This window comes from Thunnus thynnus, chromosome 5 (genome assembly GCF_963924715.1).
Source record: "Thunnus thynnus chromosome 5, fThuThy2.1, whole genome shotgun sequence".
Taxonomy (NCBI): domain Eukaryota; kingdom Metazoa; phylum Chordata; class Actinopteri; order Scombriformes; family Scombridae; genus Thunnus; species Thunnus thynnus.
In genome coordinates, this window is record NC_089521.1 from 13401318 (window position 1) to 13473406 (window position 72089).

The 72089-nt window shown below is 39.7% G+C and overlaps 2 long non-coding RNA genes across 3 annotated transcripts; one reads left to right on the plus strand and one right to left on the minus strand.

The window, feature by feature from the left end:
- Nucleotides 1-3004: 3004 nt before the first annotated feature.
- LOC137182826 (uncharacterized) lies at nt 3005-4694 on the plus strand. Its single transcript, XR_010928378.1, has 3 exons — nt 3005-3221; nt 3524-3590; nt 4404-4694. It is a non-coding gene; the product is annotated as an uncharacterized lncRNA (long non-coding RNA).
- Nucleotides 4695-18427: 13733 nt separating this feature from the next.
- Nucleotides 18428-39599, minus strand: LOC137182827 (uncharacterized). 2 transcript variants are annotated; one of them, XR_010928380.1, is made up of 5 exons: nt 37353-39599; nt 22363-22488; nt 20992-21105; nt 20296-20424; nt 18428-20149 (listed from the first exon to the last, which is right to left on the minus strand). It is a non-coding gene; the product is annotated as an uncharacterized lncRNA (long non-coding RNA). The 2 variants fall into 2 exon arrangements; XR_010928379.1 differs by lacking the exon at nt 37353-39599 and adding an exon at nt 27449-27553.
- Nucleotides 39600-72089: the final 32490 nt, after the last annotated feature.

Consider the following 72089-nt stretch of genomic DNA (forward strand, 5'->3'; position numbering starts at 1 on the left):
CTTTGTGAATTACACGATATCTTTTTGTTTTGTTTGCACAGGTTTAGCAGCCACAAAGCCAAAGGGTTTTATATGAGACATTTAACTTGTGAAATGTTAATGGTAGTCAGCTAGTCATGTTGATTCTAGCAGATTATACTTAGAACCCTGCCCTGTTTCCTACTGCTCGTTTTTCACCACGGCGTGAGAGTAAATTTTGCCCAGCCAGTTGCAGTCTGACACCAAGCTAACCACATCTAATCTAACTTAACATTACCATTTGAGTTCAGGACATGAAAAAAACCTTAACCAGAGAAGGGATTTTCTTCATTGCTACAGCACAGAGTCAGGCTCTAGTATAAAGTAATAATGTCTGTGTCATCTGTAAACCAAGCACAGAAGCTGTACTTAGACTTTTCAGTTTGGATTATTTACAACCGCATTCTAGTTGTTTTCAATCACCTGTGACATGCTGAATCAAGCATATACTATATATATTTTGTAAAACGATGAATACAAAGCCATTAAATGAAACATTATTGAGTTGCCCATTGAGTCTTAAAGTACACCTTTCTGTGCATTTGTACCTACTGACAAACCAAAATGCACAAATCTCCCCACCCAGTAGTGAGTTTTTTTTTTATATAATCATATTCCTATACATCATATACACTTGCTGTACTTATTCTGTAATCCATATTCTCATGTTACCTATAAAAACAACTAGGCTAACTGAAGTGTGTTAATGATGTTGGACAGTGTTATTAGATTCACTGATTCTCTCTCCTCTTTTCACGCATCACTCTATGAGTGCGTTTGGCCCCTTCCGCCCCTTTCCTCGACCACCTATTCACTCCAGGTCTCTATATCTCACACAGCTAATGTGACATTTATCTGTAATTAGACTCTTACATATTTTAATAGAAAATGATATCCCTTAAGGTCTCCCTGTCATTTGCATGGGCAGCTCTGATGATAATCAGGTCCTAGAAAAAACATTCTCGATGACATGGGCTGTCATCCCAAATTAGCAGGCGCAAAATCCTTATCAGGGGAGTGACCTTCCAGAGCACTGCTCAAACTTGGGCAACATGTGGGAAGAGAATCATCCATTCATAGATACATTTTTGTGCATCTCATAGTATCTTTATGAAGGTTATGATATTGAATATTTGTCAAAACTAATGAGGCCATAGTTTGTGGTGTTCCTGTATTATATTGTACAGGGTACCATATATACGTATTTACAAATTATTAGGTGCACTATTAGGTGCATTAGAATACAGGCAATATTTATTGCACCGGCATTGGTCAAGCTTTTAACGAACAACGTTTTATTTCTTTTACATCAAGAACGAGGCTCGCATTTTAGTCAGGGGCTCTTTTATTGGATCTCTTTTTCTCTTGTAAACATATGCAACAGCCAATCTTTCTTTGTTGACATGACGGCCCATGAATATTCTGTATGAATGAGTGGGTTTGTTCAGTCTGCTCATTCCATAAAGCTATTCCTGTGAGGGTTGCCATCTTACGCAGAACTCCTAGTGAGCTACACTAGTTGGTAATGAGTGATCATGTGCCATGCTGTGATGAACAGCAAAACTTGAAAGTGCATAGTACAGTAGAGTATGTTGGATTGTGCAGTTGGATGTACTAGTTAGTGCAAGGGGTGTACATGAGATTCATATGTGGGAAAGTTGCCGCAGCCCGACGCTTTGGCACACTGCCCCCTGGAAAACAGTGTCTGTCTCTGGCAGGGAGAGCCGGGTAGGTCCCGCTGTTTACTGACAGGGATTATGTGATTTCAAGCAAAAAACTTGAACTCACAATGTCTTTGTCACTTTCCATGATGCAAGTGGGGTCACAGTATATGTATACTTAAAAAGGAAACACATATAACAACGTAAATCATATTTCACTTTATTTTATGTTTGATTTGTTTTTATTTAGGCATTTAAAATCTTTAATATATTAGAGCATCCTAAATTAGAGCTATAGCCTATACAGTGTTTCATGGAGACCATACTGTATATATTTCCACAACTATTTTATTTATCCTTTTACGTTTTTAACATGATGCTATATCTTTATCCCTTTTATTCGCCTCTCTTTGTTCATTTCAGGGGAGCTCTTTCCTCAGAAATAAGATTAGATGAGTAAGGTGTTCGAGTGTGGCAGATTGGGAGTAAAACGTGAGACAAAGCAATTGCATTTCATATTGAATTGGGAATAAGGGACAACATGGACTCCCCTTACACCCCCCTCATTGTGTGGACTTCCTGCAGAGACAGATGAAAGTCCAGAGGAAATTGAAAGGCCTTATCAGTTAGTCTGATAACCCCACAAGTTAAGGACCCTGTCAGTCTCTCAACTCTGACATCAGATGTGTTTTTTTGCAGAGGAATACAGTTGCTTGTCAATAAGTTTTAAGAATGCAAAAGCAACACACGTGACACTGCACCTAAGTGTATTCCATGAGGGGCTGCTCTTTGACCTCCCATTCAACTACATGTTTACTAATCTACATTAGCAAAATAAGTTATGCAGTTGCTCCTTAAAGCTTGACAAGCCTGACATTGTAGCTGTCAGTCTATAATGGTGGATATACCTAAGCACAGAACCTGTCATCGCCAAACCATCTGAATATATTTGTCAAAGAATTTAGGATTTTCCATGACATGAGATGGAGAAATGGTTCTAATCTGACAAAAGCAGTGACATGATACAGCTTGAAGCCATGAGGAAAATATCCATACGAGGACAATAAAAGTGTAAAGAGTAAAAGGTCTGTATGCACAATGGTAGTAATTATGAAGTAAAGTGATAGTCATTATGAAAAATTATATGTTACTATATTATATTATTTTGTATCTGATATTAATCAATATCAGTATTGATAATCCAATTGATTTAGTGCTTTTACTTTTACACTAAATCAGAGAATTGTGAAACGGGCTAATTTGAGGTCTTTAAGAAAATTTTCCATTAATTATGCAGAAGTCCAGTTTGTCTTGGCCGGTGTGGCAGATTAGGTTTTCTCCTCACTTCTTCTTCTTCTTCTTCTTCTTTCCAGCTCACTTAATTGGCACCAGGCTGAATACAATGAATCAGCTGTGCACTGATTACTGGGCAGCGCGTTCAGCGCTATATATAGGCAGGTGACTGTTCCTCGGATGGAAGTTTCTGCCTCTTTCTGGAGCCTGATTTCCATGCGGCTGGAGTGTGCACAGTTTGGCGTACTGGTATGTCTGCCATGTTTCCTTGCAATCTGGTCTCACAGCATTTGTAAGGTGTGTATTTTTAGTCTTCCTGTGCTTCAGGTTCATAGCGTGTGCTATTGGCATTATATATTCTTCTGCTCCTTGCTTTGCAGCGCAATCTGCTCGTCTCCTGGATGCAGACCAGAGTAATATTGCCTCGCTTCAAGTCCTTGTTTAATGCAGCGTCATTTGTGTGTCAGGGTAGACTGGCTTAATTTTATTTCGCTGACTTTAAACGAGCTAAATGTAACTTTTTCTTTTTGGTCTCTGATCTGCCATGACAGTGATTGAGCTTTGGCTTTGTGGCTTTCCCCCTCCAGCTGCTGGGAAGTTGCACCTTCACTCTCTTTGGTATGTATACATGAGTTTGCATTACTTTTGATTCAGGTGTAGTTCTCAGTTGGTAATTTTGTAGTATTTTTGAAGCCAGGCTGTGTACTACAGTGGGTGGCCCTTTCCAAACCCCCGGCCCCCACTCCCTTAGCAACTGCTGTTCTGTCTCTATAGATCTACATTTCTACAACAGCTGGTTTTGTTTTGTCTCTGCTGTTTTGGCACTACATCAGCTGTTTTGCCTCTATGTTTCTGCATCTCTACTCTGCAGGCACCATCTGTATATCAACTGGTTTTATTTCTATTGTTTTTTTGTGTGTTTTGTTTTGCACTGCAACTGGTTTGGCTCTGTGGCTCTGTCTTCGCTCAGTTCAGCTGGGAATGAACTGAAGCCACTGGTTTTTCTGTAAGAATATAAGAGTGTATGTTTTCATTTTTTTCCCCGTTTTTCTTTTTTTTCTTGAAGTTTATTTTAACTACAGATTCATTTATATGGTCTGATTTATTGTTTAGCTGCATTAGGTTTTTGTTTGTTTGTTTTTTGGTTGTTAGAAGATTTTTTCTTTCTTCCTGTGTTTAATTGTTTGGGGTGTTATTATTATTACTATTATTATTATATTTTTCCTTTTCTTTTTTCTTTTTCTTCCGCTTGTATTTGTGGATTCCTCCTGTGATGTGCCCTCCCTTTGGTCAACTATGTGTGCGTGTGATGTGTGTGTGTTTTAACATGCATTCTTTTTAATTATAATTGACCGCTGTGGTGGCATTCAGCTGGCCCAATATATAGTGTTGTTAATTGTTTGCTTTCTCCTTCTTTTCTGTGCTGGGCAGGAGCTGTTGGGCCTAAGCTTATGGCAGTCTGATTCCCCGGTGATGGTGTCCCTTCACTGATCCCTTACAGTATAGCACCTGGGTATCATTTGGACAGTGTGGTGTAAGCCCCAGCCCTGCTCCTAGCATCTTTTAATAGCAAACGAATGGGCCAATAGGGATTGTGCAATATTTGTTGAGGTTCTACTTTCTATTTTGAGATTTGGGTTGACCTGTTGTCATTTTAGCAAAAGCAATAGTATTAATAATGTTACTGTTCACGTTTTTCTGGAATCACAGTGGTGCTGTTGAGCCTGTGTGACCTTTCTTTTTTGGATCCCAAAGTGGTTACACTCAAGAATTTCCTTGGGGTGAAATTCCGCAGCATAGTTGACACTATTAAAAAAAAAACAAAAAAAAAACTCCCCAGCTATTGCCACATGGACTACAACTGTAAGAACTTTAGTACCTTTTAGTAATTTTAGAAATCAGCAAAGGAGATGTGAAGTGACGTGCTTTAAAGGGGACATAATATGCTTTTTGTGATGGTATCAGATACCTTTGATAAACATCAGGGCCAGACTGGGACAAAAATTCAGGCCAGGAATCTAGTCAGGCCAGCTCATAGACCAGGGGTACTTAATTAACTTAATAAATCTGCATGATTATTATTCATCTCTCACATACATAGGCTACCTTTTAAATAAGCACACACGATTAAGTTTCCGCACAGCCAAATATTCAAAGAGTATCACAGCAGCATAACACAACTACAAAATTAATCTGACCAAAATCACCATATTAAGCTACCAGCAGAATAATAGTTGGGTCAGTAACACAGAAAGACCAGGAAATGGAGGCCTGAGTGGCATGGGTCTTGGGCAGACCCAAGAAGCCCCTCTATGATTCTGGAATAAGAAAATAAGGTATGAGTAAAGACAAAAGGTGCCATTTTTGCCATTGAAGTATGCTTTTTTATACATAGTTCGTAGCCTAGGCTATTCTTGTTGTGCATGTTCTGTGTGTGGGACTATTTGCACCATTGACCTGTGGACCTTTGTCTTAGGGGAAATTTGGTAAGCAGACCCTTAAGACTTATATTTGAGTACCCTTATCATAGACCAACAACACATTTTGAGACAACAGACCCTTCAATGTAATATATTCCAAAAACAAAGTATTTATTTCGGGGGGGGTGTACACAACATCTACAAACATTCACAATGAAATGAAGGTTAAGATATTGTAAACCTAGTTCTATAAGCACAGGCGGAGCCCTCTGCTGGACTCTACTGAACTCTATGGGTAATACTCTTCTCCAGTCACATGCACACAATCGCCCACTGAAATTTACATGTAATAGCTGGCCAATCAGAAAAACGCCTACCAATTAAGTGCGCCTCACACAGTATAAAAGGCAGCGTCTCACTGCTACTCACATCCTGAAACCACTTCAGCAGACAGCAGCAGGGTCCATTGGTAGAGGCCGTGCATTCAATATAACCACCAACATCTGGGTCATCTCTGTGTACCATGGCACTGAACGGCAGTCTGTGGCTATCAGGATAACCGACAACTGCTCTTGTCTCACTTTCTCCAGCAGAGGAAGAATGACATAAAGAGGAGGAAGGTGTGAAGTAGCCTCCTTGGCCATAGCATGTGTGCAAATGCATGGATTGTCTTGCGGTGTCAGGGAGAACCAAAGCGGGCAGTAGGTGTTGTTTCAACTGGTGAACAGGTCCACTTTCACTCTCCAAAACTGGTTCCAAATCTGCTGCACCACCTTGGGGTGGCTGTTGAACATGGCCCGTGCCGATGTGACAGTCATTTCAGCACCGCAGACTCTCCCCATGTGCAGGGCTTCAGTGGGGGTCTGCTGGCATTTTGCGTGCTGGCATGAGCTGCTCTGTGGTTGCGGGAGGGCCGGTGCTGCAGTGTCTCCATTTAGGTGGTCTGGGAGGTGGCTGCTGCTAATGGTGGTCTGCCCTGCCTGCGCGCTCTCCTCCTCACTGTGGTGTTGCAGCAATGCACCTCATCACCTCTCTGGCTAGAAGAAGGGGCGAGCGGCAGATGGTGGCTCAGCTGCGCCTTCTCCTCTTCCAGCCTCTCAAAGTGCTGAGTGACAGAGGAAATGGACCCGAAAAGACCATCCAGAGCTATGTGGATGCCAAGGAGGTCTTCTCCGTCCTTTCTCTGTAGGGCGGTGTGTCCCAGCCACACGTGACGTGAGCCCATCTTGGCAAGCGACATTACACACCCCACAGCAGTAGCAGCTCCCTAAATTGGGTCATTGGCTGGTGCAGATGACCCGAAATTTGACCCGTTCCATGGGTCAAATTTCTGTCCATTTCCTCTGTCACTCAGCAAGTTGACCCATTCCGTGGGTCAAATTTGTGACCCTACACCCTTAGGAAGGAAATCAGACCTGAGACTGGTGACTTCATTTTCAGTGGCTCCTTCCCAGACGCTTTGACACACTGCTAAATGTCCGAGAGAGGAAGCTAAAGAAAAGCTGTTTGAGCCGGATGAGCTGGGTCATAAAAGCCTGGACGTGGCCAGCTAACCAGTGTGGCGGGATAAGAGGGAGGCATTGTGAGTGCTACACGCTCTGCCGCCATGGCCATAACCTCTGGGAAATCACAGTGAACTGAAGTCGGAGTTGGTTTTCCAAAGGTCAGTGATGTTGCAGACACAGACGTGTCATGAGGCCGCTGGGACAGTCTCAGCCAAGGCATCCGGCAGCGGCGGTGGCAGGGCACTGGACGAAGCCGGGGACACATCATCGACTAAGAGATCTATCTCAAGCTCCAGGTCACTCTTGTCACAGTGGAGCGAGATGTCACACAGCTGAAAACGGTCCCACCATTGCCGCCGTTGAAACGGAGGAGGTCCTCAGCAGTAAACACAGGGCAGTGGCTGCACAATTGTTAAAACATATGTAAAACGTGTGTGCAACAGTTCTTTCCACTGGCTTGTTAGCTAACATTAATGTGATGTTGCTAATCAAGATGGTAATTACTTACCATAATACGGCCATTGGAAATGCATTGATTATCCTAGCAATCTAGCTAACACTAATGGTGTAATAATTGTTGGATACATGCCTGACGGGGGCTAGTGTTTGTGTGTGATTTGTTCGTTTTTTTGCCCTTTCCATCTCATCTTCACCTTTTCTCTTTTGCTGTTCCATCCATATTGCATTTTACCTAACTTTGTTTTGCACACAGACTGGAAAATTTACGGGCAATGATGTTGTTGATGCAGGAGGCTACATGCATTGGATCAACCAGGTGTCACGATAGGTATGGATATTACCATCAGGTCAAAAGCAATGAAAGGGAGGGGTGGACTGCATGCCTACAGGTCTGAATGGTTGTGGCTGTCCTGTGTTTTTGCTATGATTTATCTTAATAATTTTACATTTTGATATTGGCCTGACACCCCAGGCCAATCAGCAGATGAATCAAGTAGGCCAGCGGGAATTGGCCTGCTGGCTCAGTCCAGGCCTGCTAACCATGGTCAGAGTTTCAAAACTTGAGGTTAATGTATGTAGAAATTCTCCTTGCAAGTCAAAAGCCCGGGCTTCAACCTGCTCTGAATGCTTAATTTGCAATGTTTTTTTCTACCTTGCCAAGTTGACGTCGGCTCATTGTGCATGCCCATAAACAGCCCGTCATTCTGTAGCCTTTGTTGCTAAGGTTTTTCCATTAGTTTGCGTGGTCCATTCTTATATTTTGGATCGCATTCGGGCTTGAACGTGTACGGATTTATTTGAGAAATTGACATTTTTAGTAAAAAATGGGAAAAGTAGTGAAATCCTACTATTATAGTTTGTTTCATGGTTTGTTGATGTAGCCTCCGGAGTCTTCCGTGGGGCACAGTGTTGAAGATCAGGCCAATCAGAATTGATTGGACTCCTCAGGATGGGGGCCTTAAAGAGACGGGAGCTAAAAGGGTGTATTTCAGAAAGAGGCTGAACTGAGGGGCTGAGTTAAGGGTCAGTATAATTTAAATTGGGAGTTTTTTAAACTGTAAAGTCATGCAAATATATTCCAGTAGTGCCCCAAATTAAAAATTTAGACCCATAAATATGCATGTGTCCCCTTTAACATTGTCCATAGCAAAAAAATGGACTATAATACCCCCTGTTTTGAATTTACTTCTCACCTCTGTTGTTGTGTTACCTCCTGATGTCTGGCCTGTGATCCAGTTGTATTACCCACAGTACATTGTCTGTGTGGCCTCTGTTTATGGTTCACATCTGTCACAGGTGGCGAGAGACAGACAGAGAAAGAGAGGGGGACAGAAAGAGAGAATTCCCCCACATGCAGTCTTCTGTGCAGGGCACAGACAGTAGGCTCTGTGGTCTGTGTTGTAGGCGTTATGGTTTTTGCTTACTGTGAGAAAGAGGTTCTGTAGTTGCTTCATTTAGTAGACATAACAGAGTTTCCAACAGATCTTTCTGTATTGTTCCACTGCACTGTAAGGCCAGAGAGCAGGAGAGCAGACCATTGACCCCCCTCGAAAGAAAGAAGCAGAGACAGCAGTGGCTTGAGTTGTTTTCATGGTGGAATTATCACACCTCTGTGTCATATGACAGCCTATCATGACACTTGTTGGGAGGACTGTAGCATGAGGATGATTGAAAATATGAAGGATATGTAATATAGATCCAATAATCTATTTCAAAATCTTGTTGGTAAAATGTAGTGCATTACATATCCAAGCGTTGGTGTTTGACTCCCTTCACTGTGTGAAAGCATCTGAACCAGGAGCTGCAAAATGTCCCTGACCATAATTGGACTGAAGATGTTTCCGCATTGTGGAACTCAACATGTGCTTTGCTGGAGTAACTGCTGGAGCATCAATGGCTGATTACAGCAACAATATTAACTCAAAACTACACTTGGATAAATGAGCATCCACTGGGGTTTTTCTCAGTAGAGTGGATATGGTTGAGGACATTGTAAATGTACTGAAAACAATGATGACAAACAAGACATGGCCTATAGTTACACAGTTACAATGACTGAGCACACACATCACTGATTAGCAGTGAGTCCTGCTGAAGACAACAAAACAAGAAATGCTACAGAGAGAAAGATGTTTGACAGATTGGCTTGGTTACTGTTGACTAAACTGGGAAAATGTGAGTCTGCCAAGGCCATCACATACCTGGGGGAGATGGTCCAGTATGGAATTGTGTAGTACAGGATAAAGTTACAGCTATCATTCACTATGTGCCACCAACTACTAAGAAATTAGTCATGCATTAAATAGGTATGGTGTGTTATCATCACCAATTTTGGGAAAAACATTGCTGCAGTTATTGCACCCATGACAAATTTGATAAACCACTCTAAGTATGTCTAAAACACATTTTGACAAATGTCAAAAAGTGCTGGTTGCTCCATGGGTAGAGGAACAATTTTCACTGCAGGTGGTCACTTCAATGTGGGAGCAAGTGTTGTCCTGTTACAGGAAGATTAATGGGGAAGGGGGGTGGGTGGGGGTGAGGGTGTTAAAATCCACCAGTTCAATTGTGTTAGAAGGAAGCACTAGCATTAACATGAGCATGTACATGGGGTAATTGGGGGCATTGTGGTCTATACAAATCACAAACATCTTGGATTTTGTTGATCATAGCAAGAAAATGTTGGCTATTTTATGCCTTTTTTAGACAGTGATAGTAGAGTAGGTCCTCAGCCAGATTTGAATTAGGGATGTTGCAAGTCATGGTTCATCTTCCTAACCCCAAAGCTACAGGGGCACCTCTACAGGCCTGCAAGTAATGTTTGTCTTTTTATTAACTGAGCCATAGGCTTACCTTAATCTTAACTGTATATTAACCATTGTTTATTTGCCATAACCAGTCCCTAACCCACAATCTCTTCCTAAGATACTGAAGAAAGTATAAGCAGAAATTAAAACTTATTGAAGGTATTCCAGGGTTGAAGAATGGTGTAAAATTCTCCAATATCGATGTTCTTAACTGGTGATAGAGTTGCTCAACTACAGTGCCTTTTTGCTGGCCAGGTGTTGTAGTGTTATTTATTAATACTTTTGCTTTGCCTTGGGTAACTACCTATTGGCCCACTCAAGTGGCTTACTTACTATCAATTCTCTCTCTTGCTTATTATTGAAAATGTATCTTTAAAAATGTCAAGAAGTTGGGAAGCATTGAGCTCATTTATTTTAAAGGGGAATACTACTGCTACTCTATTTGTTTATCTATTGCTTTGGCACATTTAATTAAACATATGTGATTAACTCACTCCCTAAGCTTGAAAGTAATGCTCAGAGTATGTTAAAAATTACATTTTTATGTTATTAAAGCTAATCTGTAATGTTCCACATATAATCACCCTCTGTAGCAGTGAAAGGTCACTAAATGGTTGTGAGAAAGCCTGCCATTACTTTGAATCCACCACACTATATGAGTGTATGTGAAAAACTGTTTAAAGTGCTACTGCTGTTTTCAACAAGTGTTTGCTAAACATGCCTGTTTGCTGTGTTTTATGGCACACAGGTCGATATATTAGTTATGTATTGATTAGAAAAGAAAGAAAGAAAAACATTACGGCTTTAAATGATAGAACCAATTTACTCTTTCGGACTACAATGTTAGCTTGGCAGTCTCAGTAAATCATATTCCACCACAATGCTAACAAAGGAAGATAGAGAAATGTACTAATGAACAATAAATCTTGAATCTTTGAGATGTGTGTGTTATGTTGTCAATATTGTTTCACCCATTTACTGTAAATAGAGGGAGATAGATTGGTAAGCAGAATGAGACCTCTACTGTAATGTGTATAAATCTTTATTGACCTACACAATATCAGAAATAAAGTGTGTGATCTCTCTTCAGATTCCCCATTAAACCCAGTTGCTTACAGTATATGATTTCAATGTCTCAAAAATATTGAGTGGCTTTTCGTGTAACCTTCATTCTATCAGATCCCCCCTACTGCTGTTCCTCAATCCTCCTTTACCCACCTCTCAGAGGCCTTGCTGACCTTATTATAAAAATTTTGACCTTTTCACCAGCTGGCTTCTCCAGTTGCGGACAAGGGCACATTACAGGTAAGTGATCAGTCGAACAGAATGGCTGACAAGGGCTCAGATGGACAGGACAGTGGGTGGTAGAGTGCTGGGGGCGGAGCTTGGGGTGGAAAGGCTCCTGAATGTCAGAGACGAGGGCAGTGATGAGGAAGAAAGAAAGTGAGAAACACAGGAGAGTCAAGGTACCCTGGCATGCTGTTCACTGTCCAGATGACCCCTCTCACTTTCTCTCAGCAGAAGGATGTGCCTGCCAGCGATTCAGTCCATCATGTTGACTCTAACAGCTGAGCAACATCTGTTCATTAGACTTGACAGATGAAAGAGATGCCTGTGAAGATAGGATGAGGAGGAGGAAAGCATATCCAACATAATAAATTTCTCACATAATTATGAGGAGTTCATGTTATATAGCATCCCACCAGGCTGCACTGATAGGTAGCAAGAGGAAATTGTGAGTGGTAATCGAGGCATTTGCTTCATCTGTCACGCTTCTTTCAGCTCCATTGTGCTGTGCTGAAGGTCTTTCTCTCCATTACATTGTTTTGTTGCTTTTTTTCCCCAACCCCTGAAATGTCACAGGGAAACAGGCACAAAGCATTGACATGGATGGGAACCGATAAATAATGCAGCGTACATTACCCTCCCCCTCCCTCCCCCCACATGCACCTCCTTCCACCTCCACTCCTGTGTTTGTAGGGGACAAGACGGTAGAGGGCAAGCACCCAAGGGACACTGGGGCCAGAAACGCCTTAGTGTACAGCACAATACATACATATTCACAAACAAAAACACATGCTTCCTGCCCACATTACTATGAAGAACTCATTTTAATTTTTATACAATACTGTTTGAGAATCCTAACACACCCTAGCAAGGAAAATACTAGGATAATACTAAAATAACATGTAGACAAAGAGACCTGAAAAATAATCTAGTCATACTTGAACATACACATACTGTTTAACATTACCTATTATATACTATAGCTTCTTTATGTACACTTTATTGAACATGCTTGTGAGGGTATACATCGGGATGCAGGCAGAAAGAGTGGCCATGCATGAAAAGAATTTGATTTTATCACCCTGGGAAGCAGGTCACACCACCCAAGCCTTTGACAAATACTGTGGTTGAGAAAAAGGGATTAGAAAGAAAGGTCAGGGAGAGCACGACTGAGACAGAAAAGAGAATTAAGTCATCACTAGCTATCTGAAGTTCAAACACAACATTCTGTCCACTCCCCCTCCATCCTTATCTCCCCCACAACAGCAACACTGGTGGCTGGCTGTGTGTTAGCCCGACAAGCTTTTTCTACAGGTGATAGGCATTGGTGACACATTTTTAAAGTGTTTTCCACATGTTCCTGGCATTTGGCGAGGATTGATAAGGATGTGTCTTGGAGGAAACAAAACACTGTTGTGAACTGGTACATGCACAATTAAGCATTTTAAACTTATTCCTTCATGCTTTCGCTTTTAATTGGATTCAGTGTGCAAAAATACGAGAATTATGGGTTTTGTTTCAGGTGAAATCTGCAATCCAGTTTCTATAGTAACCACTTCCGCCAGGGAAACAAGTCAACATGGCAACAAGTTCTCCAAATTAAAGGTCAAAATACATTGTTTGTCCATATCCAGTAGAACGACACACATTTTCTGATCTGATGTCACCATCGACACAACATAGAGTTAGGTTAGGGGTGACCGCATTCATGAAAAACATTTGTTGACTGTCAGTAGGAAACTGAAAGTGAACAGTGGTGTCCTGTGGCAAAGTCTGATGTTTTGTTGCCCTATCCATCCACCCCAGCCTCCCTCTTTGGCAAACTTTGTGGCTCTCTAACAGTGCCATTCTACCATCTTTGCTTCCAACTGACAAGGTTAATTTTTCTTACAGCTGCTAGAGGGCCTTATCACTTTAAAATAAACATATGTTGTTTTGGGGAATTTGTTGAAAAGACTGATGCTGTAGATTTTAAAATTTGCAGGGGGTTAGGAATCACATGTCACACTTTGTGACTGTCCTCTACTTTTATGAGCTTGGACAAATCTAAACATGATCCTGTAGTTTCAACTGGTTAACAACAAACATCTGAATACTGTACTGTTTACTGCTCTGTGTTTTATAAAGAAACAGAGAGAGGAAATGCATTAACCCTGCTTTATTTTCTTACATGCACTATTCCTCAAGGGAAGTCCTAAGTTTCACTTTATGCACAGAACAAAGCACCAGTGATTGATTGCTTCTGACCGTTATCATTGCCCACCTGATCACCAGAATCATCTCAGTTTGTCAAGTGCAAAATAGTTGGATACATCAAGGAACACACCTGCCAACACAACTTCTTCTTGCAGCCTTTACTCATATGGCAATGCTTCAAACATCAGAAACACAATTCCTTGCCTTGCAAAAATTCTATTTTCTCCCTGAGTAGTTTGCTTCTCATCTTTTTACATGACTCTAAGTGAGGCTCCCCTTTACAAAACAGACACTTATTTCAGAGCATTGAACGTTGAACATTTTGCACACTTGGCTAAGAGTCTTTTTCCTAGTAGCACTTAATGCCATGTGGACAATTTTGTGATTTAAGCTCTGCATGCATTGCTGTGTGTGATGGAAGCAGTATATGACATTTTAGATCACCAAAGACTAGATGCACTGCAATTTCGGGGTTGGTCATGTATTAAATCAATTACATCTTGCACAGTGACATACCTTTTTTGGTGCTACTGGATATGTCACCATGTTTTCCATCAAGTCTGTCATAGCACATGTGGTGACAGGAAGAGATTATTTGGATATGAACAAATAATGCGCAGGATGGACAGCGTTCATATCTTTGCAGTAATATTAATTTTTCCTGTGTCACCAACTGACTGAATTTGAGTCGAGCATGACTCCCAGATGCTCCACTCATTAGCATGGCTGGGGAGTGCTCTTCTTCCAGTTGACGGTGAAACCTAAGCGGGTTAGGTGTAGCATCAACTTGGCTGTGTAGTAAATGGCCTATTTCTTGGACCTGGCTGTGACAATGAGGTTGTATAAGTAAAAGGACACCAGCATGCCCTGTGCATGTAACGGTTGCAGTGCCGTGTCAAACTTGCATCAGGGGGTGAGTGACCAGTTGCGTAGCGGTAGTCAGGAAACTGTGATATCCTGCTTCAGCCCCTTTCACTGCCAAACCCTCCATATACAGGAGTTTAGCCCATGGGGGCCGGTACAGAAAGGGCCAAGCCAGCAGGGAGGTCTGTGAACTCACCACCACTGGCTGCTCTGTAAATGTAGCAACAGCAATATTTGTTTCATTGTGTTCAGTCCTCCTCGTCTCTTGTGGAGATCGATGAAGAAGAACACAATACGCACATACTCCCCTCACTCTGTGTTAAGCACGTGTCAGGTGTATTTCTCCCTTATGGAGAGATAACTCTCTCTGATGCCTCGCTCTTCACTGAAGAGACAAGTTGTGCACGCCATTCCAAGGCAAAATGGTAATGGCTGCCATAACAACAGGGGGCAGGCATGTTATTCACAGTCACTACATCAGATGAGGTGTGTTTTCTGACAGCACTACGCCAAACATAATGCTCACACATCGGCACAGCGCTGTGATGCTTCTTGACATCACTGCAGATAAGGGGCTGGTGTGGAAGGAGCCAAGCCGAAGGGGCGACCCATGAACGCACCACTGCTGGCTGCTCCGTGAACACAGCAGTAGACTTTGTGTTATTGTGTCCAATCTTCCTTTTCTCCCGTTTGGAGATTGATGAGGAAGAGCATGCCACACATGCACACCCCTCACTCTGGGATAAGTGTGCGTCAGGTGTGTTACTCCCTGACGGAGAGATAATGCAACCTGATGCCGCACACTCAGCCAGAGAGACACATTGTACACACCACTCCATGACAAAGCGGAAACGGCGGCCACAAAGGCAGGCAAGCGTGTTATTCAGTGCCGTTACATCGGGTGAGTTATGTTTTCTGACAGCATCATGCTGACTGTAACGTGTATGAACCAGCACAGTGCCGTGAGGTCTCTGGAAATCACTACCTAGGCTGGCACAAGTATTGTGCAACACTGGCTAGCTGTGACACTGTGTGATTTAATCAGTACCGTTACATTGAGTGATGTGTATTTTCTAACAGCATCACACCGACTGTAATGTACACACGCCGGTGCAGCTCTGTGATGACTCGGGGGCGGGGGACAACATCCATGTAAAAATTGAGTGTCACCTACCCAGTTGCAATTTTTGCAGTATCGTGGCACCAGGCCTGTGGTCGACAGTAGAGATGTGCAAAGAGCCCAGTATTTGTATTGGTATCTATACTTGTTGAGGCAACAAAATTATTTATATTTGTATTTGTTTTCAAATAAAAATGGAAATAGGCTTAAAAATCATGTTTTTGTTTTTATTACTTATTATTATTTTATTAGAAAATTTGTGTTACAATAAGTGTTCGTGAATAAACTACCTTAAGAAGGAGGTCCCCACACCGGGTCTCGAACTGGAGTCTCCCAGATCGTAGACGACTGCGCTGACTGCTGAGCTAAAACCAAATGCATCACAAATGTGCAGAAAGACCTCTACTTAATTATACACCCATAACACAGAGACAGCACAGTGTGTAACATGTAGAGAAGAACTTCAAGGGCGATTATTGCTTTTCACTTCTCATTTATTGCCTATTTTTTACAACCTAACTTTGTGGAAAGGAGAAGTGGAACAACAGGTTATGGAGAGTCCCTTGAAAACACTTTGCTTGTGTCAGTAGCTCAGCTTTATCTCCGGGCAACATCCCTAACTCCATCGGGAGTGATGTTCAAATAAGGAAATGTGAATCATGTAGCAAGTGGATGTGACTCCCCTCGTTGAGACCTGCTGATAGATGTAACAGCGGAGCAGAGGAGAGAGACTGAGATAGCGAGGTAACCGACCTGCACGCTGGTATTTGATATCTTTTTTTCCCTGCCCAAAAACAAATCATTTTTAAAATATTTGTATGAAATAAATGTACTTGAAAAAAACACTATTTGTGCTTTGCCAAATAATGTATTTGGAATTGGGCCTAACCCTAGCTAACGGGGCCAAAATTGACATTTTGGTCATGTCCCCTTTTTAGAATAAGTTCAACTGGGTTTGATCCAAGATAAAATAATGTCTGTTGCTTTCAAAATATTTAAGCTGATATAATATCAGGCTCTTAAGCACCTCTGGAATTGCTAAAGACACAATATTTTAACTGCGTCCCCATCACATATCATGAAAAATGTTGATAGAAAGTGCTACAGTGCAACAAAAATACAATATCAAAAAGACCCATATGACTTGTTCAACAAGATCTTAGCCAGAATAAGATCACATGGACAGCCCCAACATGCTGTGGCTGGTGTCAGTGTTTGCCAAGGTGGAAACCCAAGAAGCTGCTTGTTGACATCAGGTGAGTGAAGTTGCCTTTTCTGTGGGTTCAATGCAAAAACCCTGGTGAGGGACGAGTTTGGAAAGGTGATGGAAGATGGCTTGATCAGTTGGCCTAACATATTCTGGAAACTTTTCAGCAAATCAGGAGGTGAAGGGAGAACAACAACCAGGCTGTTTTCATAAGAATGAAGAAATGCTAACGTCAACTGGGGACACTGTCAGAAAATGAAAGGAGGCTTTTGAGGAAATGCTAAGCCACATGGAAATGCTCTCTGGGCAAGAGAAGACCTGCAATCTTCAGTGGTGATAGTGGTGGGGGGTGCTCAGAGTTTTAATTTCTAAATCAAAAAACGACCCAATTGAAACATCAACATCAACATCAACATGAAGCAATTATCTGACCAAGGGTCCGTTTCACAAAGCAGGTTTAGTGAAAACTCAGGGTCTGTTAACCCTGAAATGAGGGAAACTCTGAGTTTTCCGTTTCAAAAAGGGAGGTAACTCAAACCAGAGAAAGAGGGATAACTCTAGCCTGTTTCACAGAGAGGGGTAACTTAAGCTCTTGGTCAGTTACCGTAGTAACAGACTCTATGAACCTAACCTGGTCGGGACCAGGTTTTTCTCAATGAACCTCGAGTTTCTCTCAGTCTCCGCCCTCTTTCAGAGCCACACACTCCATTTGATTTCCTCATTCATTCAGTCAGCAGGCGAGTTTTGGCGTAGCCTAGTTCTGCCGTCTGTCATTTAAAAAAATCATTTAAAAAAATCAGAGTCAGTATATTAGAAGTCCATTAGGCACAGTAGGTGGCGACTTTTTCACTAACATGGCATGTCCTTTTGATAACGATCCCGTGGATGAAGGTGCAGCATTACTGCGCAGAGAATTAAATATTCGTTGAGAGATGGTTATCAGACCGCGCATAGATGTTCTAGCATTTCCAGACTATTATCTTTTTGAGCGGTACCGTTTCACGTCACAGTCCATCATCTACATACAAAACCTAATCCGTCCTTACATTTGCAACATTACTAATCGTAATCAATTCTCTCACATCCCAGCAGATATTATATGTTGCGCTGCGTTTCTTTGCAAACGGAAGTTTTTTGTACAGTGTCGGGGCCAGCCACTGGCCTTCCTAAATTCTGGTTTAGGGCCAGCTCCTCTGCCTCCGTTAGAGGTGGCGGTGCTGGACCACCACCCGTTTTACGGACATCTGCCTTCTTTCTGTTGGCTGAGTAGAAGTCTGTGTTAATTTAAATAGGATTAATTATTTAACAGAACATGATATAGATGAGAAGACATTTATGTGTGTGAAACCAGCATTATGTTGGGGATAAAACAACTGCACAGTCAAACAGCCACTTAATATTTACTTTACAATGTAAAAAATGATCAAAATGAGGTACCCCCATGAGATTATGCCGAGGTTTGAACAATGTTTTTACATTTCATCCTAAACTGCTGCCAAGTGCGCTTCTCCCTCGCGGGATTGGACCTAAATAAAATAAATTAATAGGCGACCAATCAAGCAGTTTTCCTCTGTAATATTATTGTGATTGCAAAGGACTACATTTAAACTTACGCATTGACCCGAGCAGCGATGTTCTCCCACGCCGTCTCCCTCTCTTTTGCAGCTGCAGCGGTGTTGCACTTCTTTCTGAAAACATGCTCAAACTCGTCGTATGAGCGAATTAAGATGTCTAGTTCTAGGGGGGCGAAAAACGCAGCCCTCCTCTTCCCTGTTGCCATGGTGACTCGTTGAATCGGGGCTCCATTGATGCTGGCTTTTTATAGTTGTGGTGCACGCGCTTAACTCCAGGTGAAACTACTCCGAGTTGAATAAACTGACTCAAATCAGCTGTTCTGGAAACGGAAACTCAGAGTTTCTTATCTCAGAGTAGATCAACTCAGAGTTCAGGATTAGACTCAGAGTTTGTTGAACCTGCTTTGTGAAACGGACCCCAAGAATTTCAGTAAATAAGTTGGATAGGTGAATGTTAGAAAAAAGTCCAACATTAGATTTTCAAACCCGCTAACAACCCAAGCAGAAGGGCATCTTTGGGTTTTAAGTGACAAGGATACTTGTGATATGGTTTTACAATAACTTTTAGTCGGACTGTTGCATTAAAATACCAATTTTATTAAAAAGCTTAGAAAACTGGAAAAGTTGTTAAGTTACTGCGGCATAAACCTTGCCCTGTAAGGAGTTAAACATACAGTATATGTTGAGACATAATTATTGTGCTTACACTGCTTCACTATCAAACACCTTCATTGTTCAAAGATGATTAACATGCCAGCCTGTGTTTATTTGTGTTTCCAACAAAAACTCTTAGCAAAGCAGAAAAAAAGAAGCTCTTACTTTCTTTGATGAATGCTTTTCTCTCCCTGCCCCATCCTTACTCAAAAGCTCCTTTCTGTGTTTTTTTTCTTTGCCTTCCAACACTGTAACAGCATTCCACATGCTATCTTTACTGATTGCAACTATGCAAAGCAACAGTTGTTTGAAAGCCTCCTACATGTTTGCAAAAACTGAGCTGCATCATGTCTTGCCCAGAATGCCTGAAGGCTCTGCCCCAAAAAAACAGAAACAATGAAACAGAGGTAGAGAGGGAGGGGGAAGAGGACAACAGAGATTATGCACTGCCATTTGTTACCCTAGGAGGCACTGTTGTTCCTAAATTGAGAGCTGGGGTGCAGCCAACGGCAACGCATCATGCCAGGTCTCTTGAGGATAGAGACTAAACATCAGGTAAATTCAAATATAAAACACAAAACAGATCTGAGATATTACACACTACACTACACTACAATAACCAGTACTCATGACAGGGATGACCCAATTCCATTATTGCATACTGTACATACATCAAATCACTGGGCTTGAAATCAAAGAACTAGATATGCAATTTGCAAATACACCAAACAATTTACAAGCCAAACTGGGACAGATATTGGCACTGGACATGTAGCACAATACAATCATCACTTCAGTGCTGAAACCCACGGTAGATCATGCACAAAATGCATATGCCTACATAATATACTGTCACAGAATACTTAAAGGGAAACTTCACCACCATGAATATGATGATTTCTTAAAACTAGGTCACCTATGTAGTAGAAATGTGTAATTATTTTTTAAATTGGTAAAAAGGCTGAAGATTCCCCATATCGCTCTTAAGGGGGAATCCCGTAACAAACAGAATGCATTGCACACAGTCCTGTCCAATCCACTACTGATGGTTTGTTTACGGAAATGGGTTTCCCAGCAGACAGGCCTGTTAGCAGGGACAAAGTTAGTGAGCAGCATTATATCTCTTTACTGAGGGTTATTTTCATTAATCATGATATATTGTACCAGTGTACAAGAATCATAAAGTAAAAAGCGTGCTGGAGTTAGTTATGCGGATCATTGCAAACTTACTGAGAGCTGCACACAAGCCAGGATGCTGCCAGAGCACATCTGTGCCGGTGGATAGTCAAAAAACCTCTCAGTCTGCCATCTTCATTTCAGCTTGGTTTGGCAAACAATTGTGGATGAAGGGGTGAAAAACTGCAAGCAAACAATGTTTCTTTTATTGTTTTGGATGACGAGAAACCAAGACCTAAGTGCTCAAGCTGAATGCAGCAGAGTTGACAACTCGGAGTATTCAGAGTTGGCAAAGTCTGATATAATTTCCTGTCAGAAAACAAAATCAGGTTTACCAAAGCACCACAAAGTCTGTTGCAGGAGCTTTCAGTTCTATCTCCATTCTCTCTGATGATCCTCACTGGTCGGTGCTGCAAAGCTACCCCGGCACCTCTCTTTCGGCTGCCACTGTACCTTAGCTCCAGTGGTTGCTTTCTCCTCCATATGCCATACATGTTTTGTCTGATTTCACAGCACGATATTTGACCTCATAAGTTGTAATAGTAGTGCCAAATCTCTGCTCCGACATTATATTGTCCACTTGAGGATCAAAATTCTCAGTTTCATTGGCTTGCGCGCTGTGTATCATGAAACTGCTTTTCTTCCAAATATCCTGATATTTTAAAATATTTGGCAAAGTTTGATATTTTAGTGTCTGTTTTTCCCTATTTGTAGCCTAACATAGTAGAATGAGTGTTTTGGGAGACCCACCTTTGACAGACCTTGAAGACACCACTCCAGAAAATGAGGAAACGCAGAAAAGAAAGGCAGATCTCCAAAGTTTGCCAGATGATACGTTTTGCATCACCCAGTGGACTTTTGCAGCTGGATGAAGAGGGACATTTTATTACAGGGAAGACAGAGGAAAGTTTAAAGTCATTCATATATAATTCAACCCACTTTAAAACCATAGGAATCAACTTGAAAATCGGTGAAGATGCCCTTTAATTCTGTCAGAAAAATATATTCTGAGATTTGTCCAGATGATTTTGAAAATTAGGCAGCCTCAGTACCAGTCCATGGCTAAAAACAGACTTAAATTAATTTAGCACCAAGATGCCATTCCAGTATAAAAAATTATTTGGGGATTGTTTCCTTCCTTACATTTGTGGTCTTCACAAGGACACATGCAGAGACCAGAAACCTTGGATTTGCCGGTTTGTGGAATGGAGAAAAGAAAAGAAAACATGCCCTGAGTCAATGTGCCCTCTGTCCCCTAGAGCTCCTGTTCCATCATAGAGTGACAGGCCTTAGTTCTTACTGATCTGTGAGCAGGAGCGACAGCCACTGATCCTTCCTGGAATGGCGCCATTGCAGCAATGCCCAGAATTTTTTTTTTTCAACAGAAAAGTAATTGAAGAGGTTAAACATTTAGCTGTGTGCAGAGGGGAAACACACAGTTCTGGTTAAGGACCCAAACAGGGGCAGGGTATGCGTCTTCTTCCAGGGCAAGATGCCAGCTGGAACGCGGCTCACAATTACAGGCTTCTATCCATTTCACATTAGCAGGGCTTGGTTTCTGCTTTGAGCCTGAGATGAGCCTTGAACAGCTGGTTCATAAGGTGAGACATTTTTCAGGACACAGATAACGCCTCATAATTGCAGGTTGGATTTTATACGGAGCTTGGCATGTAAACAGCTACATTTTATAAATATTTTCAACTTGTTATATGGCAATAATTAGAACCTCATCATCAGAATGTACAAAACAAAATTGCACTCACACAAAACACAATCCACAGAGCCTAACAATGTTTAAAAATGCCCAACTCTATTTCTGGTACCGTGTATAAACAGGCAACATGTTGAAATGGTTGAGCCTGTAAAAGATAATACATACTGTGTGTGAAGCATATTAAATACAAAACCACTTATGGTTAAATGCCAGAACATTTAAAAGATCAAAACTGTGTTTCGGTAATCATTTTAAAGGATTAATAAATACTTAGACAGTGGATAACTTTCAATCATTATAGTTTTCTAAATGTCTTAATATTACAAAGATTGTGAAAGATCATATATTACAAAGATACATTCAGAATCAGAATCTCGCCTGGAGCTTACTCTGATGCCTTTACTCACCAGCGAGAGCTCCACTCAAGAGATCTCTTGGTCCATTGCCCACTGCCATCTTCTTGATACACCTCACTGTCACACCCCCACGATCCTACTGGAACACAGTTCCCCAACATCTGCTTGCTCTTCCTCCTGGGCCAGACAACATCAGTGTTTGGTTTGGCAATTTAACATAATGCCAACAGAAAAAATCTGTCCTTTTACACAAAGTAAAAGGGGACAGAAAGCAAACAGGCAAAATACAAAGACATCGTAGACTGTGTCCAAAATCACTCCCTTCTTCACCACTTCACTTCTTCACTACTAATATATAATTCTACACATATGGTTCAGCCTTAGTTTGCACAGCTACATCTGTTACAACATTTGTAGATTATTCCTAATGTGATTGGTGACTTATTTGAAAGCTATGAAGAGTAAGCTGATAGTATGTCAATGGAGCCCCTGAGTGGGGCACCTTAGCCTTAACCATTTTATTGCACACAGTGAGATATTTGCAATTACAATAATTGCTTCAGTTTAACAGGAATGCCGAATAATAATGTAATTTTTCCCAACAAAAATCCTGCATCCTGACAAAGAATACATTATCCTGTTGGTGTCTAAACAGAAAGAGATTAAATGCATCAGCTGTAAGGAAGACAAGCCTGTGTTGTGGTGAGTTCTATGCCTCAGGAAACCAAAAGAAAGAAAGTGAAAGAAAGGGAAGGAGAGAGTGACAATAAAAGGAGGGAGAGAAGGAAGGCTGTGGGCCAATGTGCTAAACAGGCAGAATGTGGCATACCAACAGATGTGTATATTAATAAGTTGGCATACTGTACCGTTTAATTGCCAAATCGCCACTGTGTCACCATCTTGACAGGAGACAAGTGATGAGAAGTTGTCATTTAGGGACTGAAACCACAATTGGCAGATCTTGGCAGTTGGGAGGGAAATTTTCTTTCTGATCAAGTAATCACCATAATTATGCTATTCTGGATTTATTATACGCACAGGGAGGAAATAAATCTTTTAGCGCGCCTTTAGAACTGCACTGAGCACATTACCAATCTCCTAAATAGAATTCCCCTGATAATGCAAAGTCAACAATTTTATACACAGTTGTGTGTTGTTTGAAACTTACTGTTGTGTATCTATGGTGAATCAAAGTTGTTTGGTTTTCTGCTTTAGTCAGTATCCACATTTAGGCTAATGCTTTAGTAAGTATTGCATGACTATTAAAAATGGTCGGTAAGTTTCATTTCAATTACTCTTGCTTTCTTCCTGCCTGGTCACTCTATTCTGCTCCTTTCTAATCTAGTTTTAAGTGAATCACCATCAAAAACCATATGCTGACTTTATGAAAAGAAACATGCAAAACAAACAAAATGGAACAGAAAAGAAATGCAAGACAGGAAATAAATAACATGGCTTCATTTTAGCATTGAGCACTGCTCCACCTAGTCGATCAGGATCAGGGATTTTTATTTATTTATTTATTGGGTAGGGGGTTCTAGGCAGTATGGCCCAGTAATCAAGACCTGTCTCAGGCTTGATGAGAAAATAACTTTTGGTGAGTTCAAAACCAAGTTTAAGAGCTACGAGAGCACCAAGAAGTTTAATGCCAACAATGACAACATGATGAAGGCAAGTGGCTGGGTGAGGGGGAGAGATAAGAGGGCTCAGAGATAACCTGCTACAACTGTGGCCAGAAAGGGCCCAGGAAAGCACTGGTGAGTGTAGAGAACTAAGACAGTGGTGTAGGTTTTGCAAGAGCTCAACTCATAAAGACGCAAATTGCTGACGAAAAAGGAGAGACAACATGAAACAAGCAACCAATGCTGAAGACCACACATGGGTGAATACAATGCTGACAAAGGCATTGTACATACCGTCATATCCACAGGACATTTTCTCTGTCTTGTGTTGTTTTGAATGTCATGTTTTTTATGATTTTCAAACATGGCACAAAATTCTTGGTCACTGTAAGTATAATGATGTGTCAAGTTAGAGAATGTGACAGAGGGAATGAAAATTAAGGGTAAGATTGATAAATCTAATCTAAACTGTGAAGTCTGCGCAAAAGGGAAATTTGTTAGGTGTAGGAACGGAGAGCCTAATGAAAGAGCAAAAGCCACACTTGAGATTGTACACAGTGGTTTGGCTGGCCCTATAAAGCCAGAGGGAAAAGATGGGTTTAGATACACACTCTCATTTACTGATGATTATTCAGGAACAATGTTTGTGTACCTCCTGAAAGCAAAGAATGATACTGTCAAAGCCACTGAAAAGTTCATTGCTGATGTGGTCCCTTATGGGAAAATCATGTGTATTAGATCAGGCAATTTCACAGAGTTCACAGCAAAAGACCTCCAGTCATTGCTTAGTAAGAATGCCATAAGACATGAGACTTCAGCACCTTACTGACCACTTTGAGAAATTGGAGAACACTGTTTGAAATGGCAAAATGCATGCTACTTGAGACCAACTTACCAAAGAAGTTGTGGGCATATGCTGTAATGACTGCTGCAGTATTTCGCAACAGGTGCTACGACAAACATGTTGGACACACTCAACACTACATGTTGACAGGGAGGAAGCCTAATCTTTCAAGGTATTCGGATCGGTCTACTAAGCATGCAAACAGGACAAGAAGAAGTTGGACTCTGGATGTGAAAAGGGGATCTTTGTTGGATATGATGAAAACAGCCCATCATACCTAGTCTACTACCCAGACACAGGGAGAGTCCTTGAATAGAAGTTAGTGAAGTTTGTTACAAAAAGTGTAGTCGAACACCAAACTCAGACGGATCTGGAAATGAGTTATGATGATCCTAATGGGAAGAGATTTGTATCCTCCATGCCAAAAGCCAAGATGGCTGATCAAAGTTCAAAGGAGATACAAGAGCCTCAAATTGAAACTTGAGAGTGACAGTGACACTCAGACAGAACAGAGAATATAGTCATAGTACAAGCTATCCCAATAGAGAGAGGTAAAGCCCCCAGTACTTGAATGACTATGAATGTAAAGCAGAGTGTGATGACCAGATACTAGCTAATAGTGACTACTACTACAGAGTGATGTGTAATGTACCACAAACCCTCAAGGCTAGTGCTATGAAGAAAACTGATTCCCTTAGGGGAAATGATACATTCACATTGACCACACTGCCAGATGGGGGTAGATGGGTCTATGCAGTTAAAGACAATTCAGAGACTGAAACATACAAGGCCAGATATGTTGCAAAGGGTTATAGTCAAGTGTCAGGAATAGACTACAAGGAGTCTTTTTCTCTGGCTGCAAACATGACATCAGCAACCTGAGCAACCTGAAGGATTTGAAATTAAGTCAGACACAGGTGAAAAGCTAGTCTACAAATTGAACAAGTCACTGTACAGCAGTGGTGGCTGGTGACTCAAAAAATTGGGGAGGACCAGAGGAAAACCAACATGGAATCTTACAACAAACCGAATCAAACTATATCATTGTCCCACCTGATGAAATCGGAGGGGTGGGGGGCAATTTTATATGCCCATAAAACAATTCGCTTGAGTGGTGAAAAGGCTGCTTCTTTAAAGACATTTAGCATATACATATTGTCTCTAAACAAAGAAGTGCTCATTTTAGCCACGGAGTGGTTCAAATGTGTCATTTTACCAAAGTGAAATTCAAATTTATAGTATTGTTCTATTGTGAAAACAAATTTATGTTCTCATCAAAAACAGACAACATATCACATGATTACACGTGTTTCCTATGTATTTTCTTAGTATACAGAAATATATAAAGTAGCACAAAGCTTATAATGTGATACAGGTTTAGATCAGTGCTGAATACAAGAAAGAAAAAAAACATTCACAGATCTAAAAGTGTAGGTTCACATCAGAAAGTATTAATGCATGTATCAAATACATGACTTACACACTGACTATATGCACCACATACAAAATATAGTCTACAAAGCTGACATGTTAACACTAGGGGTGTTAACATGAACACAAAACTCACGGTTCAGATCGTATCATGGATTTGAGTCACGGATCAGATGATTATTAGGATCAGCGAAAAAAAAGGGAGGAGACAAATAAAACTTTGTTTTCCATTAATTTTGTAACACACTTACAGCAAGAAACAGCAAGGAACTTTTGCCCATGGTCTTAAATGAAAACAACATTTAAGATGTCCAATGTTTAAATAAAATAAAATATATAAAATATTCAATGCTCAGTTATTGCAATGTGAGGCATGAAACCTTGCTCTTTTAAACAGTGAATGAAACAGCCTCTGTGCACATCATCAAAACTTGATGGTAACATTCACCGCTAACGTCAGTTAGCAGCTAGATGCTAATTAGCTGCTCAGCTGCAGCACATTAAACAGCAGGTAAATATAACTCAAATGTTACTTCGGAACCGTTAGATGCTGGTTTTATCATTGCTCTTCAAAATCCCTGTTAATGTTAGCGACACACTGTCTTGTTTACTTTGTCTTAACTGAGACATTAAATTTTGCAATTAATCCGCAGTTCATATGCCTGCCGAACCGTGGGGATCGATCCGTACAGATCACGGATCAACTACAATCCGTTACACCACTAGTTATTCTAGTTACTTTAAGCTTATTACTCAATATACGGCTCAGCTTAAAAATGAACTAAAGAAACTGTCAGAAGCAAGCAACCAGGGTACCGGTTTAATTTAACTAAGAATGGGCCTGTTATTTCATGGAAATCTGAAAACCAGGCAACAGTAGCTTTAGCTACATATAAAGCAGAGTATAGTATATGGCACTGGCTGATACAAATGAACATTTGTATCTTGTACAGTTATTGAATGGAATGGATAGTGAGTGCCAGTATCAGCGTCGGAAATTAGCGGGGGGCAAGGGCAAAAATGCCCCAAGAAATCTCAGAATGCCCCTAAGAACCGTTATCAAGGGGAAGAAATTGCCCCCAAAAATTCAAAAAAAAAAATTTTATCCTCACCAGTTTAGGTCAATATCCTAATTCTACATGATGCCATCATTTTATTTTTAATTCATTCAATTCATTTAATATGAACTTCAAAACATAAACACAAACAGCGCTGTTGTTCACACTACGCACTATGATACCTGACAGAGGTGTTGCACTCCTGCTGCACCTGCAGTGAAGTTCGCTGCCAGGATGGACCGCTCCCTTCTTACAAAAATTCTAACTGCTCCACCCGATGAAAGCAACCTAAGTCCCAGGCCGTCACCACCACCAGCAAGCAAAATAAAAATAGACTGTGTGTCGAATAAATGAATAAGACGACTCTCCTCTACTGCAAGGCATGCAAGGCTCACCCCCCCCAAAAATAGCCTGTAACCGCAAAAAAGTAAACACGACTTTATCAAAGGAAGCGAACAGGTCAAAAAAGTGTTCGGCTCATCGGCACCAAGCCAGCAAACATAATCGATTTGCTTATGATAAGTAATATTAACGCTAACGCTAGTGTCTTTTGTCTGGCACGTTAGCCAATATAGTGTTAGTAATTTGGCTAACTAACATTAATGTTAATACATATACGTGGGTCTTGCCGAGGCTGTTTTATACTCTCATCTCATATATTCTCACTTTTTTATACAGATATACCGCATTATAGCTATAGAGGAGATCCACCTTTGCTCTTTTTTTTTTTTCACCGAACCAAACAAAACACCACTGCATCGAGTGAAATGAGCATGTATTCCCAAATCTAGAACATATTTTTTACTAACCAATGAGGCAGTGCTGGATAATCAAGTCTATTATGTTATTTTCATCATGTCATCCTGGTCAAAACCTCAACCTCAACCTTTTGACAGTACTTGTAGCTACTAGTCTGTAATATTGTAAAACTGTGGCATACAACGTATCAGACCCACAATGACAATGGTAGACTGGCTTTGACTTGTAGGAGGTCTGAATATGACATTATCCCCCCAACCAGAACTTTTGGTCAATTTAATTAGATCAAACGATTTAAATATCGTCATGATCTCAAGATCATTATGTTATACTGTCATCTAGTGGTTTACACTGAAGGTTCTTCCTAAATAAAATCTTAGTTGTTGAAAGGAAATTGATGCATTAATTTGCTTTTCATGTGCTTATTATTGTAGTTAGAACATGTAGACAATTATTACAAATGAGACGGTGTTTACTGAGGAGATTTTGGTTACGCAAGGTGATGATTACTGTATTTATTTTAATCTGCGCTCATTTCACATTAAAAACAGCAACTTTATGCACAAAAAAGCGGACACCCTTGGATAGGTTTCCAGCACATATTCCAACAGAACATTCAAGAGTAACAAAGTCAAAAGAGATCTGTGAGCTAAAAGGAAGAAATCATAGCTCTGCTGCTTTTATCACAGCGAAATATAATGTCACGAAAAGTTTCTCACCCAAAGAAATGTGTTAATAATGTAAATAAACTACATAGTGTAAGTGAGGAAGGATGCAGTCTGTATGCTGTATGGCTCAGGTAAATGTGATTTCATTGTCTGAGGCAGATGAATTGAACTGAAACTTGAGGTCTGAATTAATATACTTTGCAGTCTTAAGTAACACTTATTTCAGCAGATAGTAGACCTATGCTCACTTCTTGCAATCCCATTAGAAGGATTCTGAGGATTTTTTTTTTCTTTTTAAATGTGTTGTTTTCAGTTCCAATCACATTTGATATCACTTAAGTTACTTAAGGGTACTTAAGGGCATCTCAAATCATCTGAGTCACAAAGGTTGAACCATTTGATGCCCCTAAATTGAAGCTCATAGCACAGACTGGACATGCCATACAGACAAAAGAAGTAAATGTGCATTGGTGGACAATGGTGAATATGACAGTGGCATATCCTCCCGTGTTGTTTACTCACTTCAACTCAAGATGTTGTGCGTCAAGACACTGCCAGTGTGAAGTTTTACCTTGAAAACACTGTGTATCACCATGAAAAATAAAACAAAAAAATAAAAAAACTGAGCCAGAACATTCCAAGAAACATGAATGAAATGTTTCAATTGGATTTTAATGGTACCCTTTCCTTAATTTATATTCAAGAAGCTTTGCTGGCCACTGTTCCAGAGAATTGTCCTGGTACATGCAACATTAGTGTGTCTCTTAATGTCAACATGGGCCCATCAATAGAGCTGCCTGGCGCAAGAGGGTGAAAAAAATCCTTGTGTGTTTGTGAATATCTAAAACTACTTATCTCTGAATAAAGTGGTTCTAGGAAAAGTCAAGAAGTGAAATGTCTGCCCAGTTTGAAAATATGAGATTCTGTTTACAGATTCAAAATAGCCATCACTTCATGGTTGGTCTTCCTGGTGTTAAAATATAATTCAAATGAATGTTTCATGAGTCGACCCATACATAACATATCAACTGCTGGGCACAGACAGCCCAGCACTAGTCAACCTCAATGACTGTCAACATGCTGTTTAGGTCACCAGCTGAGTATGTGAACACAATACTACACTGAGAATGGATGTCACAGCCATTTGTTCTCTTGAAGAAACATTGAAACAAGCAGTGTGACAACAATATGAAGATGACACCTTACATGACAAATGAAGAGGGAAGAGAGTAAAGGTAAAGGAAATCGTCATTCATTGATCAAAGCAGAGCTGATCATTCAGCATATTTATTATTCTGATAGCCAGCATTTGATAATTTAAAAACCGATTCATTTACAACCTCTTTTTCTCTCATTTTGTTTTACCTTGGAGGCATTCACATTTTAATCATCATTACCATGATCATAATTACCATTCACATCATAATCATAATCCTAAAGACATTAAACAAGCTGCTGCTAATTCCTCATGACAAAGAGCTTGGGCACATTCACTGATTGCACTCTGTTGCTTTAAATTGCTTTCCAACCCCAAATGCTTGCTCAAGTCCCAAATGAGTTTGGCACTGACAGACCTCTTACCCTGGCTATTACAATTCAGATGTTAAAAATCAAAAAATAAAAGTACTGTAATTTAATGAGTCGTCATTTTGACATACCCTAATTTGAAGAAAAATGTTTTATAGATGACCACAACATTACAAGTTTTGTGCCAAATAAGCAAAAACATCAAGGAATATGATGAATTTAACATAATTAGAATTTGCAAAACAGGGTTTTACATTATGAGTTTTCTTTTTTTTTTTTTTTTTTATTGATTGCTTCTACTGAAAATGAAAATGAAAGTTTGACCCAAGTGTATGATAAAATGCTGGTTGGGGATTTAATTAATGGGCTGTTGAGTAGTAGCAATGTAGATATTAGATTTTTTTACATATATATTCTAGATTTATATTCTTTTTTCCTGTTGGGAGAGGATAACGTGTTACTGGAGTTGACAACAACAATGCTTGTTACTGTAAGTGCAACAAAACCGTCATGAGTAAAAAGCCAATAAGTAGGCTGCTTAATCAAGCCACCTGTTTAACAAGCATAAATATATAGAAAAGCAATATTTTCAACTGCTTTGCCTGCAGCGTCCCGTCCACTGCTGGTATGTTTTACACAACCACAGTGCACTGGTTAATCTAATAACACGAAAGCTGTCTGTATGTAGCCTAACTATTTATCTGAGTTTGCCACGTATCTTAAAATTTGGCAAATTCTTGTAAACTTAACTGCTGGCTGAGACAAACCAGCCCCTCCTCTCTACCAGCAGTACCTGCAGGCAGTGTATCACATCAGCAGCAGAGGGAGGAAGACAGAGGACAGGAGGAAAGACTGCCTGCACAGAGAGCAGCTGTGCACACGCCCCTTGAATCGGGTTGTAGTGACAGATGGTTTGAAATTGTATGTCATGTGTGGATTGTGTGTGTAGATTGTGTTTCACAGACAATCTGGCAACTAGGGTAACATACAAAACTTATGGATCCGTTTGTATGACGATTATTCATAATAAAGATTGAGGGCCATGCAAATTGTGGGAGTTTCCCGGGAGAAACAACAAAACGGGAGCACAGCGGGAGAGGGGGTGAAAATACGGGAGAAACCTGGGAAAAAAGGGAGTGTTGGCAGGTCTGCTCTCATACACATACACACATGGTTTCTGTCGGGATGTTACTTATTTTGTAATTCAAATTAAGGATGAGTTGGCACTCAGCGGGCTATCTGCATTACAGTAGCCATAGTGGCACAGTGTTCATCCCTTGATTCCCTGGGATCCTACAGACTGTAATTCACATCTGGGATTAAGACATGCTGTACATATAACTTGAACAGTATAGACACCATTCAGAGAAAGAGTTAGGATATCTTGCAACTATTATTAGAACACATGCTTCAAGTCGCTCACAACTATGTTCTGAGTTAACATAACTGCACAAAATGTCCAATGTTGATGCAGAAAGTTTAAATGAAAAAAATAATTAATATAGCTTATAAAGCACCAAACTGTCTTGTCTGATGAAATACAGCTTCAAAATATGGAAAAATACTTGAAAAGATAAGACTCATCTCATTTATTTTGATGTTGATTAGTCGAAGGCATCGTGATACTGTTACCATAAACAAACAAAATAGGACCACAATTTAACACATCGAGTTTTATCCACCAGATGAAGAGATACAGTACAAAAGGTTCTGAAAATGCCATTGGCCTCACCTGTTATTTACTCACAGGTAGGCATACATACCAAATTTGCTACAAGACTGCATCTCTGGCTATGTACCAAGTTTAGTGGCAGTCATTTGGCATACATAGTGAAAATGTGTTTTCCAAATTATGCAAAGTAGCTGAAAAACTGAAAGCAAAGTGAACAGCAGAGAAATGGATTATGCTGCATGAGTAGTTTGAAAAGTTTCTGTGAATGTTTGATACAGCTTTCCTGCCTTTCCTACCATTGGAATCTATTGTAACTGCTGAAACCAAGGTGACTTCAAGTGCTGAACAAGAAACAAACCTTTCAGAAGCTTTCTTCAAGCCTACAGGTGATAGGTGGTTTGTAGAAAGGTTTTCAGAAGAATATTCATTGTTAGCTAATACGCCAATCTGCTCAATTTAGGTAACAGGTTCCATTCATGTGTTTTGAATGTAGGTGGTGGGGATTTGATGAGATTACATATGGTAACAGAGTACCATTAAATTCATACAAACAAATCTGACATGTTCCAAGAGTCCATTCTGTAAAAACGTTGATATACTTGAGTTTGTACTGCTGCTATTGAGGGCAGAAAGTCACTTTGAGTCCATTTAATGCAATGTAGCTCCTAAAAAGAGAAAGAACAACATGACAGAGAGAATGAAAGAGTGTTTTCTCTGAGCAATGTTGTTGTGAAACATGCAATCACTCCCACTGTCATGGAGCAGGAGAGGTACTATAGGGTCTGCATCCAGTGCCTTTGGGATGCTGAGAAGACATCACTCCAAACTAAATGTGACAGCTCAGATAGATGTTGATTTATAGTGCCCCTCTTGCCCTCTGCACCCCTATCTGTCTTCACCATCAGACTACATTTGCAAAGTTTGTGCTCAATATGAAGTACCAACCACCCATACAGTCTTTTTCATAGTCATGTGCTCAAGGTTGTGGATTGCTACAGAAATAGATACCAGAGTGGTGAGCTTAATGATATATTTTTCAATTCAAAATTTTATCAATTAAAATTTTAATTTGCTTCCCACCTGAATACAGCAGTGATGGTTTCATGCAGTATGTATTTATATACAGGTACGTTGCATATATTATTGCCCAGCAGTGTCTTTTTCCTGTACATCTTGTCAGTCAGAGGCAAGGCTCAGTCTCTGGACTGTTGTGGGTAAACGGTTTTTGTACAGTCATCAGTGCACCACCCACATGTGCTAGGCAGATCTAAAAACAAACAAAACCTCTGTGCTGAAGCCAGTTGACAAGTTGACTGGTGGTGTTTTAATAGGAAAGACAGAGGAGACAGGATAGAGATCTGAGAGTGTTTGAAACATGCTGCATGAAATTACAAATTGTAGCTATCAGTCCAGTTAGGACAACAGTGGGTGCTGGTGATCATTGTTAGCATCCACCAATAGAGGAGAAATGTGACTACAGGTAATTCCAAAGTTGTCTAATTTGCATGTTTTGTCTCCTTAGCTGGCTTGCTATTAGGCCTAATGGTAAGGCTACATCCAGTAGTGAGTTCAGAGTTGTGGGGTGTGAGAACAATGTAGCTTCACTAAGAGGACAGGACTTCATGCAGTAACTGAGGATAACATTACACTAGCTGTTGATGGTAGATAAATACCAAAAGTGTAGGCTGACTTCTTTTTAAGGAGTAATATGTACATGATTACATTTTTCAAGTAACTGGCCCAACACTGCTTGTCTGTGCCGCATATGATTTGTTTTTGGGTCTTTTTTGGGTTTTTTTTATCTGTTGTTTGATCTTTTCTTACATTTAACCAATTAATCTAACCAGGGTTTCAAAGTATGATGCAGGTTTACCTTTATGTATGCACATGACATCACCGTGTGGCAGTTGCCAAGGTCATGGCTCAAGGGCTGTGTTGCATTAACTAACCAAGCACATGTGTTTTTAGAATCAAACCAGTACTGAAATATTTTACAAACCTGTCCACAAACAACCAGAATATCATTTGAAATATGTATATGTACATATAAGATTGAGTTTAGGCATTCCCACACACAAAAGGACATTACAATTCAACTTCAGAAGAGGCAAAACAATCACACAATGCAACTTGCTCAAGGTCACAATGACTTGAACAAGGACCTGAAGTTTTTCTAACTCCTTTCTCATGCACCTTATACAGTATGTTGTGTTACCTTCTACTTGTGTTTCACAAACTAATTTACTTCTCTGGCTTTCTGAAAGAAGACGAATAGAAGTACAAGGCCTGTTAAGGGAATGTAGTCTAGATTTCAAAACAGTGCCCTCAAGCAGGCAACTGTACATGACATTTTTGCTTTTGTAATTCAAAGACACTCTTTGTGTCACTTTTTGTTTCTGATGCGGGTCATTTGTATGTCTGTTTACAGCAACAAAGACAAGGTCAACATGGAGGTTTTGTTGTCATCCAACTTGAGTGCTAACTTGTCATTTTATGTTGAAGTTTAAATTGGTGCAGTGTACTGAGTATGACAGTGTTTAGGCGTACTTGGTTTGGGTAGGAGATGGAATTTCAACGTTGTGTTTGCCAGAGCGCATACAAAATGCATGTTCCAACTAAATTGCTATTCATGTCACTGATTGACTGTCAACTGTGGTCCCACCCTTTAAGCAATGAAAGTCACACAGCATCTTCATTTACAATGGTGATTCTGTCAAGAGAGATTACAGGGAAGAGGAGTGTAGTGTATTGCTATTTTTTTTGCTGAAAACAAATAATTAATGGTGTGAATCTGGGTGTTCTGCAAGGTTTTAGATTAGCAGTCGTGGGAGTGCTGTAGTATATAATCTCACCCCTGCTGCCAAATATGTCAGCATCAGCTCTACTTTTACCACATTTGCTCCATAGCCTTGGCAGCCAAAGCATTGGATGGTGGAAAACTAAAGACAGATAAACTGAATACCCTTGATGGTGTTTTACTAATGTGTTCATGGATTTTTATTTTTGGACCAAATGTTTTTTTTTTTTTTTTGATCATGTTAAGTTATTATAAATAAGTGTAATGTTATATTTAAGTCAATAAACTAACCAACAACTGTAGATGCTTTTAAGTTGCATTTAATTGTACCGTGGGAGTTAAGCAAACCCTAATCCAAAATGTTCTATAGTTAATGTTAGTTTTCAGGCAACAAAAGATGCATAATTTACTCAAGATGTCACTATTGTATTGTTTTCCCATCAAATTTGAGGGATGACACACAAGGGTGAGTCAGTCATCTACTATTTGCTATCACTGACAGCAGCAAACACAGTGCGAACTCAACTTTTTTGCATTCTAAAAGGTAACGGGCAAGGTAACTGTGTTTTTGTCCTGTGAAAAATACTATTATTATTGCATTGTTAGTCTTCTTACTTGTGCTTGTGTGGGTTTGTGATGCTGAACTGAACTGATTTTGACACATTATATTATATTATACACTGCAAAATTCTTTGTGATGGTCATTGTGGTTTATTGTCATCGTACTATAGCTATTGCTGCAACTGGTTATGTTTTTATTAAGACTTCCTTGCTTATTAAGTCTTTTATATGAACTAATGCATGTGAGGTGTTTATACATTTTCTGTTTTGACAACACTTCGGTTTAAGAGGCAAAGTGAATTTTCCACCAACAGGGAATTTGACACTCCTGACAGAAATTAATATTAGCAGATTGTGAATTAACTTAACCAAGCTAAAGTTGTGATTGGATTTCTATTCCTTTTCCTTCTTATTGTAGAGTTATTTAAATTTTATTTTCTATCAGAAACAGACTGGCTTTGTCAGCAGGTGCTCTAAATTCGCTGGATTACATCAAAGAAATCACAGACAGCTGCACTCTCAGCAGGTTCAGAGACAAACCAAGGCAATGTTAAATGAGTCCCACAAATACAGAATGAATTCAACAACCTCAAATTTGAATGATTCTTTCTGGTAGGCCTATGGAGGACAAATTAAAGGAAAATACCTTGTACCTTGTACAATAAAAAAATCTCATTGTTGGTATTGCTTTTGACTGCAGTGGAACTGTAATGGTTAGTTATCAGGTCTAATTGTAAAAAAAATCCAACCTCTTCAATTCTACTGTAAAAGCATAACAAAATGAGAACATCAAATCTTGTTTTTTTTTTTATAATGCATTGTGGTAATTAACCAACACACTGTGCATGTGTTCTCTGTTTTCCTGAATCTTTTCATTCTTGTGTGAAGCACCGTGGCCTGTGTGTGCCCTCCCAGCAGGTGGGCATGTGTCCTGCCTCTGTTATCTGTGTAGTTATTCATGGCAGCAGGTGCTCTCTCTGACATTTATGGGGCAGGTCTTCAGCCTTTGTCTTCCAAGCCCTAAGGGAGTGCAGCAACCATGACTTCACTGCACCTGATCCCCTGTATGGCATATGCATTGGGCCATTACTCTCGCACCCTCCCCTGGTGTCACTGCACCAGTGCAGGACACTGATTATGTAAACTGGAGGGTGGAACGATTAGCATGCACAGAAGCACAGGAACTCCTTCTGTATTTTCATATGAAAGAAACTTTCTGGAACATAGTTCAACATCAGAGTGCTAGAGTAATGTAATTTCTGCTTTGATGTTTATGCTCAACATTCCTTGGAGACAAACTGGGCGGTGGAGGAAGAAGGGACTCTTGAGACAAGAGCTATTTGATTTATCCCACCACTTTGCACAGCATTTCATTAATACACTGCAACTAACTTGGGATTTCTGTCAAGATTTTTATTACGTAAATAGTATATTGTCTTATATTGCACACCTGTGCACATAAGCCAAAATGTTGGACAGTTTCATTTTGTGAATTCAACTTTAAGTAAATAACCAATGTTTACTGTGTGCACCCACATACCCACTATCCTGTTATCTCCGCCAAATGAAATCAGATGCCATAACAAAAAACTATTAAGTAGGTGATAATTTAAAGAGGACATATTATGCCCCTTTTCCACAAGTTAACACAGTTCCCTGGGGTCTTAATAAAATGTATCTGACATGCTTTGGTCAAAATACCACAAAGATCAAGCGCCACTGCAGCCTTCCCATCCTTCTCATCCTGTCTAAAAAGCCCTGTTCAGAATGGTCAGTTTGAGTGTAAATAAACTTAGATGTTGCTGTGATTTAATTGCAATAAACGGATCAGAAAGATGCTGAAATAACTACATCATGATGTTGATTTGTAAAAAACCTGAATTCATCCTTTGTCAGGTCTGTCCGCATGAAAACAAGCAAACAACTGTTAAAATGCTTGTTTTTTGAATGGAGTTCAGATTGATCAGAGCTATGCTAACATTGTAGCTGCTCCATCCACACTCAAAATAACGTCATCTAAAGGCATAAATACAGCAGCGACGTTGTTGTTTATATACAAGGATATGTACATACTTTGTAATATTAAAATCATATAAACTCACCAGCATTTAAAATGTTTATTATTGACGACAGCAACTGTAGTGCTGTGTGATTCCAGTGTTAGCTCCGGCTAGGCTGAGAATCCAGTTTGGAGATAAATGCATTTAATCCCAGAAGTTTAAAAAACAAAAAACAAAGTCCTCCCGCCGGTAAACTGCTCCAGATCAGAGCAGAATCAGATGTTTATTCCTCCAGAAGACAAGGAAGCAGCTGCAGTTGCAGCTGCAGCAGCAGCGACATAGATCTCTTCAGCTCTGCCCCTTGGCTGGCTTTCTCCTGCAGAGCTCACCAGGGCTCAGCAGCCATATTTCAGCAAGCAGTGGCTCTGCTCCTCAGCTGGCTCTCTTCTGCAGAGCTTGCCATAGCTCAGCAGTCGTCTGTCGGCAAGCAGTGGCTCTGTCCCCCGGTCCAGCCCCATCATACGGGCAAATTTTTCGCCCTTAGCTTAGCTTAGCTGAGCTTAACCTAGCTTCGCCCCATGTGACGTAAGAGGGGGCATCAAATCTGAATGGCTTGTTGAATCACATGAGTACAGAGCAAGCCAGCCCACACCAAACTGACTGGGTGGTCTTATTTCATAGCTTGTGTGTTAGTAGGCACATCAGAAAGCCAAATACATATTCACAAGCACTGAAAAAGTGATTTTTTTTCATAATATGGTCCCTTTAAACTGCATATGTTAAATGTTATTGCCCATGTTTGGAGAGCATTTCAAACACAAAACAATCCCATGCATTTCTTTTGTGTGCATATATCTCTGCCTGTGTAAGCATTTGTTTAGGCTTTAATTAAAAATGTGGTGAGTCATTGCTTATCTGACAGCAGGATATAGAGCTTTTGACAAATGTCTTACTTTCATTGTTCCAAACAATTTACCAAGGTGGTTTCATAACATATTTAGAAAGTGCCACATACAGATTTTAAAGAAGAAAAAAACACATGTAATGTTTCCCATTCAGGTACATTGGAGATAAATGTCTAATTTCCTGCACAGTGCTCTTGCTTTTACTACATTTATTGAATCAATACATCAGTGTTTGAGTGAGTCAACACTCCTCATATATAGTAATTGCAATGTGTAATTTGACTTAATGTTGGGGTTTTTTTTTGTTTTGTTTTTTTCCTGTATTATAAGCCTTTGAGTGTGCCCTCTTTTTTCCTACAGATCATGATTAGTATTTAACGCTAACTGTAATAAGTTACCTCAGCGTGCAAAGGAAAAGGCCACGTTATATAAGTTATCTAATTCTTGTCATTCTAACAAAGAACTCTGTAGGGACTGGAATGATTGATTGATGTACTAATTCAACATGTGTTTTAAATGCAGAAGCAGTGTGCAGAAATCTTTTTGTCTTCTGGGAACTGAAAGAAACAAGTATAACAGATGAAATGACTACATAAAATATTGCTTTCATCAGAAATGTTGTGTTCTACTGTGTGACCACCTCAAATGACACCTTCAGCTGTCAGCTCCTCAATTTATAAGCTTTTTTTCTTTTAAATGAATGTCAATCTTTGTATTGTAAGTCAATCATTTTGGGACTGATAGCAGATTCTTTAAAGAAACTGCCTCCGTGAAATGAGAGAATGAGAACTTGCATGATAAACTCTGAACCCTAAACTGTAATACTGATATATCAAGATTCTGATTCCTGTAAAGATGAAATAGTCACTTCTCAAAATCTGAACTCAAAACAGGAAAAGGCCAATAAAGCTTTCATTCTAATCTTACAGCTAAACTCAGCTTATTTTCAACCAACTTCTTACTTATAGTCCTTATCTGCTCCATGCCACATTCCATCCCTCTTATTCCTTCCCATATCCCTCTTCTCTCTTCCGCTGATCCAGCATCTCAGCATTCCCCCTCCTTCTGTCTGTACACCTCTATACTTCCATACCCTGTCCCTCCATCCATGCCAGCTCTTCTGACACCCTGCATTACTCTAGCAGCAATGGGCACTGCTGCTGGACTGCTTCCCAGTGCCGGACGTCCTCCAAGGGGAGAGTCAGTGTGTCACAGCAGATTAATGCCTTGCTTGCTGACTGATCGACTCCCACTGGTCTGGAACCTGAGTGTACTGTGGCATGGCCCAGATAGGGAGGTGATGTTATCCCGACTCGTTGCCACTCAGGTGGTCTGGCCCAGGAAACTGTGATCTGTACGTTTAATCTTCCAGACAGTGTCACAATGGAGCAGCGGGATACTGTTGAGGAAGAGGCTCTGACAGACCTGCGAGAGATGGAGAGTAGTGAGTAGGAGGTAATCAACCTAAGTGGCTGTTTATGAAGAAAGAAAATGGTGAGGTCACTACTTATGTGATTTAACTGCAAATGCAACATAAACATTGTGTCTTTAGTGTATGTTAATGAACCACTTTGCCTGCCTTTAAGCTCTGTCCTATATTTATGTTCATGCCATAGACTGTAGGCCTATATAAAGATGGACATAGCAAGATGTGACATTACTCATTGGTTTGCATTGGAGCTGGTTTGAAGCCCAGAGTTGCTGCTTACAGTCATCGCCATATTTTCCTTTTGAAGCCAGGACCTTCCAAATAAGGAGTGTGGGATGTTGCCTTTGATGCTCTGAAAACACGCCCTGCTACCTCAGACCCAAGCTAACGCTAGTTTACTGGGGACACTGAGCAGTGCAGACTTGGGCTAATATTAGCTTACTAACATGGTAGGTATCATTATCAAGTAACATTAAACTTACCAAAATATTGCGATAATTGTCCAACACAGTGCAAGCCAACTATCAATCACAGCTGTCAATCAATGCCCACACTGCAGACATCTAAGCTACTTTATATCTTTATATCTTATGAATGGAGCAATAATTTCCAAAATGACCACCAGTACACTTATTAGGGGGCCTGAATTTAGCGATTTACACCATAATAACTTGTTGAAAAAATTTATTGACTTAGTTTTTCATGAGAGAATTTGAGGCTTTTTGAATGAGAGTCTGTTGGAGCCAGGGACTTTGTGGAGCCAGCACCTAGTGGCTGTCAGTGGTATTGCACTTTAAGGGACCTCCGTGCTGGCTTCAATATAAAGCTGTGGTGGTTGCTGCTTGGTTCATGCCTAATGTACAATGTGAGCAATATGAGCAATATGGCATTCATTTTTATGGTATATATGATGGTGTCAGTGGGTCAAGAGGGAGACGAGAGAGAGGGACACACACATTGAGACATAGATATATGTTTGACCAATCATTAACCCATTAATTATATGGCAGTATCAACGTGTCTGTCCCATTCTGTCTCTGGATATAATAGCTTATGAAATACAGAAAATGAACACCTGTGCATGGTTGAATCAGTTGTGAAATTATCACCTCAGCAGGCCTGTTTCTTCAAGTCCCTTTGTAATTGTGAAGTGCAGTGACATGGAAAACATGAAAAATATATCGAAAAAGCTGCCACAATAATAAAATAATAGGGGGTCATCTATAATCATCCCACACCTCAAGATGATGATGTCTTTTCAAACTCAATTACACATTAGTGGGACAATTTCTTCCTTTATCTATCACACTTCATCAACTAGGGCTTGGCTGCATACTCTATCCTCCTCATTAGCAATCACTCCATCACTCACTAATAATGGCCTATGAACACTGTCTCAATGACCAAAGTTACAGCAGAGGAGAATGAAATATTAACGTATGATATTAACCTGGTGTCATGTTTCAACATTGTGGAATTATATCAGATTTAGTCAAATATCGTCATAAATCAAATATGAAGGAGTCTTTAAATCAGTCAAAGTAGTTTAAAAGAAAATAAAAGAGAAAACAAGATCTCTTAAAGTTAGGGAGCGTTTAAAATCTTTCAAGCACCCAGGATTCAAGGACAATTAATATTAGAAATTGGTGACAGTAAAAGCAGTCAGTGCTGAACATAACTGAGGAGACAAAGAATAACAATAAAAATACAAATGTAACAATGGTTTAACAATAGGACACACACAATGCAGAGAAAAAGGGAAGGGGGAAAAAAAGGAAATAAGCAAGACCTGAGGCAGGCACCTTGGTTTGTGTGCCTCACCATTACCATAAATGGATGCTGACTGCCTGCAGTCAAGACCAATACACTATCTATAAGGGCTCATTTCTCTCAAATTTACTTTGCTGCTGGTGTGACGGACGGTCGCTAGTCTTAGCAGCCTAAATCAGTTCACTTTCACATACCTCTTCAGGCATGCCCGCCATAGCCAGAGGTGCATGCAATGAGTGTCACATCCCTACCCCCTCTTGTCCTCTCCCATTACCCTCACACATGCCATGGCAAATGGCTGGCTTGAGGTTACAGACACGGGTCTGCTGCTTTGTATTCATGTCAGGATAGTGGAGTATGGGGAGTCTTCGTTCAATACAACTGCCATGTGAGAGACATCTTGTGCGTAATGACAATTAAAAAAAATGAGGTGAGAATTACTATATGTCTCTCTCACTCCCCGTGAAACACACAAACACAATCATACAACATACACACTCATGCAACTTAATCTATGCCCTGGATTCATTTTATGATGTACAGTAAAATGTGATGCTGTCTTGTTGTGCCATTTTCTTTGACTGAGTCATTATCTCTCTGACAAAGTACATATATTAGAGTGGTCTGATGTTGAATATTGTAAATGAGTTCTTTAATCTAAGCCTCCTTTAAACTGGTAATTAAATTAATGATTTATAGTTGTATGAGAGATGATAATACTTTGAATGCAAAATATCATCTGACTGCTTGGATGTGACATGTGTTCTTTCAATATTTTACATCAAACGGATGCGATTGCAAGCTGCAGTCTATAATTGACAGAGTAGTTTGTCGTTTACTGCTTTCAAACATTCTAAAAGTAAAAATGATTTTTTTAAATTTTGAAAGTGCTTTACACACACACACTCATTCATACATAAATACACACACCCATAGCACTACTACTGTATCCCCGACTTTCCAAACAGGGAGTTGTCTACGATTTGAGCTCACCTTGTACCCCATTATGAGGTCGAGGCCCTGCACCTGCTTCTCCAGGTGTGAAGGAAGACCCCAATGATGCACTCTTAATGACTTGCCAGAAGGAGAGGGCACTCCATGTAGCTGCATACTTCACAGCCACGTAAAGGCTGGTCATTACCATCCATCTTCGTTTAAGTCAGGATTTAGACAGTATGCTTGCTGTTAGGCATTCCTTGTTATGAAAAAAATGTGTAATCAACAAAAAAAATGTTTTGATCACTGAACAAGAGTAATGTCTTCTGTCCATATGGCCTGAGCTCCAATGAGGCATGACACACTAATAATAAAAAACAATCAATTAATGATGTAAGGAAATGTGCTTCATGTATAGCTTATTACAGTATGCAAGGGTCATCACTGCAGCAGAGTTATTGATTAATGCTCCTTACCTAACTATGAAAAACAACATTATCTCCAGATAGTTTTATGCAGTGAGCTCATAAAAAATGCAGCCCCATCATGATTTAGCACCACTTGTGCTACAGGTGCTCCTTCTTCAGATCATATACTTTTCAACTGGATGATAAATCAACATGTTAATCAAAAGGATTTGAGTGTGAATTCAGAGCAAAGCTTTTGTAAAGTGAAGTCCCTGTAATCGTGGTGCCTCTTCTCAGGTGAAGACACACAGCCATTAGATTGTGACCATGATGTAACAACAATAATGCTGTTGTTACCAACTGACTATTTTGATGTTTCTGCTAGACTGTAGGAACAGTTGTGTACACACTTGCCTCACTTCAACATATGCTCAGTCTGCCCTTCACTTCAGTCAATCTGTCTCTGTCGAACACTCCCCTGACCTTAATGTCCTTTCTGTTTGACTTATCAGTGAACAAAATGTGCTCCAGGCCTAAGACATCACTGCTTTTCTAAAAGAGCACAGCTATACTAATCCCAAGCAGAAAATCAATTCATTAATTAATTGTTGAGCATGTCTTGCAGATCAATCTTTCACTATTACAACAGTGAGAGAACACTGGAGGCTGCATGTCTATTCATATCTGCCAGCAGCAAAATTTTAATGGTTTTAATCTGTTGCTCAACTATGAACTAAATCTAATGCCAATATGCCTTTGGTGGCATTGATGTATGTATAAATTTGAAAAATATTTTTTCATGCCACTGCATCATCACAAGAACAGTAAATATTAAAAAAAAGAAACAGGGTAAAACATTTAAAGGGGGGACATACTTTTTTCAAGTACAATGGGCATGATGCCTATGAGTGTGAGAGTCAAGAGTAAGAGGCTGTGACTACGTCTTGCAAACGATTTGTAACTAAATATATGTATTAACACTTAATGTTTACATCAGTAGCTGCAAAATGTAAAAGATAAAGCTGACAATTTTCCATATTATTCTTATTGTCAATAAATCTCATGTGCAGAGCCAAATCAACAATGAACTCATCCTACTTACAAGTATTGTGAGATTAGTTGAAAAAAAAAAAAATGATGCACTGTCTTCCTTTAAGAGTTAAATATGAAACCTTTTTTTAATCCTGGAAAAAAAAAATGTTATCCTCACCCACATCATTTCCATTTTAACTTTGGAGGATGTATTGTCCAATGTGAACAAAACTGTGTAGTGTTTTTATGTTTGTTTGGTTTTTTTTATAAATGCTTTGGGAAAGCAGTGATTTCTTTGATGCTGGAAATGTGAAGTGGACATTCTAATCTATGTTTTTGCCCCAGGATTTGGCTGGAGAAGCTGCCAAACACTCAATCCCCCATTTTAAGATAGCCATTAACTTTCTCTGCCCTACTTTATTGTGTTATGAGAGAGAACTAGACCATGGCATTTCAGAAGCTTCTGAAGTAGTTGTTTTTCCTAATCTGTTTCTATTGTCATGTTACAAAACAACAACTTTTGTTCATCAGAATGCAGGTCAATGGTTCAGCCTGCATTTAGCCCTCTTCATTTCTCCAATGTGAACCAACTATAAACTCCCTCTCTTCATCTGTTATTCACACATCAAAGTCAAAGTACACTCTCCCGCTTCCCCATATATTCCCCTTCCTCTGATCTGACCTTCAACCCTCTTCCCTCTGTATCACTGTTCACTTGTCTACTTCTCTGACCCTCACAGTTTCCTCAGTTTCCGAGCTCATCTTCCCATTTGCACCCTGACCCATTCTCTTCAGTCCAAGCTCATCTCTGGTGACAGCACCCGATTGACATTAATGACACTACAGAATAGAAAGGTTAATTAAGACCAACTGTTCCCTGCCCATACCTCAGCACCATCTGCTCTGCAGTCCCAGTCAAAACAGATACAGACACGGAACTGACACTGTAATGAGACAAATACTGCAGAGAGGAAATATGTATTTATTATTGAGAATCTACAGATTCTGTTTGTAGAATACCCTTGCCAAACACACACAACAAAAATTTTAGTCTCCATTCACTATTGAAACCAATCAGCTTTTTCTGTTTACTTTACAATGTGATGGAATAAAATTTGCTCGCTGGTATTAGAAGAAAATATTAAATCCATATGTCTGTTGAAAATAACATATTCAATTCTTGTTTAACTACAATAATTATAAAGTGTGTATCAGCCTATACATCAGACAGTCACATTACTGTAAAAACTCCATATTGTGACCTGACAGTTGCATTTTGAATGTACATGATGTGATCCAGTTGTAGGAAGTGATAACATCTTTTTTTCATTTACCATGTATGCTGGTGAAACAGTGGCCCTATGGTGTTGCAGGAATCTGCACATTACTGATAACCTTGTTGAAAGACATGGGAGAAACCATTAACTTCAATAAAAATCTCACAAGGATCTGAGCTTTGTCCTTTCAAAAAGGAAAGTCATTTCATGATTGTGTCACAAGCATTTTTTTCTGATTTTGAGTAATTTTTGGGAAAGTGGTAAAGATAAAGGTTTTTAAATTGACAAAATAGTGTTTGCTACTTAGTATTTGACAAAAAAGAGTGATTGCTGTGGATGTGGGTAAATATTTGTTGATGTTCTGTCATGACTAAGTAGCTGTCAGGTTACTTAAGCAGTCCAAACAAGGCTGCAGGGTGCAGAACCTCAGCAAGCTTAGAAGAAACTAAGGTTGCAGTAAAACACACAAACAAAGTGACTACAAACATCTAAATATGGAGACTGGAGGGGATTTCAAACTCTCTTTATCTCTGCTTTCATTTTCTCTCTGTCTTTATCTCTATAGGGATTCTCTGCTTTGATCTTTGAACCTGTAAAATTCACACGCACAGGCGCTCTTGACAGTAAGAGAAGAGGCAAGTGTTTTGCAAAGGCAAAGTGAGGGGGTGAGTGGAGGATTAGATATGCAGAACATGGACGTCAAGGGCAGAGGAGGCAGATACAGCTGGAGGCAGCCTATCTGAATATGGGTAGCTTTGGAACTGCTCCTAAACTGAACAATAATGGTCCAAGTGATGAAATGATGGAGCAAACACTTGTAAATGCATCAGGAACAATTCAAGTCAACAGTACATCAACAGCTGTGGATATATTGTATGATTCTTTTTTGTTTGTTTTTTTGGTTCATGGGGATAAATTTGAATTAGACATAAAGAAAACACTTTGAAAAGTGCTTTAATTAAATGCGACTAAATAATAAAAACTATTAAAACAGTGGACCATATTAGGTTGCATCCCAATTATAAGTATTTGTCAAGCCTCTCTGTAGTGAGTATGTCATAACACTATTGGTAGGTTTCAATGTATAATCAATTTGCTTCTTTATTAATGCAGTTTATCTGTGTTTGGCATATGTCTTTGAGACTGCTCCCTTTGACCTATGAATTTATTTTACAGGTTTTAGCTGTACTGGCAGCTTGGATGACAGTGTCAGTCAAGCGGTCAGTCCAACACTTTGAGTAGACAGAAATATCTCAAAAACTACTGGATGGATTGCCATGAACATTTGTACAGATCCATGGTCTTCAACAGGATGAAACCTACTGACTTTGGTGATTCCTTGATTTTTTCCTCTAGGGCTGTTGGCATTTTTGGTCTCAAGTGAAATGTCTCATCAACTATCAAATAGATTGCCATGAAATATGGTACAGATGTCCATGGTGCCCAGAGGATGAATCATAATGGCTCCTGTGATCCCCTGGCTTTCAAGATTTCACTTATCCAGTAAATTATCTCAACATATACTAGATGGCTAGACAATTTCATACAGACATTAACTGTTCCCAGAGAATAAATCCAGATGACTAGCACCATCAGGTCAAAATCTAAATTTGAATACTCTGATTTATGACCAAATACCTGCAAACTGGACATTCCCATCAGCCTCAGCTGCACTTTGTGTTTGTGCTACATAGTTAGCACATGTTAACATGCTAACACACTAAACATTAAGATGGTAATATACCTGCTAAAAATCCGCATGTTAACATTGTCAATGTGCTATGGTGCTTGTTATCTTTAACAGTGCACCTGCAATGTGGGCATGTTGTACTGAAATATCAAAGTGTTGCTCCCCAGGCCTCAACAAAAAGTGCAGAATGGCATTTCAGCCAAATATGACCTTCCTTTGAACCTGTGTTTGTAAATGTGAAGTTACTTCATAGAGTTGTTTCCTTTTTTTATGATGTGTTAACGTCATAATTATTTTGTCTCCCTGTTTATATACTACAAATAAAATGTATTAAATAAAACAGAAAGAGTACAATGTAACACACTGCAGCAGTTCAAACATGGTATTTCTTATAAGGCATGCTTTATAAGGGTTTACAAGTTGTATTAAATAATGGCTGAGTTAATTACTAATGCTTTATAGATCAGCTGCAATACATTGATAAGAAAACCGTTTGAGTTGCCAGCTTGCAAAAATCCCTTTGACTGGTGTAATATCCTATTTTGTAATAATGCTGATCTTTTGAATTTATAAACATTGATAATCCATTTTTCATTTTCCTTTTTAAATAAGCTATGAAACCTGCAGTTATAAATGTAAGTAAATCATTAATAAAATGTATTTACAAACATCTATCAAATTAAACGTATCATTTTAGAGATATCATGGAGTTACTGCTTCATTGGTGCTATAGTAACATGTAAGACATACAGCAAGATAGGCATGTGATTGGCTACAGCTGAGTGATTACTAAAAAGTACAGCTTTTCCACTCACACGGATGGTAGAATAAGTCAGCTACGTTTTATTCCAGATGGTGATTCCCTGCTTGGAGAAAATGACTGGACTCTTTTTTTTTTTCCCTTAGGTCGCTTGCTGTGCTTACATGGATGGTTAAAGTCAACCAATGCATGACGCCTCCTATTTAAATTCACTGGTTATAATTGAACAACAATGACAACAAAAAGGAAACCCTCATTTTAACATGCTTTAATTTGTTCTGCCTCTAAATGCATCCATCTTCATAAAAACAACCAAACAAAGTCTGTATCCGCCCAAAGTAGCATACATCTTCAATAAAGGTCGTATTTAAATGACACATTCTGTCAATTCAGTCAGTTGGCTTTTGGCAGTAACTGAGGCATACAGTATAACCAGAAAATTCATTGAGCATGCTGTGCCGGAGAATGCCGGAATGATCACCATTGAGAAGCATCATTGCATGCCTATTCTGCCATGCCTTCACATTGTTTCTTATCCTTTCTTTCTTATTGCCAGAGGATTAAGTGATGCCTTATACCCCATGCCAAGGCCTTTCTCCAAACAAACCATTCACAAACAGAAAAAGCAATCAGGCAAATGCAGTTAGCATACAAAGAGAACTGAATGCACGACTGTAGACGCTGAAAAGACATTTTAAGACTCACTGTGCTTGTTAGAGCGATCCAACGCATGAATATTCATTTACCCAACTTTCCTACTGTGTTTTATTCATTTTTCATATTATGCCTGTGTTTTGCAGACACAATGGAAAAACCTGCTTCTTTCAAAATCTGTCTTTCTTTACTCCTGCTCACAATATTGCACAGTCATGACATCCATTGCTAATAACTTCAACCATTTTTCTAACATCAGCTATAAAAAAAACAAAAAACAAAAACAGCAGTGCAGTTTGGTTTGATTTTAGTCATCCTGTTGTTTTCACAGTACATCAGTTCAAGCTCTAAACTCAAATAGGAAAGTTTACCACTGATGCACTTCCTCAGCTGGGAGATGACGCACTGATTCTACTATCTCTGAATGCCACTTTCTAGTATAATGAATGAGGATGTTTTGCAGATGTTTACTGTTGTACTCATTCATGCTTCCCTGAGAACAGTCCTCTGATGATGACTCCCACAGAATTAATTTAGGTAACAAGTGAATCAAATGGAAATGCAGCTGTATTTCTTTTTTTTTTACTTTCATGTTGCTGTCTCTTTCAGACCTGAAATTCTGTTTAACTCACTGAATTTACTATATTCTGGTTAGTGTTAAACAAACATGCCACCAATGTCAAAGTGATTTTGTACAGACAATTTGATGCGAAGGGAAGTGTGCATATCTGTTATGGAGCACAAAAACTGACATAAACATAAGTAAATAAATGCATAAACAAATGATGAACTAAATAAATTAAAAATAAATAGACTTTGGTGATGAAAAAGGATATCGTTAAATTAATTTTCTTTTAAATTAAATTTCTTTTTTTTCTACATTTCCATAAATAATGTTTTATGTATTTACTTATTTATTGATTTATTTATTCATATGATTCTACATTTATAGATTTATTTATTTCTGTATTCCTACATTTCTAAATTTGTGTCCATATTGTGTCCAATTATTTATGTATTTGTGTCCAAATGTTAAAAAGGTAGGTGGTTCTAACCTCACTCTAAAGCCGGATTGGTTACAGAGCAGTGATGGTTTTGGCTCTACTACTGCTGCCTTGTCTTGACAGCGGCCCTCAAAGCTCTGTCTGAAGCAGAAGAGGAACTGAGTGACTGCAGCAGTTTCTGAAAGAGGACACTACCCTTCATTTGTGATACACTACTAGCATTTTTAAAGTGGCGTGGAGCTGCTGTTGACTGTTCTTACAGATACTGAAGGGTCTTCTTTGCTTTTTGTTTGGTAAGTTTATCATTGTCATCAGCTAACCTGTGTTAGCTAGCTAACGTTAGCTAACCTTTGCTTACTGTAAAACTCACATCCTTGTAGGGCAACAGTTGTTTATAAATTAGATTTTGAGTTGGGAAGACTGTACTCAATAAATGTTTAACCTACAAAATCATGTTTAAATGTAAATATTAAAATTATCAGCTAGCCATAGTTCTTGAAAAACTTTGTAATTAACACAAACTAGACAGTCAAATGACAGACAGCAATGAAGCATTTCAGCGTGAAGAACAATTGTTTTCTGAATTTTAAGTTTAGTATATTATATTATTATTATGAAGTGACAATAAGAATCATACAATAATAAAGGAGTAAAGTTAGTTATCTTTTGTATTTTAGTGGTCACATATACTTACATCAAACTCAAACTGATCTGTATACAATTAATTTACACGTGATTGTATTGTATTGTACAGAAGCAGCCTGTGCCACAGTGCGGTGCAGTAAATGAAAACATCTCTGGCCTGGACAGCAGACCGTCTAATCTTCATGTCCACTCTATCACAGTCTTTTGTACAGTCACAGAAATCATAAACATTTATATTTTATTATTGTAGGCCTACTTGTGACCTGAGCAGACTGTGATTCCTCTCCTCGGATTCTCAATATTAATGTGAAAAAAATTAACCCCATATTACACATCTAATTGTTTGAATGTAATGTACAACATTAAAACCAATGTAATACAATGCCAGTAGACTTGTCATCATGGATTATTACTACATTTTTGTTTGATATGGACACTTGCTAACACAAACAGTATTAGATAATTTTCAGTAAACTGTTGCAAATAATTTATGTTCAGGTTCTCTGAAACCATGTTTACCCAAAACTGTACTCATAAGTTCTATATGTCACATTCAACTCTTAAGTACAGGCAGTGTATAATATGAAGGAAAAAACACAACACCAGAATTAACAACCCCTGGATGCTCCTGTCTGAAACTACTGAACAAGCTGATGCTACCATTAATACACCATCACAGGCGCCATCACGCTGTCTCTCCTGGCTGGGCAGACTGAGAGGATGATATTCATCTAAGGAACGGTTAATGGATGTCCTGCAGCTTCTGCTTAAGTCCTGCATCAAGCCTCACTCTCTTCAGGCATCCCATGCTGCTGTTGTAGTCTTCATCACTCACTATGATGCAGCTCTGCTCCTCGCTGCAGGCTGTGGGCCTGTTGATGGACAGAAATAACACAAGATGTTCCAAAGTTTAAATACTGCATATTTCATGTAGACAGGGTAGGAACTGTTCATGAGTAAATATATTGTAAAATATCCTTCATTAAGCTGTGTCAAATTGCAGCCAAACATTTAAGAACATACGTTTTAGGACGAAATACTAATCTGGTGGTTTGTATAACATAGATGGATGTTAATTGAGGGTAAACTGCTGGACATAAAAAACGTAATGTTATTGTGAGGCAAAAAGGCATATGTGAATGAATTACTAACAAGCAGTTACTAACTACCAAACTGATGGCTGATTGCTAAATAAACCCACAGGGATTAGCTAATGCTAAATCTTAGTCAGTTAACTTTGACTGTGTTACAGGTTCAGAACTGGTGCAACACATTTATTCACAGGGGCTACCTGCGCAAAACATTTAAAACAGTAGTCGGCACATTCTTCATATCATCATGGCATTAGCTCAGCTTGCATCAGCTCTACTATCTCTGAAGTGTAAACTTCACTGCAATAACTTCAATTTACAGTCCTGCTTTAAATTTCTCAATGGACTCCACTGTAAACATCCCATACAATGCTATAAACACCTACATGTGTAAGCTGATCCTGAACATTTTCTACACAATACAGAAACAATATGGAGCATGCACAATAATAGCCTACCTATTTTCTCATCTGCATGCGTCAAACCCTCATTTTCCATCAACATAACTAGCCCTGTTACCCTTTATATATCTGCTGGCTGGGAAATACGATAAACCTCATGTTCCAGCCTACATCTCTACCAGCCTCATCTGGAAGTGGACAATGCCATCATCTACCTGCTGCAGCAAGCTCACTCATATCTGGATGGAACCAGTTGCACTGTGAGAATCACATTCTTTGATTTCTCGAGTGCATTCAACACCATCCAGCCACTGCTACTAGACACATCTACCACCTCCTGGATTAATGACTACCTGACAGGCAGACCACAGTTTGTCCAACTGGGCAGTGCACTTTCTGAAATGGTGGAGGTAGTTCAGAAGCTCCACAGGGACTGTGCTGTCTCCCTTTCTTTTCACCTTGTACACTGCAGACTTTCAGTACAACTCTGGGTCATACCACTTGCAGAAGTTCTGTGATGACTCTGCAGTGATTGGGTGTATAATTGATGGGCGGTAGGAGTAGTACAGAACAGTGGTGGATGATTTTGTGGAGTGGTCTGGAAGAAATCACCTGCTTCTGAACATGGCCAAGACCAGGGAGATGGTGATCTACTTCAAAAGGAAGAAGACGACTGCACAACCCCTGTGTATTCTGGGAGAGGATGTTGGTTGGGTGGAGGACTAAAGGTACCTGGGCATCCACATCAACAACAGACTACTGGCACCAGAATAGACAACAAGACTTTTTGTCCCCCCACTTTCAGGTGTCTAAACCAGGTATTACGGTAAGCCTACTCTAATATGTACTATTAGAGTGACATACGGACATAAGGACACAGAAATACAGAAACAAATAAATGAGGAAATGTAGAAATACAGAAATGAATGAATGAATGAATAAATAATGTAGAAATACAGAAACATCCTAAATAAAAATTGATGTATGTAAATGTAGAAATAAATTCTAGATATTTATTTAATTATGTCCTTTTCCACTACCAAAATGTATTTATTTATATATTCAATTATTTCTGATTTATTTATTTATTCATTCATGCTTATGTAATTTTTTTGTGCTCTTTAGCCTCTCCAAAAAGACAAATCTTTAATTTTAACATCTACAGATCTTTAACTGTTTTGTCACCTGCAGTGGATATATATAAAGCACTATATAAACTATATAAAATATAAAGCAATATATAAAGCATCAATACAGGATGGAATGAAAAAAGACATAAATATTACTAATAACACTGGACTGGCTCCATACTTGCCTAGCAACTCATCAAACTGATCACATAATATAAGTTTTGAAAAGAAATGTATATCTGATAGCCAAAAGGCAGCAGCAAGACCTTAGCACCAGAGTTGCTTTGTAGTTACAGACAGTCACTGTCGGCTCAACAGAAATCGGGAATCTGTTGCACTGACAGTATCTATACTTGCCGAAGGCAAGAATACACCTAATCCAGACTGCTTTAAAACTGCCAGCTCAGTGGCATTTTTGGTCTGAGCATTTTGCTTTCATAGCTGGCTGATATACAGTAAAAACCCTTCCTATTTTCTTGATGTTTGCCATTAAGCATTACATTGGGGGATTGGGAATAAATACCTTCTATAGACACTTCTACCTTATAAACTGCAGCACAACTTGGTTGTTGCTAAGATTACTTAAATATGTGCAGTAGCTGGCAATTACTGTATTTTACTTTTGTGTTGGGGAAAACCCAGCAGGGCTGCAAATGCACTGCCATTTTAATTTGTGCAAGTCCTTTTTTTCTGTTTTTCATTTGCACCTGCAAAGCAAATTTGTGGCTCCTCCTTCTATTCAGAGGTTACGAGCAATTTTGGGAAGAAAGTGCACCTGCATTTCCATCTGCTTAGACAACCTAATTTTACAAGTGCATGGGCACAGAGCAATTTTTGTGTCTTGAGTTGCTGAAGGCACACACTCACACACACAGCCTTCTGCAAAATCAGATAAACCCTTTATATACTGAGTTTTGTGTCTTTCACTTTGTTCAAAATCTCCTGCTATAGTACACAATTAAATGAACTTCATGCCCTTTAATAAAGTTAAGGCAGAGTCTGTGCTGGTTAAGATTAATGGATGGGTGATTCTTACCAATAAAATCATCCACAACATTTTGTAGGATGAGTTTTTTTTTTTCTTTTCAATTGATTAAATACTTGTAGCCATCGTACAGCAGCAGGACAAACACGTGGGTTCAATCTGCAGTCTCTAATTTGATACAGGACAGAGATATAACAAAATAGGAAGCTACACAACCTTTTCTGGTTTTCTGCCGATCGAACTGGTTAACTTTAATACACAGATTTTAAATTCATACACTGAATCATCAGGAGTGTGTGAAGGGATACTGTATGTCCTGAGTCAATGATCCTAAGGTATCTTTTTTTCTCAGTGAAACCCCATAACACCATTTCCTGTGGATAATCAAAGCAAAACTTTTTGTCTTATGAGCAGGGCTATTACAGGGAGCTCTCAGTTTATTCCATCATGTATGTGATCTAATCAAACTTTTGCCGATGATTGTGTGCATGTAAGCATACTCAAATGTGACAGAAGGATTGATAAGAATCTTATTAATCACATTAACAAACACAAATATGCATGAAAGACATTAATAAGAGAAACAGATGTTGACTAGGGACTTTATAACAAGGGTTTGAGACTTACATGTGACTTGCAAAACAATGACTGTACAACCTCTGCCAGTTGCACCCATTTTAAAGTTATATGTATTTGCTGGGAATTAACTTAAATAAAAAATGTAAATCCCCTTGATGTGCAACATTGCACAATGTTGCCTGCCAATTAGAAATGTATGAAAGGACACACAACAATACAACAACTCAACAACCTTTCTTGTGTAGGAAAATAAAAATCACACTGAGTAATGTCCTGCTGTGGAAATGCTCGCCAGGAGGTTCAGCAAATAGGCGAAGAGCCTCATTAGCACAAATGTAAATAAATAGAGAAAGATGATGCAGACAGAGTCAGAGGACCACAGGCATCTGTGTCATATAAATATCTGCTTTGGCAAGCTGAGTCTCAGTGTGTTAATATCAGCATTATCTGATTATTCAAGCAAAGGGAAATTTCCCACATACGCCCACCCCATATTACTTATGTGCATGTGGTGTTGTTGAGGAGGGATGAAATTAATTAACTAATTAATGTAAAAGAGACCTTTTCAGATATATATCATTCATCCATCCACCCATTCATTCAATCATTTTGAAAAATAATTAATCTTCTAGCCAGTGCCAGCGGCAGAAATGCAATACATTCCTTAAGCATCAAAAAAAAATCACACATCCCACATGCCGCTACCGCCGCCACAGTATACTATCAAACAAGACTATTATCATTATTACTATATATTGTTGTATTGTTATTTTATTATTATAATAATTATTAGCGCTCTCACTTTTTCTTTCCCCCCCTCCCTTTCTCCCCCCTTGCTCTCTCACTCTGCTTTTCTCACTTTCATTCATTCACCCCCCCTTCCCTTTTCCCACAATCATTCCATATTGCTTAGTTGCTCTCTATGTTTACTATCTTTGTCATTGTAATATGATGTTGTCATTGCTGTTGTTTTCATTATTTTTGTTTGTTTGCTTGTCTATTTGCTTGATTTATCTTATTTATTTTTATTTTTTCCTTTCCACTATGTCTCGTTAACAGTATCACCAATTAAAAAAATAAAAAAAAAATAAAAATCACACATCCATAGCCCAAAAGACTATAACATGGCTCTAGGGGTTTAATATTGGTGCCCATTAATACTGATGATATAATTTTTTTAATTTAAGTTTCTGAAATTGTTACATCATGAAGATTGTTGGGCTTGAAAGGATAGATTCATCTTAATACAGTACTTACATGCCTGAGGCTTGCCATGCCAGACACATTATTATTCTTTCCTTACACTGTGAATGTTTCCATGTCCCACATGTGAAGAATGTGCTGACTTCTGCCGGAACATTATAAGATGAAAGAGAAAAAGTACTGGAATTTCAGACTGACAGAGTATCAGTACTTTGTTTGTATTGAATTGATTTATTTAACTAAGACATAAACCATTCAATGGTGATTTAAAGTAAGTTTGCAAAAATGAAATTGATTCAGCAGCGTTGAAATTAATCAAAATTTCATTCACTTCATGAAATTAAGGAGTTTTGTCGTTCATGACTCATTTTATTTTGCAGTAAACTCTTTTTTAAGTAGGTGTGGGAATAGAACCATGCATTCATATTTTAAATTGTGTGATTTTCTTTTTTTTTTTAATAAGAAGAATACAAACCATCTGCCACAGCGGATGCATAAATTGAAGCCTGGGTCACATCTTCTCACTAGATTTAAGCCATTAGAGAGTAGTTTTAATTCAGGAAATATCAGATGTTCAGGACTCATTTTGAGGAACTGGGCTGTCTGTCAGTCTTCATGGGAGCCTTCCCTGGGGAACATTCCCTCTGTTCTAGAGAAAAGAGGCATATGGGAATGTTCACGTTCCAGCATCATCACATATGCGGTTTACCCTGTCTCTGCAGTGGGTGTTTCTCTTGTCACTGATGGTATAATACATCAGAAGTCAGCTTATGTACTGCAGGTGTGCTATAATACGTAACAGATCTTTGGCGTCTTACACCAGGATTAGAAGTTGTTTTGATTAAGTAAGCTTTAGTTAACTCAAGGGATAATATTCTGCAGATGCCATTTGCTTACTTCTCAAGATTAGGAATTGAGTGACTTGTGGAACATTACAAACACCCTCACAGTTTGTAGGCCCTCAGGGGACATCCCATAGAGCTGCAAGGTGCTGCATCTAATTTAAATGCCTTGCTGTTGCCTACAGAAACTTTGATAGTCTCTGTTTGGTACCTGTTTCTCATTCCATTACTGTTTATTGCACTTCAAGAGTACTATCTACGGCAGTGTACAATTTAAAGATCCCGGTGACACTGTATACAACAGCAAGTCTGTGCAAAACTCACAACAACCCCATCTTAACCAGTATATTTTTGTACATCACGTCTCAGCATAATAGCAAAGGAAAGTTTTTCAGAGTGAATTATATAAAAAAAAACAACTTGCAGATAGATTTTTTTTTTTTTATTGTTTTACTTCGCCATCACTAAAAACTGTAAATAGTGAAGCTTACAAGAAATGTAGCTTTCAAGAAACTTCACAATGATAATAACTCAATATCGAATGTGAAAAGTGCATTTTTGAATGCACTGTAGGTCCGCATTTTATTAGACCCTCCGGTGAAATACACATATCACATGTAGACCTGATTATGTGATATATTGATTATGGAACCATGTACAAATACTGCTCAAAGTAATGGCTTTGACAATGTTATACTACTACTACTACTACTACTACTACTACTACTACTACTACTACTACTACTACTACTACTACTAATAATAATAATAATAATAATAATAATGGACTTAATTTGTATAGCATCTTTCAAAAACAAGGTTTACAAGATACAGGGTAAAAACAACGAACAGCAGGAATCATGGAAGTGTTAATAATAAAAACAATAAGCACAATTGCACTAAAACAATAAATAAAATAAAGCAATAAAACAAACAGTAATAAAACATAACAATAAAAAAATAAAACAATAAAACAAATGGTTTGGAAAAGGTAAGATAGAAGGAAGGCTAGACTATAAAAGTGCATTTCAAGAAGAGACTTAAGAGGAGGAGATAGACTTTACCCTCCAAATCTCCTCTGGAGGGTTGTTCTAAAGTCTGGGGGCTCTGATGGCAAATGCTCAGTCACCTTTGTTCTTTAGTCTGGATTTAGGAACCACCATTTGAGGACCTGAGGGCCTGTGATGGCACATAGGGAGTTAAAAGGTCAAAAATATAGCTTGGGGCCAAACCATTCCGGGCATTAAATGTGATAAATGAAATTTTAAAATCAACTCTAAAACTAACAGGCAGTCAGTGCCAAGATGAAAGGATAGGTATAATGTGCTCTCATTTTCTGGTACCTGTTAAAATCCTGGTGGCTGTATTTTGGATTAATTGTAGAGAGGACAGAGACTTTAAGCTGCAGACAGAGAATAGGGAGTTACAATAATCAAGCCACGATGACATAAAAGCATGAATGACTGTTTTAAGGTTTTTGGTAGACAGAAATGACTTTATTTTAGATTTTCCTAAGCTGAAAAAAGCATGACTGTATGACAGATTTGATGTGGCTGTTCAAAGTGAGGTTGTTGTCAATTAAAACACCAAGGTTTCTACACCGTGTGAATTACAAGAAGAATACAAGAGGTATCTCAGTCTTTTTTGAGTTGAGTTGAAGGAAATTTTAGCCATCCATTTATGAATGTCTCAAGACAGTTTATAAGCAAAAAAATTTCATTGCGGTTATTGCAGTCACAGTTGAGGTAAACCTGGGTATCGTCTGCGTAAATGTTGAACAGAATTGGGCCAAACACCAACCCCTGAGGAACTCCACGATGCCCCAATGCAAGACCTAGACTCAGCAATACCACAGACAGTGGCTTAAACCATTCAAGGGCTGTGCCACTGATGCCTATCCGTTTTCCCTCAACAGGACAAGAGGATTCTAGGAGTACTGAAATGGGAGGATGTCCAGTGTCAGCAGCTAAAAGCAAGTCGTTCATGACCTTGAGGTCCAATTGACAACATTCAGCCCCACTAGATGTCAGAAAACATTTATTTGTTATGTAAAGATATCGTGGAGTAATGATGTCCTGACAAAGAGTGAAGTCACACTCCCTCTCTGTGTGTCGTAATCCGACCTTCTCTGTTCTGTGTTTTGGTAGCCGCTACGACTGCGCACGCATGTTAATGCATGTGAGCATGCATGTTAGTGCATGTCAGTTCCTCTGTCCATTTCTAACATGGTGGCTGCCTCACAAACCTTCTTATATTACAGTTTAACAGTGCATTAAAATATGTTTCTGAAAACATTTGAAGTGAGAAATAGACAATGCAGTAACAGAATCTTGATCCATATTTTATCAGCAACTAGTTTGACAGTTTAGTCTGAGTTTCATGAGCTGTCTGTTCGGGGCGCTTTCTTTTTTTTTTTTTTTTTTTTTAAATCAACTTTATTGAGTAAACAATGTACACATTTATTTTGGTCTGAGATGCTGGTGCTAGTGCAACATCTAATGGGGCTGAACATCATATATTGCACCTCTAAGAAGGACAGTTTTTGTACTGTAATGAGCTCTAAAAGCTGATTCAAACATATATAGTTATCATTCGTAAATGTTAAAAGTTGATTTTCAATAATCTTTTCCAGGACTTTGGCTAAAAAAGGAAGTTTAGATATAGGTCTAAAATTGTTGAAATCATTTAAATTCAGTCTGGGTTTCTTTAACAGAGGTTGAGCAAGAGCATTTTTGAAATAGCAGGGCACAGTACCATTAAGAAAGGGACCTTTTTAAAATGTTCAGTATAAAAAGGACAAATTGTGTTAAAAACTTCTTTAAAAAAAAAAATCAAAGGGGGGGAATGTCCAGAGGACAGGAGGAGGAGTTAATTTTGTTGACAATTTCTAAAAGTGTAGGTTGAGAGAGTTCAAAACAAGTATTTAGGCCTAGCAGGTAAACAAACTGCAGGTGAGGGATCTACGGGTCAGGTAATACTCTAACAAATGAGGGAGATCTTTTGAGTAAAAAAGTTTAAAAACTCATTGCAGGTTTCAGGAGCAGCGTCTATAGAAGGGACAAGGGCATCAGTGGCATGGCTTGCAATGTTAAAAAGCACCTTTGGATTAGAAATATGAGATTCAATGAGATTGGAAAAGTAAGTACGTCTAGAGTTGTTAACCTAAGTATTAAAGAACTTCAGAGCCTTAAGGTCCTCATGGTAGCCAGGGAGCTTTGACGTCTTCCATTGACGCTCTGATTTACGATAGTTACTTTTTAAAGCACAAATGTTTTCATTTATCCATCTCTGGGACTTGTGTTTAGTTTTCCCTGGCCCTGACACATTGTCAGGGCCATACTCTTGACTCAATGAGTCAGTCAGCGAGAGAGATAAATTAAAAGAGTCAATCAGGGATAAAAAAATCAGCACTTAGACTGTTAGAGGTGCAGCAGGCATGAATATTAAAATCACCTAGAATTAAAAACCTGCCATATCTGGGTAGGATTATTCATAGGAGCTCTGAGAATTTGTTTATAAAGCCAAAAGAATATTTTGGGGGTAGGCGCAGACACTTGGTGTCAGGTTGGGTAGCAGGAGTGGACCCAAATGCAGAGTTGATGAAAATCTCCTTTAATCTTGAAATGGTCAAGAACAGAACAAGGCAAACAGAGCCGAACAGAACTAGCAGACAAAACAAACGATCCAACAAAGACTGAACAGAAAACCAGGACTTAAAAAGAAACTGAACTAACAAGGAGATGAGGTGCAGGTGGGGAGATGGGTGAAGAACTCAGGAGAGGGGAGTGAACATACAGGGAGCTGTTGGCTGAGGAAACACAGGGAGCACGGCAGGGCTGATGAGGCTAACACAGGGCAGGTGTGGGGAAAACAGAGCAGGGCAGGGCTAACGAGTCCAAATGCAGGGCAGGTGTGGAGGGGTACATGAACACACAAGGGAAACAGAGCAACAGAAAACCAAAACCCAGAAAACAAACTCAACACCACCTACACTAACCCATCCAAGACTAACCACGAACACAAACTCAAGTACACAATCCAACAAACTAATAATGCAGTCCTCTAAACCCACCACCCAAATCATAAACAAAACCATATGACCAGAAGGACTGACAACAGAAGTGAAACTAGAGAAATTCCAAAGAACACAAAAAGTCCAGAAAAACAAAGTCCAGGCAAGAAGTGACAGAACCCCCCCCCCCTCAAGGGACGGATACCAGACGTCCCACAAACGCCACCGAAGGACACAGGACGGATGGCTGTCGCAAGAAGGGGGGAGGAGGAGGCCAAAAAATAGGCCATGAAAAAGAGCAGGTAGCTAGGGAAGTGGCGCAGGGGCAGGTAGCCAGAATGCAGGGAACCAAGGAGGTCATGCTCAGGAAGGTGGCCAGGACATGGGGAACCAGGAAGATGGTGCCAGGACACTGTGAGCCTGGGAGATGGCACTCAGGTGGGCAGCCTGAGGCCAGACAGGGGCAGAGCATAAGAGTTCAGGTGACGGCCAGGGGGCTGGACAGAGGCAGAGCCAGAAAGTTCAGGGGGATGGCCTGGAGACAGGACAGATGGCAGAAGTCGCTCTGGAGGGTGACCGGACGTGAGGAGCTGCTCTGGTGGTTGGGCTGCAGGCGGACAGCGAAGGCAGAAACCCTCTGGAAGTTGGACTGCTGGCTGGCAGCAAAGGCGGGACCCTTCAGGAGGCGGGGCAGGGGGCCGGCAGCGAAGGCGGGACCCTCTGGAGGCCAGGCACGGAGCCGGCAGCGAAGGCGGAACCCCTCTGGAGGCCGAGCTGCAGGTTGACAGGGAAGGCTGGGCCCCTCTAGAGGCGAAGCCACTGGGGATGCTGCTACAGACTCGGAGGGCGGAGCCACTGGGGATGCTGCAGGCCCGGAGGGCAACGCCACAGGGGATGCTGCAGGCTTGGAAGGCGACGCCACTGGAGTTTCAGGACGTGGAGACCTGGCCCTCCTGGGAAAACAGGAACCACAGGGACCCGGGAGCCAGAGGAAACAGCTGCACAGGAACCCAATGACCAGTGACTCCATGACTTCAGGTGGACAGGGACAGGATGGTTGCAACTCAGGAACAGGGAACTGGTGCAGCTCAGGAACGGGGGACTGGCGCAGCTCAGGAACAGAAGGTTGCTGCGCTTCAGCAGGAAGCTGGAGTTGCTGCACGCCAGCAGGAACGGAGAGTTGCTGCACGCCAGCAGGAACAGAGAGTTGCTGCGACGGCCCAGCAGGAATGGGGAGTTGCTGCACACCAGCAGGAACGAGGAGTTGAATGGGCTGGTGCAGGAGCTGAGAGCTGGGATCCAGGGACTTTATGACACTGGGGGGTGGAGGCGTAGCCCTGGACCAGACAGGCAAGGTGGCTAGGTGACCCAAAGAGCGGTAAAGTCGTCTGCCTTGATGACCTGACCTCCGGTTGGCACTCTGAGGGCCTCCCAGAGCCACTGGTGATGGCTCAGGACCAGCAGGTTGCAGGCTCACGACCCCAAGCCTAACAGACATGGGGGCTGACTGGTTGTGAGCAGGCCAGGGTGGAGGCTGAAGACTTGCAGGCAGAGAAGCAAGTTGGTGGCTATCTAGTGTGTGGTTAGCTGAATTTTTACTTGCAGTTTTGGATGCTTGATGGCAGAAAAACTCAAATAGAGTCATCTGAGCTGGAAGGGCAGGTGTGGAAACAGAATGACAGTGCTGGTGGCTGGCAGGCTTGGAGGCCTGTCTGGCTGAGCAAGGTCCCCCCAGTGCCAGACAGGTTCCTTGGAAATGGTTCGTCTCTGCTGGGTCCATGTTTGGTTGGATCGTTTTGTCAGGTTGGGGAAGCAGGAGTGGACCCAAATGCAGAGGCCAGAATGCAGATTTGACGAAAATCTCCTTTAATCTTGAAATGGTCAAGAACAGAACAAGGCAAACAGAGCCGAACAGAACTAGCAGACAAAACAAACGATCCAACAAACAGAAAACCAGGACTTAAAAAGAAACTGAACTAATGAGGAGATGAGGTGCACATAGAGAGATGGGTGGAGAACTCAGGAGAGGGGAGTGAACATACAGGGAGCTGATTGGCTGAGGAAACACAGGGAGCAGGGCAGGGCTGATGAGGCTAACACAGGGCAGGTATGGGGAAAACAGAGCAGGGCAGGGCTAACGAGTCCAAATGCAGGGCAGGTGTGGAGGGGTCTATGAACACACAAGGGAAACAGAGCAACAGAAAACCAAAACACCCCAAAAAACTCAACACCACCTACACTAACCCATCCAAGACTAACCACAAACACAAACCCAAGTCCACAACCCAACAAACTTACTAATAATGCAGTCCTCTAAACCCACCTCCCAAATCATAAACAAAACCATATGACCAGAAGGACTGACAACAGGAGTGAAAGTCCAGGAATGATGTAACACTTGGTATATCCCTTTAATTCAAATGGAAGTACCCTGAAGGAGGAAAACAGACCTAAGTCAAAACAAGAAAGATTGAAATTATTTCCGAAGAAAACAGCTACCCCTACCCCACTTCCCAAAAGTCTAGTTTGGTGAAAAAAAAAAGGAGCCAGGAGGAGAGGCTTCAATCAGAGAAGTAAAATCCTCAGGTTGCATCTTATCTTATATTTAGTAGCCCTGTCTTGAGTATAATTGGCATTTTGGAAAGGGGCAGTGGAGGAGACATAGGCCGGCAGGAAAAGTGAATGAGATTAAATGGTGTGACCATACAGGGAGAGAGATGGCTTACTGAACACCTGTTCCTTCCTACACTAGTCACAACAAGAATGATACTTTTAAAGTAACAGGCCAGCAGCATCCTCACTGTTGTAAAACAGGCTTTTCTGAGGAGAAGTTAAAGTGTGGAAAGGGCAAAATTGTTAAAATGTTCAACGCTCTTTGAAAGAGAAAGGACCAGCTTTTTCCCAGACTCTCAGTTGTTAAGCATAGTGATTCAATGTCCTAGTGCAGCTTGGCTGATCATCTAGACATGATGTCATTAGTTCCAGTGTGTACTATTACAGTGTGGACTCAGGGGTGAAGGCTGATAACTGTTGGAGCAAGTTCAATAAAATCTTCAACCTTTTTCGCTCCCAAGACAATGTGTGATGGTGGACGGGAGTTTAACAAATCTTACAATGGAGTCACTCAACACCAAGATTTCAGGCACAGAGTTACATCCTTGGTGTAAACTGCAAGGCTGGAAGGGAATTGGAAGATGACAGAAGTAGCTGACCTTGGCGAGGCAGGGAGTGGTGGCACTTGACTGGGGGCAGTGGTCCTTGCAGCTGGAGGTTAACTGAGAGCAGCTGAGGTAGTAACAAGTTTGGCTACATTGGGTGACAGGCGATGCGGTTGGCTCCAAAGACAAATGGCTTTGGGGTTTGGAGCATAGGAATTGGTCGAGGAGCCAGATGAAGAGCTGGGGCCAGAGTTCTTTCTGGGGCGGGACCATGGACTCCTACGCCTTCCCTCCGGGGTAGTGAGCTCAGGTAAGGTGGGCATGCTATCTGCTAACTCCTGGGGTGATGCATAGAAGTTGGAGCATGGTAGATTGTCAGTGTTGTCACATTCACCAGATCCATATGGGACAAAGAGGGGAAGCAAAAATTCCTCAGTGTTTACCTTTACAACTGAGACCCAGGAGGCAGCTTCTCCCAGAGCCAGTGTGAGGCAACTGGCGTCTGGAGCCCCACCACCAGGCAGTTTCAAAGAAAGATGTCTTGGAGCAGTGACTGAAACATGAACAGCTGGTCTGCTACTACAGCTTCATTATTACGATGATATTAGAATATTTGCTTTTTAGATTTTGCCACCATGGAGGTAAGGTAACATAAGCTTGCATAGGTGAGCTAACAGTTAGCCAGCTTGCTGTCAGCCAAAACTGTTGAGCATTGCTATCTTTCTGGCTCAAATTGAAACAATCTGAAAGTAATATTTAAGTGCTTATATCTTTATAGCGTGCTGTGCCTAGCTTAAAAAAAAAAAAAAAAAAAGCTAAAACCTAGCTAGCTAGCAAACACAAGCAAGCTGGTAATCCACAAAGCTCATACTAACTAAACTTTTAATACTCATTGTAAATATAAATAATATTTGACTCAAAAAGACATTAGTTCTATTTTCATATTCAAAGGGCATAAGCAAAATATCTAGCTTTAGCTAATAAAGTATAAACTTCCCTCCATTATTGATGTTGGTTGAGCTTAGGGTAGTGATACATTCAGCAATTTTATGGGCAATGCTGCAGGCAACAAGCAACAGTGACAGCTAGGTCAAAAATCTATCCAATATGCTGAGACAACTCCTAGGGTGCTGTTTAACATCAGAAGTTGCCCATAATATTGCCTTTTCTATTGCTAGCCTTGGATTGGCTTGTGAATGGTGCTGGAGAGACATGTCATTTGCTTTTCAAGTTTCATTGCTGTTTCAGTGTAACCACGGTAAATACTACAAATGTCTGTGTACAGAAACAAATATCTCAAAATTACCCCTGCAGTGTCATCTTTACAAGCACTTGTTTGCTCAGGGAAAGTGTGAGAATACTAGGTGGTGGGGGTTTAGGCATGTTACAGTATACTCTGTCTGCGTAGTATATCTCCTTAAAAAGAAATGTTGACCACCTCACAATCAAAATCTCTGAAGAACTTGACTTCAGATTTTACAGATATAATTATAACATTCAATATTCCTGACAAAATAATAAAAAGATCTTAGGTATTATTTATTCATAGTTCAACACTCATGAACTCAGCTAATCTGCTTCACAAAGACTTGTGGGTGTGATTCGATCAAACATGTGATCAAGCAACCCACCCATTGTAATCAGATTTTGATAAAGATGTTGCTAAATCCTGATTGGTGCACAGGATTATGCGACATCCCCTTTTTTCAACAAAGCCCCACCCAGCTCAAACCAGTGAGCAACACGCAGGTAAAAAAGAATCAAAATTAATCTCTAATCTGATATAACTGATATAACCTTTGGCAGAAAATAGTGTAAAATAGAATAGAAAATAGTATACCATATCTGACCTAATAATAAGAAATAGATTCTCCCCCCCCCCCCCCCGTAATGATTGCCTTGTCTATGGTTGTTTATTTTCCAGATGTTGGAAATATGGAATTTGGAGGAGCATTTCACTTTAAAGCTATGTTTTTGATCTTCCCCTAATAGAATGGTTCGGCTGCTTAGCAATTAGCATCTGCCAAAACTCACATTACAATGAGGGGACAGGTGCCACCTAACATTTCTGTTTTTATTTTGGTAGTCAGGGCCATGCTTATAATCAACTTATTATGATAGTAAAAGGTCTTTAAACACTGTGTTTGTTGAGCAGAGGGGCCAAATTGCTGGTGGTTCAATGTCAGCTGTTATTGGATGCTGAGCAGTAGAGGAAGGCTGCATTCTGTGTTTTGCTGTGTTGTTTATGGCTTTAGTCTGTGTAATTAGCACTACTGCTGTCTAGTAGAACTGTCTGTCTACACTGATATAAACTCCCCCCTTTGTTTTCCATGTATTATAGTGATTATAGCGAAATATTTCTTTTAGTTTATATTTATGTTTGTGTGCTATAGATTCGTACTTGTGTAGGATTTAAATCAAACTCCTATATGTTCATATAATTTTCTACAACGTAGCCTCCATTACAGCTAAAGAGTGCTCATATGCAGACTTTTATTCGTGCATTCAATCCATTTTAGCATGCTCCCAAAGAGGCCCAACAAACCATCTGCTGTTTAGATAGAGTCTGACCTCTATGCTTCTCAAGTCCAAGCACACCACTAGAGCATATCCATCCATGCAGCCCGTTGTTAATCTCTGAGCAGAAGACAAGGAGGTTATCATCACATGCCATTTGAATGGACGGGCCCACTGGCAAATCCCCACTCAGGGCCTTGTTTCACTCGGTGCACTCTTTCCCTGTCACTTGTAGGACACAATATGTGATTAATATATGCTCAATGTGCAGCAGTGTGACAATCTTGATGGCTGCACACCCAGGGTCTTTAGGGCATTTTCTATGTCTTAACAACACAAAGAAGGAAGTGGTGTAGTTCTAATGTCCCTAAATGTGTAAAAACTAGTGAACCAGCACAAACATTATACTTTATATTCAGTTTTGTATTATTTTTACACAACAAAGTTTTTTATTTGACTGTAAGGCTGCATTCACACCAAATTGGACATTGCGGGAAAAACGCCAGTCCTCCTGTTCATTTGAGTGGGGATAGTGCATTTAAGTTGCAGAAGTGGGGGCCGCATGGCATGCCGCAAAAAAACGCAGTGGCCCTGCAGAAAGAAGCTGAACCAGAATCAACTTTTGTTGAAACGTGACCCCACATCACGCTGTGGTGGCCAATCATGTAAGCTGGTGATCAGACTGATCAGATCTGTACAACCCTGCCACGAGGGAGGACAAAAACTGTGACTAGGACAAAGGGAGGACATTTCTCTTTGTTTGATAATGTTAAAAGTAAAGTTAGGCTTTGCTGTCGGCTTCTTGACTCTTTTTTAAAAAGATGAGAGAAAAAGAGAGTGAGCTAAGAGCACCCCGAAAGAGAGAAAGAGAGAAAGAGAGAGAGTGAGATCAGCGGTGGTTGAGCAACCTAGAGAGTGAATGAAGAGAACAAGCGGCAGTAACGGGAACAAAGCGTGAATGAGAGAAATAAAACGTTATTTTCTGATTGTTTCACGGTGGTTATGTTCTAAAGCACAAATAAACATGCCCACCACCCCGCTCACCTCTGCACAAGGTGCCGCAATGCCTGATATGGTGAGAATGCAGCCTAATAGCTGTGACACAATTGAGCGTTTAGCTTTGATTGCACTGTATTTTCACAAAGCACTCAAAGCACTATCTTAAACATCAACCCCAATACTGACCATTAAAATGGGAAGTAATGAGGGTAATTTGTCCATATTGCAAGATCTGGTTAAAAGCTAAAGCATCTTAGTGCTAATGATATTAAAACATATGGTTCTGCATGAGAATGTAGCTTGAACTAACTCCTCCTCTACTGGCAGTAAGAGTCTGGATCCTCTGTGGTGCCTAAAGAACCACTCTCCTCTGACCTGGATTCTCCCACTCCAGCAGCAGTGGTGTTAGTGGGCCACATTAGCATTTCCACCTCTGATGTAATTAATTTAGAAAATGGGGGGAATGATGTATAAACCACTTAAGGGAAAACGTATGTGTCCTACTAATAAGTAATTAGCACAAGAAGGAAATAAATAAACATTTATTCTGCCTACAAAGGGGTTTTAACAATGGTTTGTCTGATGGAGTGTTGAAGCATTGCATTTGCAGCATAGTGTCTCTCTTGCTATTTTCAGAGGTCTGAAAAATGTGATTTAAAAATAGAGTTGTCTCTTAAAAAAAAAACTGCAAATGACAGGTGTCTGAGTTTGACATCAGGATAAAAAATATATTTTATTTTTTGTTACTGATGGTTTCTGTGATGGCATTATTTAAAGGTCATCCATAGTTCACCTAAACATTTTTTTCAGTTACTGGCCTGACCTTGTCTTAGGACAGTGTGGGTATTTAAAGACTGTGTTTGATTGACATCTGTCTGACCTTCTGATTAGTTCTGATGCACCTGTTAGGGTGGGAGAGGTTTGCACCTTTAACATTCTTATTGATTCATGAAGTTTGGTGAATTCATGTAATTCCAACATAGTGCCACCCAACTTCAACCTGAGCAGAGGTCTAATTAACCAGAATAAGTGAAAACACCTGTGCAGAGCATCATTTCTTTAATTTCCCCATCCAATAACATCTGATGAATTGAATTGAATTTGAATTGTTTAGTAAGTCATGGTGTATAGAAGTGACACTGATCTGTCTGTCTTTCCATATAAACTGGTCAATTGAACTGGTTATTTCAAGAAACAACTGACTGTTTGTTGTTGCTGGTAGGAATATTAGTTTCTTACATAATTTGCTTTTCTTGTCAAAAATTGATTAATTAATCAAGTCAATCAATTAAAATAGAAAGATTCCAGATTCTAAGATGTATAGCATTGTAGAGTTTCAAAACCAACACCAAGGTAGAAAGGTGTTGAATATTGGTGGTATGTATTCTTTGAGTGCTTGTTCTCAGTATCATACAAGTCTGATGCTACAGACTCTCAAAGGACTCCCTGATTATTTTTAGCCCTAGTCAAATGACACATTCTCTATGGCCAAGAAAATGTGAAGTGGTCAGCATTAACGAAGGAAAGAAACTTCAACCAAACAGCAAGAGGTCTCATCATTGTTAAAAACATGGCAGAATCAATAAACAAATAAAGTCAGTTTTATTTATATAGCACAAAATCACAACAGAAGTTATCTCAGGGCATTTTCACATAGAGCAGGTCTAGACTGTACTCTTTAATTTACAGAGACCCAACGTTCCCTCATGAGCAAGCACTTGGTGACAGTAGCAAAGAAAAACTCCCCATTAACGGGAAGAAACCTCAAGCAGAACCGGGCTTTAGGTGGGTGGCCATCTACTATCCGTAGGTTTAAGTTATTTAAATAAATAAAAACACATTGGCAGTTCACAAAAAGCACAGTGTATGTGTGGATCTTTTTTTAAGAAGAAAAGTGTGTGTGCACATAATAAGCTTAGAGGCCTTTCTGGTTGTGAGACTGTGGTTGTAAGATGGAGAAAAATCACACATGGTAAAAATATCCTATTCTGCATGGCAATTATAGTCACTGATTGAGAAATGAAGAAAGATTTTTTTTATTATTATTTTAGGTTGAAGCTCTTTCTTTTCTTCTTACATCAAAGTCAATAAAATCTGATTAAATTGTTACCAAGATCATCAGTCTCAAAAGAACAGACAACTGAAACACACAAAGTTGACCAATGAAATGGTACTGACAAAGCATGTTTTTTACTGATAACACAAGCTCATGACATGTCTGATTATCAGTCTCACAATAGTAAATACTGTACCATAAGAAGATACATTTGATTTGCAAAGACACAAGAAGATAAAATCAAACCCTTGTTTGATCAAAAATAACAAGCAGACAACACATCTGACTTTAAAGCAAGAACAGCACTGTTGCACAAGGGCATGATGTTGAATGTTGTGTTTTTTCCTACACATTCTGCAAATTATATAATCCTCTATTTAGTCAATGCGCTTTAAAATCCATAAATTGAAAGGTCATGTGGCATAGCTGCTCTGAGACTGTGGGTGTGTTTCTTGTTTCAGCATCATACACCTGTGACTGACAGCTGCAAACTGTGATATGTAAAAGGACTAAGAAAAGTTGTATGTATCAAAACTTTGTTATCTTCATGGTTCACATGGGAATTAACAGACACCAAGGTTGTTTGCAGATTGGAGAACAGAGCTAATGAGACAGTGAAGGTAAAGTAAAAGCTTGAGAAAATGAACCAATCGATACATGTCAGCCTAATATTGATCAGGTTTTGCTACAGGTAACATGTATGTTACATATAAAATGCACTTTATCAAGAGCATAAAAGATTTTTAAATCCTAATTTTGTTCACATGTGGTTATGGGGTTATGGTTTTGTTTCTTTACATGGTTTATTGTTTGGTTCTTTCTCTCTTTTCTCCCTCCTCTGTGAATGTGTGTGTGAAAGTGAGAGAGACAGCAAAAAATCCAATACTTCACACCCACTTCAAATGTTATCACTCGATTGAATGGGCATTATCAGTGGTTATCAGCCTCATAGATAGAATTGGCTTGCTACACCTGTAAGTTCAGAGGGGTGTTGTCGAACATTGGTAAGGTGGAGGTCAACTTTGAGTTACAGACGCCATATAGCAACCCTAGTAATTATGACCCGGGAATTGATGTAGTTCAGATGACATCAATAAAAGATAACTTGATCAGGGGATTTTTTCCCTTGTTAGGAGAAGGCGGGTTGGTTGGATGACTAGGCAACATGTAGGTTAAAAGCAAAAAATGACAGTTTGAGACCAGAGTTGCGATATTTTACTCCGTCAGAAAACTTTCACTGCATTTTACTGCTGTTAAATATTGGCAAGATTGTGGCATCTTGCCAATATCAATTGACCCCTCACACTAGCAGCATAAATATGGCTTACTAGAGCTAGCTTTAGGCTAACTAGTGTGTATGATGTCATGAGCACAAACACATTTCAGCTAATAATTTTCTATTAAGTAAATTATACAAATAATGAGGTCATTGTTAAGTAAATATCATGTTAAACCCCTGGACACGTAGTCATATTTTCATTAGGTAGCCATCATCACAACAGTGTCATTTTCAGGATAGTCACTAATTTACTTAACAGTTAAATAAAATTTTTGAACTTTTTGTCTGTTTGTACTGCCAAATGCAGCACATGCCTGCAGCATTTTTCCATGTGGTCTACTCTCTCTGACTTTTGGCTGTTGACCACCCCAATATGGCGACCACGCAGACACATGTCAAATCTCAAACGCAGTATCTACATTTCTATATTATTATTCCTATATTATTCCACTGGGTTGGGTATGAATCTACTAGTAGGTGTAGCAGGCCCTGTCTAACCCATATGAGGCTGATAACCCATGACAATACCCATTCAAGAGTGATAACATCCGAAACAGGTGCACTTCAAGAGAACTGTTGTTAAAGGAAAGTTGTGACACTCATGATTGTTATTATAATAAGACATAACATCTGAGTCAGATCTTTGCCAGAGTTCCTATAGTGTCAGATCAATGGATGACAGTTGAAGAAAACACCAGATCAAAAAACCTGCTCTTCGATGATAAAAAAATCAGGAGTCAGAGGTCCAAACAGCAAAGTGTTCTTTAATGCCGGCAGTAAAAGAGAGCAATTAGTGCATACAAGATGAACCAAGTCGCTCTGAAGGTTCTTGCCTTCAGGGCGTAGTTTTTATACCCTTGGGTCGGCATAGGTCACACCTATTGTTGATCCTCTTTATCTTTGGCCAATTACACCATTATATTTTATCTTCGTCACTCGTCAAAACTCTTCAAGACAGGTCTTGAGCTGTCGTGGATATGTACTGGCATATTCAATTCTATCTAGTTATGTCCATTTTTTTATATATAAGTATTGGGGATCATTTTACACCATTATTGCCAAGTTGTCTTCTGGCCTTTATTTTTTATAAGTTATTCTTGTCAATTTTCACCCTTATTTCTTGATCTCCAGAATGTATTTTTAAAAAAGGTGAAGACTTTAATGCAGACCCGAGCAAAGTGACATGTAATACAAACACACTCAAATTTCTCCAGTGTATGATTATGATTCTTTTACCATGTTTCTATACTTATATTGTGATTAAATGTGATTCATGAGATTACAAATACATCATCAATAAGATTTTAACACACTAGCACTTATTGCTTATAAGACTTATGAAATCAATCTGCATAGCTTAATATTGTCTTTAAGCACACCAATGACACTTAATGAAAATACACCACATTCCATGGTCAAGAGTAAGCTATAGAGTTCAAGGTTGATCTTAATGCTTGTGGCTGAAATATACACAACACATATTCATACATGAAAGGCTTATAAATGTGATAAAATAATGCTTATTTCTAGGTAAAGCAGCAATACCAACACAGTCCAAGTAAAATAGACATGAGCTGCAGCTGTCATGGAAACAAGATAAGATAATCAGAGGCAAAAATGGTCAGAGGTGATGGAATCATCTGTGCCCTCTGGAGATGAACAATGAAATAGCACATGAAAACAGGATCAAGTCATTCATATAGAAAATAAATGGGAAAAAATAAAAGGCTATGTCTTATCTACATTTAGTGCATATTCTGTGTTATTTTGATATAAATTGTGCATGCAAAGTATGTATAGAATAGTAGTAGAGAATGGAAACAAATTTGAAGTCTTCTGTGCAGGATTTGACAGTTGGAAAACAGCATCTAAGCTTGGAATATACTCTTTTTTCTGAATGTGTTAAGTATGGTGTGTCTTTTTTGTGTTACCATGTGCGCATAAAAGGCATTGGGGTGTCTAATGCTAGACCATTTAGCTTTATCCATAGTGCTGGATCTCATGCTGTCTTAAATCACAACCATTCCTTAGTACACACCAAGAGTCAGTTGTTCCACAAATGGTTTCAGTGCACAGCA